Below are 72,089 nucleotides of genomic sequence, written 5' to 3' on the forward strand. Positions count from 1 at the left end.
GACAACAAGGTACACCCATCCTTGGTAAGTGCAATTCACTTAAAAGACTACTATCCTCCAGAAACATACAGAGCTCATCTACAACTTCCCCCATCTGATGAAGGACAAGAGGATACACAATCAACAGAAGGCAATGATGCACAATCAACAGAAGGCAATGATGCACCTGATCCTCCTAACCCAGCTACACCTGATAGACCACAAAATACTCCAAATCCCACTCCTGCTCACCATCCCCTTCCTAACATTCCTGACTCAACGCCTAATTTACCACAAGATCATCCAACACCACCTGCAACAGGTAACCAGAGTACTTCTTCTCAGCCACAGGATAAAATGTGGAATATCAAAGAAATCCCAACAGCCAAATTTAAGAACAACAGAAGACTAATAAGGGTTGTATGGGAAGACGGTACAAGGATATGGGAACCTGATGAAATGTTCTCACCTGAAATGCTAGCCGATATCAACAGACGCTTTACCAAATATGGTAAACGTAAACGAACTTGTTTTGTAAAACCATCCCAATCTTAAACTCATTCCTTCATTATCATGTGTAAGAGACTATTCTTAATCTCAGGAAACCCCCCTTCCCTACTCTTTATTCCAATTGTTACCATTCCATTATCACTGAAATAGATATCCTAATTATTATCCCTTTTGTATGAAAAATTCATCCCCAAACTTATAATTGCTCTCTGTATATGCCACAGAGTTATGTTTTTGTTCTTATGTGTAGCTATCTCATACACACTATTTATCCCATTACACACATGTATATATCCCATACTTGTGTTTATCCCAATTAAGTCATGTAAACATCCCCTACATGATATTGATCCCATTTATGACATGTATACATCCCCTACATGTTCATATTTCTTTATGTGTATGTAGATATCCCATACATCACATTTTTATTGCGCCACTTTACATGTAATGATTCCTTACATGTCTTACATCTTAAATCTTCATGTATAATTATTCCATACATGCAACAGTGTCAATACAATGGACTTCTTCTCTTCCAGTTTATTTTTGACTGCTTAGGTTAGGGTTTTGATAAGTATTGATCTTTAAGAGATTAATGAGGAGATTGCATTGGTAGAGAGTTTAATATTTTATTTTTCCAACTAAATTTGGATGACATTAGGTGTATTTTCTAAATTCTGAAAATATCAAAATTGTTATAATGATGCCCCCCATTTTTACATTATATTATGTAGGTTATATAGTGCTAGATTGTTAGGTTGGCCACCTTGCAGTCAATGATATCATCATAACTCATTTTTTTTTCCACTTTGGCATTTTGTAGGGTCTCTCTCATCAATCTGGTACCAACTCCTGCCTCTCATCAGTCTTTTCATGCTATCCCTAATCCCAGTAGCAGTTGCAACAAACAAAGAAGTTGAGTTTAGTCCAGTGGGAGACAACATTCATCGCCTCAACTATGGAGTAATCTTTAAGAAGGACTCAACTCTAGTTTTGTCACAAGAATATTAGACCCACACCTTTCACCTACAGCTACCCAATTCTATTAAGCCCACCAATGTCTCAACTAGGTGCAATCGTAATGAGTCTCACTGTTACAAATGGAATGATTTAGTTAGTGTTTTTCAAACTCTGCATGTTGAAACTCAAAGTCATGTCAAGGAAGTTGTGAAAACTATTAGGTCTTTAATTCCTCAAACTAATTTTCCAACAAAATCTTCAAAAAATCCCCAAGAGCATTTTTGCCCTTTATTGGCTCTCTATCAAGAAGTCTATTTGGAACAACCACTATAGAAGATGTTCAGTTATTAGCCCGACATGTCAATGCTCTTAATGCACGCACTACTAAATTTGCACTTGCTCAAATTATGTAATCATTTTCAACTTTAGATTGAAAATTAATAAAAGACAATATTACCAATAACGGGTGACGTATTTACTGCATGTGGCAATTGCAAATAAAGTTTACATATACTTGTACATACAATTGTATGATGTACCAGGCCGGGTATGTGACATATTTACTCTTATAGATATATTTAAACAATTACTCTATTTATGATCACCGGTACAGGAATTAATTAGCCTCTAGATTTTACTCTTACATACATGTATCTTTAATTTGTAGACGTAACATTTTTAAAACACAGAGTTGGGAAATAATTCTTTGAAAATGAATTACAAATGTAAATAAACTTTTATTCACTAGACTTATTGTATACTCCTACATACTAAGATTTAACGCCTTTAAGCCCCTTTCACAATTGGCGCACGAGCAGAAGCGACCAAATATTCGTGCGACCGAAAAAAAAATAGATATGAATCGCCAATTGTTTCCGAAATAATCGCATATGAAAAAAGTATTCGTACGAATTTCGCACGATCTAAGCGAGCGTTGTGCGATGTAAACGCATCGAATCTTGCGATATATCTTGCGTCTATATGCGACTGTTGTACAATGAAAGCAACTGTTGAAAGATAATACGATAGGAACGCGCGAGAGACTAGGTGATCGGATGATTGAACGTGCACCAATGTGATTGGACGTGCGATTATGCCTTCCATGGAATGTTCGTGCGAGTCAGCGGGGGCATGTACACCGCCCATATTCAGTAGACATAGTTGGAAGCGAGAAAAATGAGGCCCAAGAAGGTACAGATATGCAGCAGCATTTATTATTATACCTCAATATGGTTATTCTATTATATTTGATTGGTCACGTGGCATGGAGATATCATAGGAATGAAAAAGCAGATATGAGCATATGATGTAGACAAATATGATTAAAAAAAAATATTTAATCATTATGATTCTCTTTATATCTCAGAACCAACTTAACTATCTATGATTTATGAAAGAAAAGTAAGACAGTTGCATGGGAAATCAAACAATCACGACGTTAATGTTGCAACTGTTGTTTATTAGAAATCAACGTATTTCGTGTAATCATATGTTGCTTGGTATTATAAAACGTTTATTGCATTAATGTTTAGGGAATATGAGGATTTATTCCCCAGAAAAAAACAAATTTCTCTCGGGCGAAGCCCTCGGGAAATATCATTTTTCTTGAGGGAATAAATCTTCATACATGTATTTCCATGTATTTCTCACCATCATGCAATAAATGAATATTGTTAATTTTGTTCTGAAACAGAGATACTTATACAGGGTATATATACTAATAGTAAAGCATGGCATATTGAGGCTGATAAGTCGTGCAATGATAGTAAAACGTTGCAATATTACATGGGATACGTTGAGCAACAGTCTCACGGTCGCAAAACAGACGCATAAACACCAGCGATTTATCTTACGATCTTTATAAATCGTGTATCACTCTTGCGAATACACAAAACGTTGTAAAACGTTCGTACTAATGTTCGTGCGTTGCACTGCGATAATTTGGATCGCGTTGGGTCGCGTCTGAATAGTGTGCATGTCCACTATTCAGAGGAGACTTGATGCGACCAGTAAAACGTATGCAACGAATGCGAGAGCTCGTGCAACGTATGCGAGAGCTCGTGCGAAGCTAACAAATTTCGATCGCAAAGTGGTGTAAAGTGGTCGTGCGCCAATTATGAAAGGGGCTTTAGAAACACTGACTTGCACCTGGGCACACGACACACCTGTTTTGTATATCTTGTATATTCTGTGTTAGTTCCAGGGGTTTTCTTAAGTTGGACAAACAATAGACTCTAATTAGATATACACAAACATGCACCTGGGCAAAAGACACAACTGTTGTGTATATCTTGTATATTCTGTGTTAGTTCCGGGGGTTTTCCTAAGTTGGACAAACAATAGACTCTAATTAGATATACACAAACGAACAAAACAATGTCTAGACAAACAAAGCAGTAATATCCTGCCCGATATAACAAAGGCAGTTGAGAGTATTTTCATCTTTAACATGTATTTAGCAGATCTAGAATTAGACCTAGAAATAATTAAAATTGAAAGAAATACAAACCTTCAACCGATTATTAAATTAAATCATGCAGTTTTGGTTCATTATCTTTATTTTGTTTAATAACCGGATGAACTAAGAGAGAGAGAGAGAGAGATATTTCACCGATTATATTATAATAGGGAACAAACATAATTAAATATAATTTCATATACAAATTTAGATATAGAGACTGCGCTCACCCCTACAATAATTTTGAAAAAAAAAAATTATAAAGAATTTTATAACGGCAACCTGTGTACATCGGAGCGGTGTTGATGATAGCGATATGTGTTTAATGGCACGAACAATAAAACCGCCTGGAACATCCCCTCCCCTTCCTTGGAAATTATATCATCACTCGGATCACCATCTCCCCTCCCTATAAAAGAGCTTTTGCATTTAATACATGTTTTTATTGTTCAGTTTGATCAAACCTGACTTAAAGGGAACTTAAAGATGGTTTAAAGACAACTAAAAGGGAGCTTAAATGCCACTTAAAGATGCTTAAAGGTAGCTTAAAGATGGCTTAAAGGTGACTTAAAGAAGTTTGGCCATTAAGGACCTATAAGCTCAGCTTAAAGGTGACTTAAAGGTGGCTTAAAGATTGTATCTCCTTTAAGCCACCTTTACGCCACCTTTAAGGACTTGCTTAAAGATTGTTTTTCGCCCTGTGAATAGAATAGATGCCTTAAAATTTTTACAAATAGTTTTATACATAATTACACTTTGTAATTGCATACCAAATATTGATTAAAGGTAAGGTTAGAATTCCTTCACATTGATTATAACATCCCTTGTGTACTGTTGCTTGTATAAACACGCCAACAGTAGCTCTCGTGTATACACGGCAGGTGTAAGAAAGCCTTCCAGTATGTATTAAGGGTATCCCAAACTGGAGAGGGAAGGTATAAACGATACACCTGGTTGTTAATTGGGAATATCTCTCTCTCTCTCTCTCTCTCTCTCTCTCTCTCTCTCTCTCTCTCTGTGTTAAACTGAATTTACCACTGAAATTTCTGTACTTTGTTAATAACGAACTAATGCATCCTTTGTTTACATTTTATATACATTCATACAGACACACATTGCTTATATTTGTAACTTGAAAAATACAGTAGATATTTTTTCTTGTGTTCAAGAGTAATTTTCAGTTCCTTGCTATACAATTTTTACATTTTTATTCCGTATGCAATCTTTGTATTGAGGTAACCCCTCAAAGATATACGGAGAGAGATATACACTTTCAAAAGGTTACTCTACAATGTTAACTCTCTCTCTCTCTCTCTCTCTCTCTCTATATATATATATATATATACATGTATATATACCATCCTATTAATTGTGTGTATAATAAACCTAATGAGCTACATGGCTCCTTTGGTCAATAAAGAATAAAAAACAGAATACTTCAGAATGTTAATTGATAGTACTGAAAATGTTAATTATGTTGTCAATGGTATAAAAATTTCATGACATTTATTAAAACCCCCAAAAATATAGGAATAGAATTTCAAAAGTAATTAAGTGACCAAAACCAATCAATTTATAAGTACGATTTTTGGATAGTGTGTATTCTTTCCATTTGCCCCTATTTGAAAACACCCATACGCATTCTCTGAATAACTGCCCATTTTTGTTACGCTCTTCTAAATCTATTGTTTATGGTTTTTGGGGGGAAAATGATGTCAAACTTTCCAGTTTAAAACCTATGAACACTATAAGTGCTCATATTCCAGAATAAATAAATTTGGCAAAGTGTCCAGCAGAAACATGCAATAACAAACTTAAGTTGGTTATTCTAGCTAGTGTTTTTTTAAAACTCTTCTATGTTTATTATGGTTATCTTTCTTAAAAACTACATTTACATCATACCATTAAACTTGATTTTTTAAAAACTAATTAATGTTCAGCCATTCGTAAGAATATTTCTAATATTTTTGCAAGGCAAAGGGTTTGATAAGATTACTGTATCTCTCAAATCTACAAACATGTCAGCATAAAAAAATTGCATGTCGACATATTTAATAGACAAAATCCTTGCACACAAGGGACAGAGATTAGACACCTTACAAATGTCAAAAGGACTATATATGGTATGGGCCTAAATTGGCCCCCTAAAAGGAATATCTTTATTTTACTGTAATTCTTTGTTTTCTTTGTACAGATATATATGTGAAATTTTTACTTAATGTTCATTTTGATTCAAGTTCCCACAATTTAGAAATACGGCATTGTGAAGACAACCTTTTCCCGCCATTTTTGCATTTTAGCATAAAAAAGCTTGTTTTCAAGCAGTTTTTCGTTCAGGAAACATAGAGCGCATGCTTGAACCAACAAAATATTTTAATCAGAGATGTATCTAGTTAAGCCTAGTAAGTGACAAAAAATTTGTCCTGGTTCAAGCATGCGCTCTTTATTTCCCATTCGTAAAAAAATGTGAAAAATGTCAATTTTCGTCTGATTTTGATTGAATTGTAGAAATAGCGTCACTTATGACGTCATATACAGCAAGTGAGTGCAAATAAATCAAACAAATATGTGAAAAAAATATTTTATATCAACTCTTCTAAATTATAACATAACATTTTTTTGTACCCGAAACACTTTAAAAAAATAGTGAATTATGGGGGCCAAATTTAACTCTTATCATATATAGTTCTTTGAAACCTTCATTTTCAACCTACAAATCTCTAGAATCCAGGAGCTTTCGGGACGAATCTAAAAATCTTTAAAAATTCTAAATAGTTTTATTACTTTTAAGTATAACCACGAAAAAAAAAATCCAAAAAGTAAAAAGTTTGAACACTTTATTTTTCCCTACAAAATTTCTAACGACTTGAATCCAGGATCTTACAGCCTCAATGCGACCACAGACCCCCTTCCTAAAACTGACGCCCCCTCTAACTTCAAATCCTGGATCCGCCAGGCCCTGCAAGTTGACGTCGACCTATATTATTTGACGACATAGTCGGAGATTGGAGTTGAACGTCGCATACCGAACTATACGTCATTATAGCCGATGCTTAGCGGAAAGGGATGTGTAATAACAATTGAAGATTGTCGGAGGGGTGTGTATTAAATTTTATGATCGCAGGTTGCTAATTAACATCAAGACAAAAAGTGTAAGGCGAGTTAAGAATTGGGATACTTTGGATCTAGCAAGTTTGGTTTAAAGTATGCAAATAAATACGCATACGCTAGCGTTTTTTAGTTTCATTTCAATTTTATAACACGACAGATTGGTAGTTGATACCTTTATTATATAAGTTAATACATGTCCTTTATTTGACGGTAAACAATTAACGGATTGTGTTCTAGGTCTATACGAATAAATGATAAATGCAGAAAACGGGAATGTTAAAGGGAAGAACCCCTCACTCCCCAAATGCTTTTTAAAATTGCTCCCCAATTGCTTTAAATTCCTTTTTGGGACAGTAATAAAGAGTTTTAGAGAAATTTGACCTTGGAACAAAATTGTATGTTACATGTAAAACCCTAAGTTTTGGTTTTTTATTTCAATTTTTAAGAATAGTTAAAATAACAGGAACCCCCATGATATTAATGTGTAAACGGTGTTTATTAACACGCTTGCGCGGAATATCTGTTAACTACATGTATGCACATATTTGGTATCATTGTATTATTTCAAAGTTCATTATGGTATCATTGGGGTTCATTGGGATATCATTTGGTATATATGGGTATCATTGGGGTATCATTTGGATTCATTGGGGTATCATTGGGGTTCATTGGGGGTAAAAAGACGCATCGGTGAATTCTGTTTCAACTTTGAGTAATTTACAAACATAAAAATAGAGATAATCGCGGTCAATCAGTATTCCATATCGAAAACGAAAGTTCTTTGTATAAAGCAGCCATGTTTGAATGTTGACGCATGACAAACGGGTCAAACTGACAAAGATGAATTTACTTTGTTGTGCAACAGTTTACGTGCGAAGGGATACTTGAAACATGCTAAACATATTAATGCCGATTCCGTGAAGTGAATTGAGGTGAAATCTTTCAATGCGTTGACATTTTCACTCGTGACCCTGGTTTTACGTTGGTTTGAATTTCGTTTATGCTTTTTAACTTGGGGGGGGGGGGTATCGCCTGTATTTTGGGATTTTTACGTATTAAATTAAAAATAGACTTCAGAAATTATACAGTTAATTGTTTACCTGCGCAAAATGAGCAAAATCTGATGCACTAACAACATATTATATTATAAATACTATACATTCTATTGGTAATTCGGTATGATCTCTACGAAATGGTTGATTATAATGCAACGTGTTTTATTAAGATGCTGTGCATTTTCAGTCTAAACAGGGATTGTTTTTGCTGCTAGAAATATAAAAAAAAAAAAAAAAAAATATATGTATATATATATATATATATATATATATATATATATATATATATATATATATTATGAAAAATAAATTGTGCTCTTTCTTTGTTTTAGTGCATATTTCTTCTGTTTTAATTGTTTACAATTTTCTCTTTACAATCCATATTCAGTTGTGTCAAGTTTCGAATTATAAGGAAGATAATGAGCTCAGCTCACAGAACTAAGGCCACGCTTTTGTTCAATATGAATAGGAAATACCAAGTTAAAAAATCTTAAGTTAAATGTAATTAACTATTGCGAACAAAAAATTGACTCAAATCAAGAAGAATTGTGAGTTCTGTATCTTGCTTATAATTCTACGATTGACGCTGAAATTTTGATTTATCACTAGAAATGTCTCACTAAACGTTAAATACTTGTACAGAAAAATTAAAAGGATGATATTCTGTAACAACTTTTTGGGGCCCTCTCCTTAAACGATGAATCTACACCAACTTTGTTGGTTTTTCAGACACAATTAAATAGAAACGACCTCTTTAAAACAGTTTAAAAATAAATGTATTATCGCTATTCTTAAGAAAAAAATACAGCGGAAAATCATCTTGAATTGTATCAATTTGTTAATGTTCATTTTGAATAAAGATGAATATAAAGGGTGCGCCTTGGTAAAATAGAGCGATATGGCTGTCAATACATTGCAATCTGAGGCTCATTGAGGGTTGTGGGGGGGGGGGGGGGGGGCTAGACCTTATCAGAAATCTTGACAAGCAAGAAAGAAAAGGATTTTGAGTACGGCTATGTCTAACATTGCCAAACAAAAAGTGGGGAGGGAGACACCCCCCCCTCCCCCCACCCAGTTCTGACGCCTATGCATTGATTATACATGTACATGTAATAGCTCTTTAACATATCACATGATAACATTTTTCATTCGAGCTTATTCATCGATCAAGTGAGTAAAACGAGTGGGTTATAAACGTCGCACGAGTTCACGCCTTGTAAACAACAATCGTTTATAATGTGGAAGACCAATCAAATTTTTGAATGTTCTTAATTTGAGCGCCTTGATATACAATTTTCTTTCTTTCTGTTGTATTTTTTTTTTAAATAAAATACAATAACTAGCTAGTACAATGTAGTTGAGGATGAATATGTACCTATATATATATAATTTGATTGTTTTTTTAAAGTTAGGGGGCAGAACTTAAATAAAAGGAACTGAAGTTAACAGTGTACCCCTGCCTGAAATTTAGTTTTATATCTTGCATAAGATCTTATTTTTGGTAAAAATGGTATTTCATAAGGGTACAATGTCAAAGGTTAAATGTAGGAAAATAAGTGTAAAATTTGGATACAGTTTATTTCATTGGATACTTTTTTTTGTTTTTCTACCGAGGGGCCATATGGCACAATATCATTAGTACACCCATACAAAGCCATTGTTGCTCAGGTTCTTGGAAGTACATGTATTGCATAAAATAATGTGACCTTTATATGACGTTCTAAATATATATATATACTATGAATAAGTTTCCGAGAATGCACTGAAATATACACCTGTATTTAAAAAAGAACCCGAAATGATCCTGTTTTGTTAAATACCTGTTGGTTAGCTAGGATAATTTGAAATATGAATGAAAGAACAATGGGCCTATCGTACACGTCAACTGGAACTTTATATCCTCAAATTAGTGTATTGACATGGTCTTAATTGTCACATAACTTACAAATGCTGCTTGTTAATCAATATATGTTCTAAGACTTGAATATTCTTCTATAACTTTATTATTTTTACAACCTAATATCTGTTTTACAGTGTAGGTCGCAACAACAGTATGTCAAAAATGCGATCAAAATAGGTAGTAACCATTCAAAAGATAATTATTTATTGCTAGTTTTAAAAAAAAAGAAAATACAAAAATAAGTTTTTAAGTCATGGATGGTTGCGTGTTTCTGTCCCATTTAATGCACCCCCAGATGTAAAAAGTTAAAGCATTTAAAAAGAATTTAGATATGAAATATAAACTGAACCACTGAAAAACCAGACTTGCATTATTTTTATAGTGCCTGTTTGGGATGGTAACAATGACACCCTCGATAAAATCATCGTCAACCTTTGCTTCGCGTCAGTTGTAAATGGTTAACGAGGGGTGTCAATTTCAAATTTTGCATTCCAAATCATATATGCACATTTTATTGTTTTTAATACTGAATGTCTTGATTTTTAAATATTTAATCAACAAATAAACTTTAATTTTATGGCGAACCGTACGCGCATAATTTACGCGCATGTTACAATTTCTTGTGTTACCTGTTGCCCGGTGTGTTGCTATGTGGATGATCTTGATTATATGATGATACTTCAACATTACATTATGATACTTAATCATTATATACTTATATTTCTTCATTATATGCTGGTACCTCTATATCACATGCTGATATAATGATACTTCTCTATCACATGCTTATAATTCTTCATTATACATGTATGATGGTACTTCAGTATGCGGTGGTCTTAAAAATAGGGAAGGTCGCCTTGGGATCGAAATACGCTAAAACTCAGAACACGTAGATGCCTGTAATGGTTTTTTTACGCTGGGCTGTTTCTCTGTTTCGGAGATTGATAAAATAGGACTAAGGTCCACTGAGACTAGTTTAGATAAAGATACTCAACAAATACTACAATTATTAATTGCGTGTTGTCTTTAAAAAAGGTCATTTTAAATTTTTAAAAATGCCTGTTTGGTTAGACCACTGGCGCTCTCCATTAGCGCATAAAAAATCAGTGGGTACGAAAAGTCCCCAAGGGGATTTTTTTGTCCAAAAATGTGTATTTTGAACCAACTCGTTTGGTGCTTGGTCAGAGTGGACCACTTAAAATATTAATAGCACCTAAACAAAGACCTTTTTCATTCAAGTTGATAGGATTTATGGAGATTTATGGACATTGACGAGCTGTCCCTTGAGATTCAAGTGTAAAAGTGGGCAATGTAAGGACTCATTTTTTAACAGTACAATTATTGCTAAAATCAGTTTCAACAGCACACATAGTCTCTGACATCCGACTTCGCGTAAAATATAACTATCCAAGGGAAGCATTGCTTTATTTTTTTGCATAAATGGGACCGTGATCATATATGCAGCATGTGTTATTGTTATATGACTTTAGTTAATATATTACACCCAAGCATATCATATGTTCCGACATTATTTTTACATGTTTGTAAGCAGATGCCCTAACACTGAAATTAGGGAAATATAAATTAGGAAATATAAGCACTGTAGACAATCCTTTATGAAGAACAAAATAATTTCCTTTTTTTTAATCAACACACTTTTTTGAGGAAACATTCATTTTTCACTTCATGAAATATTTAAAAAAAGTTTTAATGAACTGACTATTCCACTCTGCTTCAAACCAGATGAAAATACATAATTACGTATATATATGGAAAATCGATAATATGTAGATCAATAGGTCAAATATTTTGAAATACGATGCAATGCCCCCCCCCCCACTTCCATTTTCTATTTACTTGTCGAGATTGAGGAGTAGGTCCCTCACCCAATAAAATATGCTACGTGCGTGCGCTGGGATCTACTGGATGATTGCTCGTGCTCTGTTTCCCTGAAAATGGACAGTTAGGTCACTGTTTAAAAATGGTGTGGAAGCGCCAAAACCAATAGGGGTAAATATATGCTATTTGAAGGCGTTCGCCTGTAGAATTAAAACAAACAGCCTACGACATCAAACGTACTTATAAAATAAATTGACATCGAATTTAAAGGCGCCTAAACAAGGACGAGTAATAATCAGGGACTCCGGAGGCGTTTGACTCAGAGAGAATTCGGTGTAGGTTCCAACAAATATATTGATGACCGTGCCCCCATTGCCTCCAGAATCAAGTTTCACCTGAGATTTTAATGATAACCAATCGAGTTAAAAAAGTGTCCATTTTTATATAAGGAAATAAACGTAAATGAAGCTTGTTTGAACTGTTAAGTAGCTTGACTATACTCTGTTCTTTGTAATAGTTTAACTGAATCACGATCCTGCTGCTTATAGCTGTAATTTAGAACCACCGAAAACTAAGATACCACCGTTTTTTATAATATCAGCATGTAATGTTAAAGTAACATCATACAATGAAGAGGTATCAGCGTACAATGACAAAGTATCATCATACAATGAAGAGGTATCAACATGTAATTTTAAATTATCAGCATGTTATGATTAAGTATCATATACTGAAGAAGTATCAGCATATATATATATATATACATTCCACATATTTTTTTGCTTGTAAAGTGTGTTGAAAGCTACGACAGTTATAACACTGTAATACACATAGGCTACTCAAAGGTTAAAATGACGAGTTTTATTATGTCAAACGTTGAACGCTGTAAACTGCAACGTCACAAGCGAAAACCAAAGTTCACGCTTGCGGCTGTTACAGTGGTTCTTCCGTAAATATGAACTTACCCTTAAGATAAGATAGGAATTTTAAGGTATAAACCACTTTTGCAGATAGGGCAAGAAGTTAAAGAAATGTAAATATAAGTATTAAATCATGATTTTTTTAAGAATACAGTTTCATAACTGCAACGCTAACGCGCGTTACTCAATTTGTATGCACACACTGCTGCAATTATGAGATTGTATACTCAAAAAAATCAAGATTCAGTGCTATAATAATATTGAAATATCGAAATATCAGCATGTAAGGTTGGAATATCAGAATGTAATGCTGAAGTATCAGCATGTAATGTTAAAGTATCAGCATGTAATGTTAAAGTATCAGGATGTAATGTTTAAGTTTCATCATATAATGTGAAAGTATTATCATCTTATGAAGATTATCTACATAATGCAGTTGAGACGTTCCATAGTAAATTATTTTGATTGAACTTATTATTGTCAACCTCGAGCAGTTGCGGTTCCCATATCTGTAAAGCATACATGTTTAATATGTGAAAAGGGAACTGAAATCATGACTTCGCATGATTATTTAAATAGAATAGTCCAATGCACACTTTGCAAAAGTTGTTCCCCTTTGCAAAAGTTGTTACCCTTTGCAAAAGTTGTTCCCCTTTGCGGGGTCAACCCAAAGGTCAAAAGGGAAAAACACAACTTTTCCCTTCTTTATGCAACCAAATATTTGGGCGCCCTGTGAAGAAATCTCGGAATTCTAATGTCAAATGACGAAGTTACAACCCTCTAAACTACAAAGGCTACTGTGAGAAATATATGGGTTTTTCCCCAAAGATGGCGGCCAAGGGACATAACTTTTGCAAAGTGTGGATTGGTCTATAGGGTCATTTTTAATTTAAGAGAAATGCAAAATAAAAAAACTATGATTGAAATATAGCTTCTTTTTTTTACAAATTAAATATTTGCTTTAAGCAGGTTGTTTTGATTGCTTCTTTGTTACCGAAAACAAGAAGACTTCGCATATCTTTTTGAAAGATCCTGACCTTGGGTCTTCCGACAGAGTTTTAAAGAAGAAAAAAAGGTAATGCGTTTGCAGACATAAGGCATATTATGAACATCCCAGATAAAAATAGATCCGACGGAGAAACCTTTACAAAACTGTCTGTAATTTTAAGCCCATCATTGCTAGTTAAAACCGATTCACATGACCGGGTTACATTAAACACGCATAATATAGCATTGAACAAAGAAAAATATTGCATAATACTTCTCATATTAAAAAAAACTCCAAATATTGACTTGTTCAGACATGCACAGACATTGTTAGACGATTAGTTTGTGTATCTAAGCATTGCAAGACGACGGCATAAATGTAGGTGGGTTTTGTTGGTATTATAAAGATAGATTATATTGTAATTAGGTGAGTGACCTAAGGTCATCCACACATCATATTATAATTAGTAAATGCTTTCTTAAAACGGCTATGAGCTTAACGCCTAATCGAACAGAGTATTGTTTATATTAATTAGTATTTATTGGAAATTGTTTAACAAACAAAAGTGTTAAGTCGGCAGTTTAGTCTACTTCAGAACTCGATTTATCTTTAACTATTGATCTGCATGTCTGTTTATTTGTTTACTCGTTTTTTCTGTCGATTTGCATCCAAATAGAAATAAAAAATTCCTGCAACAAGTACAAAAATAATGTCGCACATGAAAGTAAAATTCAAATTCATCAGTAAAACGTTAACGCTTTCAGTATCTTTTCTAGTCGTTTACCATTATGTGTAAATAAATTAAGTGCATTATTTCTAGTCTATGTATTTTAATGAAAATACTCTTTTGAAATGAATTTTAACTACGGATCTCGTGTCATTATATATTGATATTTACTATTAGATCTAAAATCTCAAATTCTAACTTTTTAAAACTGTTTATATATTTCAGAACTTGCAATTTTGATTTTATTAAAAGACTCAGCTGAATTTAAAATAAAATGTCAACAGTTTGGTTTGATTGCATCAATGTTTTTTATAAAATGTCTATTTTTGTGGTAAACTTGGCTCATAAATTGGCGACAGTGCACCGGTTCTGTTTCGGTTTTGTTATTTAACACCTGATTGCACATTATGATATATATGATTTACTTCTTTTATCGCTTGCGCTGCTTAGATTTAAAATATTCTGGCCCAGGGTTTTTATGTTTGTTTTTGGTTTGAAAACAATGCGTTTACCTGTATATTTAATGTTAATTTTATCTTGGCTTGAAATAAGTGCGGACACTTTGATGATTACATTAATGTTTAACAATGTTTAATAATAGAGGTTACAGGGGGTTACGAGGAAAGAGAAAGATGCCGGACAATGCTGTTAACCTGTGTTGTTTCCCATATAACAATAGTTTACATATTAGTTTTCAGTTACGTGAAAAATATCACAGAAGAAATATCTAATTACATGTGCATGTTTTTCATTGCTGTAAGTTGATCGTCCATTGAAAATCAAAGCGAGGTTTAGAAAAAAAAGTGGGGGATCCAGAAACCGAAACTACCAAAAAAAAACAATAAAAACAATTACCTCCTTCCTAGTCATAAGCATTTATATATTATTACTATAGCAATAAAAATATTCGTTAAGCGCATTTTTATAGTACATTTTTTTTCCTAAAAAATATGTCCATGTACACTTGTATGTTTAAGCTATCATATTCACTCTTTAAAAAAATATTAGTTCAGAAATGATTGAGTTAGTTATCATAAAAAAATTATCAATTTTATTTAATAATAAAAATTTTCAAAGCAATTTTTATTTTATCCTTGCCATTTTTTGCATGCATTTTATGTTGTGTCTAGCTAAGCCCATGATTGATGTAGGTGTTTGTATCATTTTATACGATTTGTTTTTAAAATTCAGTTTGAAAAAATAATTGCTGTAGAATCACTAATTATTTTACCAGACATATTAATATATATATTACCACCTTCCGATAACTTACACACCATTTATTGTCATCCTGAAGTGTATATAAAATTTATTAACTAACTTACTATTTTTGCACAGTTTAAAGAAACAAACATTAATCAATGAACCTATATCTCTTAATGAAAAAAAAAGTCTCTTCGACTATAATAATGCATGTATACGCCCCAATTCTTTTGTATGCATGTATACATGTACAATTCTTAACTAAAAAAATGTTTTGCATAACGAATGGTTGAAACTAAGACCAATTGTCGAGTTGAATCATTTCATCCGAATAAATATATCATAACAAAAATTATTGTAAATTAATCACCATACATAACAATTGATTTTGATGAAGGATGGAGTTGACGTTTACTCAGACGAAATTCTTATTACAATGAAAGACATTGTAGAACGTCAATTTCAGTTTAACTCTACTAGGTCAACAGTCATTATCTTTTTGAGTTAGGATCATTGATTATTTTTTTTTAAAATTCTCTCCACAATAGTGTAGATAGTGGTACATGTAGTTGCTAATTTCAGAATTCCGGCCAATTGGATGTGGATTATCCCAACCTTGCCAATATTCCACATGTGAGTGGTTAACTATGTATATTTTATTTGATATCTTTAACCTGTATTTATTGCCTAATATGTGCGATTCCAATGTAATTGTATAAAGAAAAAAGATATTTAGTTAATTTAAGATACATAGATAACTCGTTTAAATATCATTATACAAAAGCATTTTAATAAAATACTACATTTTATGAAAAGGATCAATAGTATATAACGAAAAAATTGACCCATAGGGTCGATATTGGTTTCTGTCATTACAATTAAACGCACATCGATTTCCGTTCCATTTTTTGATAAGTTCTAGTTCCCATAATATATAGTGATTGAAAAAAAGTTCGGAATCCATAGTCGTTGAGTATGAGTTATGGACGTTTTTTTTTTACTTTATTATCTTTAAATATTATTTTCAGTTTACTTTCTATAATAAGATGCATGTACTTTATATATATGCGTAAATTTATAACCAGGGATATAAGCAACTATCGAAAGTCTCTGACGCGATTTCAAAGGTCGTTTTATGCATCAATCTTTTTCTATTCTATTGAAAACATTACACAATATCCTTTTCGCAGATAGCTACTGTTGCTTATATGTCAACTATCAATATATTAAATAATACGGGTGTTGAATCTTTGATTATAAGCTCGGAGGTCAAATTTGAATATAGTTTGTCCCAAGATATCCTCGATTCACATTTAGCTTAATTACTCTATATTTATAAAAACCTAAGAGTTCAAACGATGTTTATTCAATAGTATGAACATTTTCCAAGATTTCTCCGCTGATACGCCCCTTAAGCTTACCAAGTTTCAAAACGTGGCTAAAAATGTGATGTCTAGGGGGATTGTGTATTGAAGCGAACCCGGGTGATAACGTTAAAATATTTTGTGAGGTATTCCGAGTGGCTTCCGAATGGGGAAAAGATGTAAACAATCCCTATTATAAATTTCCGTAAGACATTCGTTTTCGTTCCTGTGTATTTTTCCGAGTGAAAAAGATAATGTGTCAAGAAAGTATCTTGAAAATGTTCCCTGTCATCGATTTCATTTGCATTTCTTTCACAGGTAGGTATATTTTTATTAGAAATCGGCCAAATGTGCTGCATAAATATTTGACATAGACCATAGTTTAATTTTCCCAATCAGGCTAGGTGTGAAGTTGACAGTCGATTGATTATTCCAGGGCGACCAGATGCTAGATGAAAGAAATGGTAATTCATTCTTTGTGTTGCATTTTGAATCTGATATATAATGTAGTTTCTATCGATCAAAACTGGTTAGGACTGGGTCGTGTAATTTTTAATCATGTCCGTTTCGAGAACGCTGATTCACACTGGGTTTGCTTAAGAAATAGGGGTGAAAGTGCTCCGTGGATATAATTATTTGGTACAACATGACATTGTGAAAGGAAGGAAAAAAAACTAAAATCATTAAGTGCCCTTCCTTTCCCTATCTTGTCTGATAAAAGTATTTTTAAAGACAGGATATACAAGTAAGTACTTTGGGAGATAATATTATCTACACGACACCAATATATGTATATCTTACACTACTAAATATCTTATGTTTAAAAAAAAAAAAATTCTTGATGATGATTTTTTTTTCAAAATGTATTGTAGATTGCAAAAAAAATGGATTTCAAATTAAGGATACTGTTGTCTCCTCACTGCGTCTTACTAATTTCTTTCGCTATTGGATTAGCAGCACATCGGGAGAAAAGGTTTACAAAGGTGCGAATTCTCTATTATTGGTATTTTGGTCACAAAATACACGTTTAACTACGAAAAATCAACCAGGATTATGAAAGATAAACACTTGTGAGAGCTTTTGCTTTTAAAATCTAGAAGAAAAAAAAATAAATAACATACACAGTGTTTTGGTTAAAAATATATTTCAACTGTTGGGTTATATTCATTCTCAGGATGATATTTGCCACGAGACACATTCAACTCTTGAATTTGTGGCCATGTGTCCAGATAGTGAACCACTTAAACTAAAGCATTCCAAGAAAAAACAGTGTCATAGCTTCCCGGCATGCAATGGAGGAACATTAGTCTATCACTGTGTTAGATACAGAGAACGCTTAGTAGAAGTATGTGCTCCAAGACATGTTATTACAGGTAATTCCTATATGATATTAGTTTTCCAGGGAGTTTTGTCTATCTTAAAATAATTGTGTTGTGCAATACAAAAACGTAAACTGGTGTACGGTTAAGATTTTATTTTTAAATGTTAACATTTGTTATGTTTGTTATCAAAATATATACGATTTTAATTAAGGATGATATTTACAAAAAAACTAAGCTTTTCAACCTTCAACAGAAAAGGTCGACAATTCATCCATATTCTGAAATTTACGCATAGAAAAATAGGTGCATGTACTACTAGATAAAAATGGTTTCTTTGGTGAATATTAGAAAATCATCATATTTAATCTTGTATTAAAAAAATAATTATCTATCAAAAGCTGCTTCTGTAGCTTATTCAAAAACAGATACAGTAGGTTTAAGCTTTAACATTTTAAATGAACTGCTAGCCTACAACTAAAACTGCATGTTGGATTCAATCACAATGTACGTACCATATTCTTTTATGAATACTAATTTCGTGAATATTTATTTAGTATATGTTTATAGAATGTATGTAAAATTACCCCTAAAACGATCTCTCTCTCTCTCTCTCTCTCTCTCTCTCTCTCTCTCTCTCTCTCTCTCTCTCTCTCTCTCTCAGAACGATCATTAACAGAGAATATCTCGGTCGACGACACTCATAATTATCAAGAAGCCTCTTCTGTAAGATAGAAAATTGGCAGTGTTGTACGGTTAGACGAAGCCGTGTGCAATTTACAGTCAGTTCAAGCATATCTTTTGCAACATACACCATAGCATAGCATAGCATTGAAATCTCATAGCATAGCATTGGAATCTCATACGTACGTTATGCCGGATTAAACAGAACATGGTAAACATATCTTCATACATTCTGTCTTTTCGCAAAGTTTAGTTGCTCAAGTTTTTGTCAGTTTTAAGGTCTCATTAAGGAAGTTTTTTGTGTCGGGACCGGAAACGGACAAACAGAAGTGATTTAAGAAATTAAAAATGAATATTTTAGTACATTTACCTACGGTACATAATTGTTTATCAGAATGAATAAAATATTCCATGAAAAAATCTTAAAATATAAAAACTTCATTTTTAGCTCACCTGAGCTGAAAGATCAAGTGAGCTATTCTGATCACGTTTGTCCGTCGTCCGTCCGTCTGTCTGTCCTTCCGTCTGTCCGTCCGTCCGTCTGTCCATCTGTAACATTTTGACATTTTCTCTAAAACCGCTTGGCCTATTTCAACCAAATTTGGCACGAAGCATCCTGATAGTAAGGCGAATATGCAAAAATGAAAGACCGATCAAAGCGGAAAAACCCTCAAAACTGTAGAAAAAGGGGGGTGCATTTCTAAAAATCTTCTTCTTAAGAACTACTGAGTGAAATTCAACGCAATTTAAGATAAATAATCCTTATGGAAAGGAAAATATAAATTGCAAAAATTAAGGGCAAATCTATTTCCGAATCTGAGTTATAACGAGAAAAATAATTGGAAGGGGTGGGCTTCGATCAGTTTATAACCTCGGGTTCGGTATTCCATACCTCAAAAACCTCTTTGAAGCGACCATTTTGAACGTATGAGAAATGGGTCAATCTGACAAAGATGAATTTGGTTATTGTGGAACAGTTTGCGTGCGAAAGGAATATTTAAAACATGCAAGTTACATTAATGCCAATTTTGTGAAGTTAATTGATATTAAATGTTCCAATGCGTTGACATTTTCACCTTGTGTGGAAGCATCCTCAGGTAGTGTTGATTCATTCTATTTTGTTCAAACCATGATATCAGGGGTAGAGTGGGGCCACCATTTGGTTAAAATTATATTGGTGCGTGTAATTTGGTACGATCTCTACGTAATGGTTGATTAATGCAACATGTTCTATTAAGATGCTCAGCAATTTTAATCTTAAAGGAGATTATTCTCGCTGCTAGAAATATATAACTAAAGTATATATATGATGAAAAATAAATTGAGTTTTTTCTTTGTTTTAGTGCAGTTTTCTCTTGTTTTAATTGTTTACAAATTCCTAAAATTTTTGCTAACCTGAGAGTCAAGCTTCGATTTATTAGCAATATACAGAGCTTCGCGCACAATGCTACTATGTGTTTGTACACAAAGCTGAGGTCATGCTTTAGTTTGTTTATATTTTAAATGCAGCTATACTGAATAGAAAATACCAAGTTTAAAATCTTAAGGTGGAATAACACACATGGAAAAAGTTACTCGAATTAACAGTAAATTATTTGAATATAAAAGATATTATGATTAATAAACTGTACATATGTCAAAAAAGCGAACAATTTGCAGTTTTGGGATAAAAAATAAATATCTAAAAAATTCAATTCAGCAAAAGGCCCCGGTGTATTCGAACTCAGGATGTACAGATCACAAGCCCAACATTTTAACCACCCGGCTATGAAGTAAGGTACACGGTTTGATAAAATAACGTAACGAAATGTCGTTTCGATCAGAGGTCAGCCATTTTGTGACGATGTGTTATGCCACCTTAAGTTGAATGTAATGTACTCATGTGAACAAAAACATGACTCAAACAAAGCTATGTATCTTGCTTATAATTCTACGATTGACGCTGAAATTTTGGTTGATCAATAGAAATGTCTTGCTAAAAGGATGATATGCTGTAACTGCTTTCTGGTGCCTCTTCTTCAACGATGAATTGCATAAAATCTACACAAAGTTTTGATAGTTTTTCGAACACAAGTAAATAAAAACGACGCATTTCAAACAGTTTCCATAGTCTTGACACATTATTATTATGAGGATAAAAGCATTATCTGTGTTCTTAAAAATATTTGCAACAAAAATCATCTTTGTTTGTACACATTTGTTCTTTTTTTAATATAGATAAAAATAATAGATGGGCCTTGGTACAATAGAGCGACATGCCTGTCAATACATTAATTTGTATTATAGCTCTTTAACATATGTGACAACATTCACAGGGCGAAAAACAATCTTTAAGCAAGTCCTTAAAGGTGGCGTAAAGGTGGCTTAAAGGATATACAATCTTTAAGCCATCTTTAAGTCACCTTTAAGCTGAGCTTGTAGGTCCTTAATGTCCAAACTTCTTTAAGTTACCTTTAAGCCACCTTTAAGCATCTTTAAGTGGCATTTACGCTCCCTTTAAGTTGGCTTTAAACCATCTTTAAGTTCCCTTTAAGTCAAGTTTGATCAAGCTGAACAAAAAAAAAATATATTAAATGCAAAAGCTCTTTTATAGGAATGGGAGGGGGTCATGCGAGTGATAATATAATTTCCAAGGAAGGGGGGGGGGGGGGGGTTGTCCAGGCGGTTTTAATTGTCGCTCCATTAAACACAGATCGCTATCATCAGCACCGCTCCGATGGACACAGATTGCCGTTATAAAATTCTTAAAAATTGTTAGGGGGTTTCAAAATTATTGTTGGGGTGAGCGCAGTCTCTGTATCTTGATATGTGCATAAAACTAATGTATGTTTGTTTCCTATTATAAATTAATCGGTGAAAAAATCTCTCTCTCTCTCTCTCTCTCTCTCTCTCTCTCTCTCAGTTCATCCGGTTATTAAACAAAATAAAGATAATGATCCAAAAATGCATGATTTAATTTGATAATCGGTTTAAAGTTTTTATTTTTATTTTTTTTCAATTTTCATTATTTCTAACTTTAGATCTGCTAGATACATGTTAAAGATGAAAAGACTCTCAACTGCCTTTGTTATATCGGGCAGGATATTACTGCTTTGTTTATCTAGACACAGTTTTGTTCGTTTGTGTATATCTAATTAGAGTCTATTGTTTGCCCAACTTAAGAAAACCCCTGGAACTAACACAGAATATACAAGATATACACAATAGTTGTGTCGTGTGCCCAGGTGCATGTTTGTGTATATCTAATTAAAGTCTATTGTTTGTCCAACTTAAGAAAACCCCTGGAACTAACACAGAATATACAAGATATACACAACAGGTATGTCGTGTGCCCAGGGTTTCTAAAGGCGTTGAATCTTAGTATGTACGAGTATACGATCTAGTCTAGTCACTATGAATAAAAGTTAATTTACATTTGTTATTCATTTTCAAAGTATTATTTCCTAGCTCTGGGTTTTAAAAATGTTACGTCTACAGATTAACGATACATGTATGTAAGGGTAAAATCTTGAGGCTAATTAATTAATATACCGGTGATCATTAATAGGGGTTAATTATTTAAATATATGTATAAGGGAAAATATGTCACATACCCGGCCTGGTACATCATACAATTGTATGTACAAGTATATGTGTACATCATTTGCAATTGCCACATGCAGTAAATACGTCACCCGTTATTGGTTATATTGTTTGTTATAGAATTGATTGTTTAAAAATCATGTATACAATTAAATATTTAAACATACTGGAACGGCGCCGCGATCATGAAAACCGGGAAATTGCGGGAAATTGAGCAAATACCCTAATAGTTTCAATGCATTTAATAAAAGAAATTATTTCATTTTCTTTCTTACATTTTTATAGCTATAAATTAGATGAACGTATATCTACTCGGTTTAAATTTATTAACTAAGAAAGCCTACTAGTGAGCCTAACGGTTTCCATTTAGGTATATATATTTTTTTTCACTGAAGACCAAGTTCCGTATTTCATTCTAAATACATGCATGCATATAAGTTATAAATTAGATATAATTGATTGTTACAAACTGAATGGTTTGTCAAAATCTTTTTAAGTTAATACATTCAATACATTGATTCAATATCTACTGTTATATAGGATATAAAAACACCCGTAAATATGTAAGTTACCGTGGCGCAGAGGAAGTGAGGTGATGCCAGTAAACAAAGGGTACGGGGTTCAATTCTCGCCATGGGCGTTTTTAAAAAAAAAATTAATTTTTTTTTCTAGAACAAAAACCGTTTTTAATACCTTTTCTTTCATAAAGTTAATACATTTTGTTGGTAAATAAAGCACAATATTGAATTATTTTTTTTTAATGGCTTAAAGGTGGCTTAAAGAAGTTTGGACATTAAGGACCTATAAGTTGTCCTTAAAGGTGGCTTAAAGATAGTCTTTAAACTGCCTTTAAGCCATCTTTACGCTTTCTTTAAGCCACCTTTAAGCAACACATATAGCTTAAAGGTGGCATAAAGATCGTCTTTAAGCTACCTTTAAACACCTTTAAGCTATCTTTAAGGAGGACTTAAAGATGGTCATTCATCCTGTGATTTTTCAGTTAAGTTTGTTCTTCAGTCAAGTGAGTAAGGATATGAAACATCATACGAAATGAATTCATGCCTGGTAAGTGACAATCGTCTATAATGGAGAAGGCCAATTAAATTTTTCAATGTTTTTGATTTTAGGAATTGAGTGCATTCATTCTGATGCATTGGGGTACACTTCTCTTCTTTTACATATAGGATTTTTAAAAATACAATAACTATTGAGTAGTGGAGGGAGAAAATGTACATTGTAAGAGTTTGTCTGTTGTCTTGAATAGCCGTGAAACCCCCAAGGGTGTGTCGTGACAACTCTGATGTCAACCTGAAAAATACCACCGCGACCTTAAATAGCCATAAACCGCTTTGCGAAAATTCTAATATGATAAGCGGTAAGCGCGCTGTTGTCCAGACTGCTTATTATGGACGGAGAATTACTTGCCCATGAACAAGTAGATCTAGAGGTAGAAATACATACAAAATACATATATAATTAATGTAATACATTTGCGTACATGTAAATTTGTTCTTCCTGGGGTTTTTTTTATAATACGATATCAAACTGACTGAAAAAGTGTTGAAAGTCGATCCCACGGACATATATCGGTAAACGCATTTAATTAATATCATTTACCAGGTATATTAAACAGAAAAAGTTTAAATACTTCTTCACAAATTAATAAGATTAAAGAGGAAAACAAGAAAGAAAATAAAATCCAACTGCCAAGCACAGTTATCAATTTTTGAATGGGCTTTGGCAATTTTAAAGGTTTTTAAAAATACATCTAGTAACTAAATGAAATACCATTGATAAATGATTTTAAACCTACGCTATAAATTTAACAAATTAAAAAATATATCTTCTGTTATTTTAGATAGTTCCACTAATAATATGATATATTTATAGAATAACAGTTACGTGTAACTATCAAGTAAGTTTAAGTCGAGGGAAATAACTCGTATTTTAGCCAGATACTTTTGTTATCGTCAAGAACCCGGCGGTGTTGACTTGCTGTACAACCTTACGCGTGGGTATGCGGTTACCTGAGACACCAGTCCCAACTGCAATATGGACTGCGGGGGTGCGCGGAAAATACGGGATCCGCGTTGCCTGTACTGTAAATGATAAATCAAAATAATCCATATGATTGTATTATTTTAGTTCATTTTATTTCATATCAGCAAATATACCTGATATCAATAGAAAACGTTTCATATAAAAGTTAAACTCATTTTTTTTTTCATTTAAAGGAAAGTGTTGTCCTCTGTATGATGATGGGCTAGGAAGAGTCGTTGAAGATTACAACAGACCTTGTTCAGAATGTTCCTTCAGATATCAATCTGATGATGTTCTCAATTGTAAGTTTCTGAGTTTGTTAAATTCTAAATTGATGTTAAAGTACTTAAATCAAATTTATTTTAACTCATTCTTAATGGAAAACTAATTTCAGATCCAAAATGTTTAAAAATTTCATCAAGTCTTGATGGTACAAACGTTGACGAAAATAAAAGAACAATATGTGGTAAACAATTGGGACGTACAAAACGTGATGCGGTTTGCAGTAACTATGAATCAGGGTACGTATATTTATCAATTAGTACTGGTAGTGAAATTTTAAATTGTTAATATACACTCGTATATCTGTACTCGATATTACGTGCCTGGTTGATGCTTAAAAAGCTTTTGAGTTCGGTAACCTCTTTTTATCAGAACAATGATTAGCAGGAAGTTTGTTTTGGCACTTTAGACATTGATGTTGATATTGACAATTTTGTAAACAGCAAAAAACTTTTGATCATTTGGCTACTGCCCCCCAACAGTGACGTTTTTTAAACCAGTTTTTTTTGGTAAAAAAAAAAAAACACACACGTCCTTTTCAGCCATTTAATGACCCCCAGGACAAAATTGAAAATTCCGATACCTTATTGCGCATCTATAAGATACCCTAAAACATTTTCCAAGAGATGGTTTGTCTACTGTTGAAAATGTAGGAAGATCGAGTTCGAGGAATTCGAGTTTGTGAAAAAACTTCATTTTTTACCAATTGTTTGACACCCAGGACTAACAGAGAATTTTTGAAACTTTTTTACAAAACAACATGATACCTCAAATCAAACTCTAAGATTTCAGTCTGCTGCTTTATAAGATGCAAGAGTAGTTTGAGAAAGTAAAACGTGACAGACGGACGGACGGACGGACGGACGGAACAGGGTAACAACAATATACCCGAACTTTCTCTAAAAGTGCGTGTATAACAAAAAAGGATTTGTCATTAATAAGTTTTACAAAAAAGATTGTTGCTAGTCACATTTTGCGTAATAATTAAAATACTAAAAAAGGAAATGTTTTGAAGTCCTCGGGTGAAAAGTAAATATTTTGCTAAATGAAATGAGGAATTTTCCTCGAATGCAGTGTAAAGATTTCAATTTAAGGAAAAAGGGGAACGTTCCTCAGATGCTTTATACAGATTTCATGTAAAAAATAAACAATCAACTTGTGAAAGATTGTCTGACCTCAGATGCTTTATGTAGCTTTCAGATGAAGTGAAATGAGGAACGTTCCTTAGATGAATAGTCAATATTTCTGTTGAAGTGAAAAGAGGAACGTTCCACAGATGAAATGTAGAGATTTTAGTTTAGGTAAAGAGGAACGTTCCTCTGATGCTTCATAAGTTGTTATAAGAATAAGATGAAACGTTACTCATTTTAAATGTATGTGTACTGCATTTAAATGTCAATGATTCAGGAAAATTCCATGAACTGTAACTTGTAAAGGCTTACTTTTGGCAAAAAGGGATGTAAATGGATGCAGATTTGAAAAACAGGGTCATAAAAAAGGGAATTTTGATTTTCCCTTTTTGATTTGGATTGTGTTTACTATTATTATAAAACCCGGTAACTTTTCTTAGTGTCTACATAAAGTAAGCTAAGATTATAATAAAGTTTAAAGGTTTATTTACACCGTAACGAATTACTGTGTATAAATTGTATATATATATTAACATGTGTTTATATTTATTTACAGAATCACCTTTTTGTACATATTATAATAAAACATCCTGAACAAAGAACCTTGTCTTTATTATTTACTCGGTCACAGTAGTTTTACAATTGACATAAAAGACAACCCTGGGGGTTTGAATTATCCAAATATAACATAAACTGCATTGCTTAGCAACTGCATTTTCCTTTTTTGTGTATGAAGCAAATTTACTTTTTATATATTAGTACATTCTGCTTTGCCAGAAACGAAAATGATTGAATTAATTTATTGAAAATGGAGATGTTGTATAAAATATTTCAATTTGCTTCAATTGCATGTGCATATAAACAAACAAATATAATTTAAGACATTTTGCAAATTAACTACAAAATGCCTGCACCAGAGTAACTGCTTACACCTTTGGTATTTCAACACGTGAGATTTGATGTCCGTAAGCTATGATTGAATTTTAACTGATAAGATATTATTGTAAATTTATCAAAGGCCTACTTTCATGTTTGATAAACAAGCCCAAAATAGCAAAAATGAGAGTAGGGTGGTGGACACGCTTTGGCGGATCCAAGTCAGCGACAGTTTGCATAAAAAAATATACCTGCAATGATATGATATTGAATGACATGTAAAAAAACCCCCGAATATATTTCAATGGTAACGTTTTTAAAGTATACACAGAAGTTAAGATTTGAAATATGTTGAACTAATAAAATTAGCCAATTCGTTTCTTGAATGCGCGATTTTAGTTTTGATGGATAGAACGCTTGCGAAGCACGAACTCTGGCGAGAGAATGGGTTACAACTGTCTAAAACGAGGTAACTAAGAACGCAGTTTGACTAATTAACGTTATGGGGGGGGGGGAGGGGGGGGGGGACTAGTTTATCATGCATCGCGGGCAGATACCTTGGATCGGACATCTATTGCTTTTGTTTTAGATTGAAAAAATGCATGACTGATTAATGCATGGCGGAAGGTTTAGGGCGAGTTAACCATCGGGTAGATACCTTGGATCTGACAACTTTGGTTAAGAATATACAAATAGATATGCCTACACTAGCGTTTTTTTCATACATTTTTTATATAATGAGAGATTGGTAGTAAACCGAAAACATTAATGTGCAAACAATAAACATACTTGTTATGCATAAAACGGTTAAAGGGGGGGGGGGGGGGGGGGAGGGGCTCCCCATTTTTTACAAAACAAATTATATCTTAAATTCTTATTTGGACCGGTGATAAAAATGTTAATGTAATGTGACCTAAAGAACAACATTTAGATATACGACGCACTAAATATCTACCCACTGGAAAAAAATTAATCCTGCAACAAAGAAATTAGGGCCATGGACATATATATAAAACATCAATTTCATATAGATTTTTCATCCCTGTCCGCTCCTCTAAACATCTGGCCATGCAGTTTTTTATTTACGTATTTTTTAATTTATTTTTTAGATTTTTTTTTCTTTTAATTTTTTATTTTAATTTTAAAGGCTAAATACAGTATATACAACAATGAAAAAAATATGGTTCAGCATATTAACATTGTATCATATAAATGTGTTCTTCCCGCGCTTTGGCATGATATCATCTAGTGATAAGGAAAAAAGGATATGTTAATAATGGTTATAAAACAATAGGATCTTTAAGAGGATCAGTGCGAGGGAAAAAAATCTACTCTTTAATTTTTATTTTAAAGTTTATAATAATTTAATGTTTGTTTTCAATACAATTTTAATTTTTTTTATATTGAAGTGATACATTGCTTAGCATTTTAAAGAAAAAAGGTTTATGTTGAAACACATAGATTCCTTAACATACCATTGGAAAAAAACATTTTTTGACCAGCTTTTTCTTTTTTCAATTTAACTGTAACTAACATACAGCAAAGGGTATATTTTTTTCCGATCTAAAATATTTACTCCATATTGCTAAATATCATATATTAGGTTTTAGATGGAAAAAAGAGGGGTAGTGAACCTTCTTCCTGTAATCAATTAAATGATATACTGGCAATTGACCTGCATCTTTGTATAACCCTAACCCGCATCCCATCCCGCTCTCAAAGACGGTAAATTAGATTCATTAGTTTAGCAAATCATCGAACTATCAACAAATTAGAAATTAAATTCCAGAATTTGTGATTTATACATATTTTTTTAAAGTGTGTTCAGTTTTTCGATGCTAAAAAATGTTTATGTACCTTTATAACGCACTTTGATTTTTTTTTTTTCAAAGTGGGTTAACTTGGTCCCAAATTTAACGTACTGTGAAAAAAAAATTCAAACTGCGTTGATTTGGTCCAAAATTGTTTGTACGTAGTTTTTTCAAAATTTTTCAAATTTATCAATGCACATGAATGTGAGTGGAATAGCCTCTAGTGAGCAACAAAATGTCAGAAGATGCATGCATATTTCTCAGTAACACCAAATATGGAAATTAAAGGAAAACACATTAATGAATTGTATACATACAGAAGTATATTTAGCATACTAATTGTTATGCTTGAATTCAATAAACTACAAGAACAATTAACTTCAAAGAACAAAACATATGAACAATTCAATTTAATGAAGTTAATACATATTTCTTATATGCGTTACACCAAAAACTGTTTTCTTTGTATATGGTTTAAGATACTATTTTTATAGATATTTATTTAGTGAATTGCTGACTTATTTAACAAACAAGCAACATGATATGTCAAATACAAAATATGATGAATTCAATCTGATCGTATTTTTATTTGAAAAAGTGGTTCTTGAAAAAATCAACCTTTTTAAAGAATGGCACTGTACCATATTTTTATTCTTTTATCTTTTTCTCTCTCTTTTTTTTCTTTGATTTTTATCTTTTCTTTAGTATGTCTTGTGTTATAAATATTGAACATTTAAATTTTCAACCCTGATGTAGGGAAATGGCTAAAATAGGCTATGCCCGCTGCGTAATCCCATTCAATATATTGAATAAAATATTGTTAAATCAGAAAAATCGGAATGACACCTCACGAATAAATAGCCATGTGACAACAATATTCAACTTGAATATTTACAGTAAAATGGAGAGAATTGGTTCATCAAAGTACACCAATGCCGTAGCCTTGGTAGTGGCATCAGCAGTTTTTCTCATGGTGATGATAGGCTTGGGAACTTATTTGATTCGAAAATGTAAGTAAATCTTACATATATTAATGTTGATAAACAGTCTTGAAATCAAAGAATGTGAACATGACGTCATTTTTAAAAACATGTACATGTTAATACGAAATTCAAAAGAAGTAATTGTCGATGCTTATACCATTCAGAAAAATCACGGACCTTTTTAGCAATTTGAAAAAAAAAATGATAGGCATGATTTAAATATAATAATGCATTGCATGCTTTTGATTTATATTCTGAAGTTGAAGTGAGTGTGTAATTAAATTATTAAACATATATATGGCATGCATATATATATATATATATATATATATATATATATATATATATATATATATATATATATATATATATATATATATATATTTGGACGCAAATAAATGAACAGGAAAGACAGACAGTGGTAACCCTTGTTAACTTTGACCTCCTTACCGACTATTTCATGTAATAAATTATTACGAATAATTCTGAAATGGTTTATTTTTGTTTGTTGCAGCTGTTAATAAGAGAAAAGCAGATGGATAGCCTATAGCTGAAAGCTGTTTACGAGAAAAGTTGATGAATCAGGAGAAAAAATAATGACTGTACATGAAGAAGAGGGAAAACGAAACCCTCGGAAAATATCACATAAGACATTAGGCCAATGAATTTTTATTTAATTTTGTTATATATTTGTCTACTGTATTTAACGTAAGAGTTATCGTTTATAAATCTGAATTCACATTTTACGCTTATTGGTCACTAGGTTGTTACGTTTTCGATGTTACTATATTTAGATTGGAATACTCTTCGAACCTGTTTGGCAGGTTTAAGTATAATCGAAGCTTATTAGCGGGGTTGCCAGATGTCGCTTTATTTAGTACCTTGAGTAGTAAAACTTGTTTGGTTAGTTTGATGGCTTTAGAAGAAGTCGGGACGTACGCCGAGCAGCATTTTCGTGTATAATGAGCCCTTGCTCTATGAACGTGGGTGTGTCTCTCCTGCTGTGTGATCTCGGGAACATGTAGCCTGCGCAGCACTGTAAAGGTTTAGTTTGTGGTCGCACCGACCAGAAAGTACGGGAAATGTTAACTATCACATCATACAAACCAACAAGTTGTCAAAAATGCTAACACTGCACGAAAAGTCGCGTTTAATTTCACCTTAAATGCAATTTAAACGTTACGATTATTTAAAATTTAAGTATGTAGTACTACATATTGTGTGCCCGAAAACGTTTAAAAATAATTAGCATTTAATATGAGTTTACTGGATTCCGTAAAAGAACAAATTTAATAATGTCGGAAAAATTGTAAACTTACTCATACGTACAGATTTAAGTGTTCCGTAAACTAACATTATACCTCTTGTATATAAAACGTATAATTTTCATTAAAGATGCTCAAAAAATTAAGTTTAATGGATATATTAAATTTGTTTGGTTAATAAAATTTAATGTTGAATTTTAATTCATTATTTGTTCTCGTTTAATTTACATTTTACATTATAAAACTGTCAAAAATTAAATTATATACGGATATCTTAAACTTCCTAAAACATTCAAATAAACGCTTTTTGTCGTCTTACATTATACCTCTTGTTTATGCGACGATAATATTTTGATTAAACCTGCCAATATAAACTGGAATTGTATATATTTTAAGTCATTATTATTTTCGTTTAATTAAATAATTATACCACCGCATACATCTTTATTTAACTTCAAACATCAAGTTGTTTTCTTTGAAATTGTTTTTGCTATCATTTTTGAAAATTAAAATCACACACAAGTCCACTTAAGATTCGATTTTATTGCATGTTAAAGTCTCAAAGATGTAAAAAAAAAAAAATACATGTATTCTTACAGAGCAAAACATTTCAAAGTTTTAAGCATAAAAGTCACAATTTAGAAAATTACAATAAATACGTCATGATCAGATACATATGGAATGGATGCCATTACAATTTCTGATATAGTTCTTAAAAAATACTTAGATAAAATGTCCAAATTTGGAATTGTGAAATGCACATTTGACTTTATAAGCAAATGCAGGTTCATACACATTAAATGGAAATAATGGAATCTACATGTATATGGACTAGTAGGAAATAAAAACACAACTGAAACAGACCCATAAAAATTGCTGCATGGTCTGCAAATAACAAATTGTAGTTTAACTTGCGTATTTTCATATACAACATAAATTACGAGACAAAATCAGTTTTTCTATATAATGCATGTGGATAAAGAAAAGCAATTGTTGAAAGTTGACAATACTGAAGTAATCAAATTTTTTTTACTTATTTACTGGTCACTAAAATACATACACACGAACACACAAATTCTCTTTCCTAGTACATGTATTTTGAAAATAGCACGTTTTCATAGAAACATACATACTACATACATACTCTATAGTTCATAACTGCAAATAGATAAGAGTTTCCATGAAAACCACTTCAGAGAAGATATATATTAACAATCATATTATATGAATAGAGTTGAAAAAACCCTATATATTTATATATATGATGCATACAAATACCAAATTATACTAAATTGAATGAACAAATTGTTCAATAATAGGATGTAAATGTGCATCTCTAATCTCTAATTTTAAACACTTCATGTGATTTAAAAAAAAATCCTTAGGTTTTACGTTATAATATTGAAAATTTATTATACAGAAAAGAAAAATACATATTCTAATGACCAGACTATTCAGTTAACATTTTGGAACATATATAAAGTAATTTTAATTTCCACAAACTTTCAATGCAATCAATACCGTTTGATTATCAAAATTTGGCGAAATGGTAAATTTAAATCATGGAAATTCAATAAAATACTTCGTCTATCCTAATAAGGTCTGGAATAAGATCAAGCATATGCATGTACAAAATTTATAAAAGTTTTGACACTAAAAAAATTCAACTCAATCTTACTTATCATAAAAAGAAAACAGTTTCCCCAATATTTTACTCAGAAATGTCTTATCAAGTCTTGTTTATTTCTTGCATCTGTAAGAAACTGACAGGGAAGCCTCACTCGCCCACAAGCAAGAGCAAAAGGATCGGTCTGAGACACCACCTTTCTCTTACTTGGGTATCAAGATCTGCAACTTACTGCCAGCAAAGCCCTTTCAAAATACTTTTTCATTGTCTCCTGCTTAAAATTCACTCTCAATAAAAATTCTTCTAGTCTATCCTATTAAGGTCTGAAATAAGACCTGGCATATGCATGTACAGAATGCAAAATATAGTTATGACACTATAAATATTTAACTCAATCTTACTTATCATAAAAAGAAAACAGTTCCCCATTATTTTATTCAGAAATGTCTTATAAAGTCTTGTTTGTTTATTCCTTGCATCTGTAAGAAACTGACAGGGAAGCCTCACTCGCCCACAAGCAAGAGCAAAAGGATCGGTCTGAGACACCACCTTTCTCTTACTTGGGTATCAAGATCTGCAACTTACTGCCAGCAAATTATAGAGCTAATTAAGCTAATTAATTATATAAGTGAAACTTGTACAAATATGTAGATTAAAATAACTTGAGATAAAAATTGTATTTTTTCCATAAATTTTCTAGTCTACACCCAAGTTTCAGGAACAAGCTCTGAAAGATATACATACAAAAAGTCCTGTATAACTGCCTAGATGTCCATAAAAACTACTCTTTACTCAATAAATTATCAAAAATCTAGTCTTTAACTCTTTACTTAGAACAAAAGAAACAAATAATGATAAAATATTCATTAAAATAACCACTTTATATCACTCATATATGTGTTCAGTTTATAATTTGATCTACGATTTTAAACTTATACAAGCCTTTGACAGGGAAGCCTCACTCGCCCACAAGCAAGAGCAAAAGGATCGGTCAGAGACGCCACCTTTCTCTTACTTGGGTATCAAGATCTGCAACTAACTGCCAACAGAGCTCCCTTTAAAAATAAATACCTTCCTATTGTCTTCAGTTCTATTATGCTATAAAGATGTATGCACTAATTACTGGAAATAAACTTAAAACATATTTGTAAATAAATTGAGATAAAAAAAAAGTATGACTTGGTTACATGCCAATATGACAAAAATTGAAAATCATAATGGCCAAATTTAATCTGTAATTGATCAGCATAAAAAAAAATCAACAATAAAAAAATACACAATGAATATTCTTTTATATAACAGTATGAGTTGAACAAGTAATATCAGATCCTGTAATTAAAAAAATACCCAGCATATTTTTAGGTTCATCATACTACAACAATACATCAAGCTTTTTTGCAATGATTTTACAGTCATATCACATATTGAGCTTTGCAGTTCTCAAGAAGTGTTAAACAACTCTTTATACATGGATAATAAACCTACATCAAAATATGAACCTCTTGCAAAAAACAAAAATTGTCCATGGGACGGAGTTAACAATTTTATACAATCAACAATGTATATGTCAAAATGCTTGCATATCAGTAAAACCATATAATAACTTTCAGCTCAGGTGAGTTAATCATACATGACAGTTGCAACTCTTTTAAAAATCTCAAATGGCCCATTTCTGTTCATTTGATATATTTTCTGGTTTGTCTCTAGATGATTCTTTGTTGGTCCTTATACGTCTTATACTTTGCCTTTTTCATTTGGATTTCAGAGCAGAACTTTTGGTGTCCAATTAAACAATCGTCAGAGCGCCACTTTAGAGATGTGATTTCATATATTGTGTCATCTTCCCAATCATTTTCATATTCTGATGACATCATCAAGTACTCGACAAGAAATACAGGTTCGACTTGTTTTATTTTCTCCTCATCCCAGGAGGTCTTTTGTTTAAATACAGCCTGACAGCCTGTCTATAGTATAACTTCCATTTTCTACAACATATATACACACATAAATACACATGTTTATACACACATATTGTCTTTAAAAAGCCAACATTGTAAAATGTTCAGGCTTTTCTTTTAAATTCCTCAGACAATTTATTTAAGCATTAAATCATTGTTTTTTGAAAGAGAAGTAACAGGCGTTTGTGCATCATGAAAATTTGTCTGCACACACCATTGCAGTTATGAGACTATATATTTCAAAAAACAAGAAATATTTGTGAAACACAATTGTCCCTTTCTTCCTTGGAGACCTCTACAAAGAAATGAACGAAAAAGCAAGTAATTGGGATTTTCCCATATCCAAGTCAAAAATTGCTCAATTAGACTCTAAATCAAACTTGACCAAAATATTATTATGATGAATCTGTGTGTGAAATTTCATATCAATAGGAGCAACCTCTGCGTTAAAGGAAATTGTTGGTGGACCGGCCGATCTACAACAGCAATGTAGTATTCCCTCCCTTGTCTGAAGGGGGCATAATAACAAGTATTTACATTTCTGTTAATTCCTTATCTGCAAATGCGATTTATACATCAAAACTCCTTATTAATCTTAAAAGGTAAGTTAAATCAATGGAACAGTCACTGTATATAATACAGCATAAATTAGAACTTCAATACAAGTTCATGATTTTGGCAGTTGTAAACGGGGACATTTGAACATATGTATGGTCTAGACTCTCAAAACATGCAGTGCATATAATTGGGCATACCCTTGTTTCCTTTGATACAGATCCATTCCTTTCTTGAAAGAATCGACTCTCTCCTTCCTTTATCTTGCATAGACAGGAAATATCTGCTTATTGCATCTAAAATATAACATTGCAACAAAAATTATAATATTATTTCTAAAGTTTTATTTAAATACAAGAGCGCGGGATCTTACAAACACAGGGTTCGACACTAACTGTTTTATGCATTAGTCCAGCCGGACTAGTGCCTGTTCATTTTAACTAGTCCGCAGGCAATTTTATGTGCCCGTCTGAAATAAATAAAAAAGCATTACCGTATTTGCCTTATATATAGTATGGAGTTTTCAAATAGCATTTGTAAGAAAGGGGTGCATAATATACACTATAATATTTTTCTTACAGGTGTTGCACATGTTTAGTTGTATTGTGCTATGCAGTACATAGCAATGAGCTGCGTATTCACTATCTCTGTGAACTAGGTGTATGCCGCCATTACAGATGTTATAAATAGATCTATGCAAATTAGATCCAGGCTATGAGCTACCTTGTTCTTTTCATTGTCTAAGTTCTTTAAAAATCTGTTTAAAATAATAAGCAATTTATCACAAATTATTTAACGTAAAACAATTCATTTAAATTAAACAACTCGCAGGAGATTCGTTTCACCTTTATTTTTTTAAAACACATAAGCGTCCCTTTCGAAGCTGTTGTTGTGAACACGTGCGCTTGTAACCTATTAATTTTCTCGGACATCCCCTTACGGCAAAGAAATAATCAAGTCACCCATAATATCCTGCAATACCTCTTTTGTTTTCGCTCGGTAACTCTATATTCACTGCAATGTATCATATGCTAGATAATAAAAATACAGTCAGGGTTTTCCATTAAAATGTCGACAATCACACATTGTTAATTTACACATTTTTTAAGCAAAACTTTTTATTAGTTTGACCGGACAGACTAGACATTTTATTCATCCGTATGAAAATCTATTAGTCTGTGACTAACAGACTAAGGTTAGTGTCGAACCCTGCAAACAAAAATTTTTATTGGTGTGGTCTAAGTTATTAATTCTTTAAAAAGTTTTACTTCAATATTTGGTTTCCATCATCAGATTTCATTTTTCACTACAATCCTAGGGAAATTCCATGGGAGTATCCATCATGCACAGCAATCTGAAAGTATGCATTTACAAAATATCATACCAAGGCCATACAATTATATAGTTGCTGATATTGAGATAACTCCTCTCAATACGCTCCACATGTACATTACAGTATAAGCCTGTATAATACAATTAACAAAAATTTAAGATGTGTACAAATGATTGAATATATATTAATATACAAGCCAGTCACAACATTTATGCTTATCAAATATATGTATGTTATGTCTCAGCAATATTACATTCAAACATGCAAAAAAAAAAATCAGTAAGGTATACAGAACATCATGAGTTTTAGGTGTGGAAATCAGGTGTACAACAAAAATGAAAGGCTTTATCACCCAATTCTTTTATTTATTTTAGCCAAAGGCCAAAGCTTTGTAAAATGTTGTGTTCAGATGAAGCCTACTGTTTTAATTCCTGTTTTTTGTCAGAGAATATACCACACAATCCACTAATTCTTAGCGCCCCCCCCCCCCCCCCAAAAAAAACAAGATTCCAGCAAAACCTAATTCAGAAAACATTTAAACAAAAAGCTACAATAGATTAATCATTGAAAAAAAAAAATCTGCAGCTTCAATTCAGTCATGAATTTTTTCAGGGCTGGGACGATACTTTACTTAGCAGATTTGGTACAAATCACGATACATGAGATGCGATATGATACATATCACGATACATGGCAACTTAATGAAAACATGAATAAGGGCTTAAAATTTATTGAATCTGTCTATGTATTACCACATGTCCAAAGTGATTTCATTATATTTAAAATGAACATTGAACAATTTACAATTTACTTTCGTCTTGTATTCACTACTTTTCATAAACAAGTAATCCGTAAGTTTTCCACACTCCAGATTTAGCTTCGATTTGACAACTTTACGAGGTTTTCTGCCATCTTTGTACTTTCATATTAGGTGCACGGACTTAAAATAGCTGATATATGAAGCTCGGATATTTTTGGAAAATAAAAAAAAAGTTTGCTACGGTATCGCTGTATTAATGGTAAATGTATCAATCCAAATATCGTCAAAATATATACTGTGATGCACTGGTGTATTGTCCCATCCCTATATTTTTTTGCGGTTATATGTTAAAGATAGCAAATCAGACCAATATTTTATTGACATCAAATATACTTACATGTACTTGGCTGGGTACACATATTAACTTTCTTATTTCCTTTCTTTTGCAATGGATTACTTTCAGAGAGTATTTAGCGATGATTTCCTTCTGCCCTTCCAAGATTTTTTCCTGCTGAAACTCAATCTTTCTCGACTTGAAAAGAGGCCACGATGCTGGTCCTATTCATCAAAATAGTGAAAATAAATCAAAATACAGGCATTGAAGAGTTATTCTAGTCCTCTAAGGGGAATCAAGTCAAGTCGTACCCAAACCGACTCGTATACCCAAGCCGACTCTTAATCAATAGGTCACATATTGTGACTATAATGGGTAGCAATTCTTGGTTAATAGCTACACTCTGTCCCGAGTTTTTTCTTCTTTCACTTTTTCTTGATATTCTGATAATCATAAATACCTATGTGCTCAAATTATGTTCATCCTCAAAATAGATACTATGAAATATCTTCAGATTATCTGTTTTGAAACACCCCTTTGGCTTTTGCCCCTTCAGATCTCAATATACAACTCAAAATAGTCTATGGGGATTTTTCATTGCACCAGCCATGAAATAGCCTGGATAACATTGAAAAATTGTGCAAGGTATATATTACTAAAACCGATTTGGTTTGACTTTTCCGATCGCGTCGCGTTCAACTTTTTCAGCTGCGTCATACATAAACAATACCCGCACCTTAACCACAATTTTCTTATTGGTGGATTCAGCTTACCGCTGATTGGCTGCTGGTTAACTAAGACTAAATTATGCACGGACAGAACAACAACATATCAGAGAATGAAAAATTCACATGGGTACTCGTGACTGTCGAAATTGGGCTATTTTTCGAAAGTGTACACTTGTGATAAAACAATACATACGGTACATAACATATATAGCTGTAGCTCTGTGTATAAATTTTGGGTTAGAAAATATAAAGCTACAGTGCATACAATACTTACATGTACAAAAAAACTTTACGGCAATTTGCCGCGTATAAAAATAACACTATTTTTTAAAAATATTTACATCATACCATACCACATTTTGTGCAAATAATCCATTTTTAAAAATAATTCTTCATTTAGTTTACTACTGTTAATAATTGTAGCTTTACCCGCCCCAAACTTTCTCCTATAAAACAACCTTTAACCGTACTCGGAAAGCGGATCAAGAACTGTATTTTTTATGTATGTAAACAAACCAGTGTTCATGTATGGAGCGGGTGATTGGGGTTCAGAGACAGGTAAAATAAAGAAATCTGCAGTAAATGGTTTGTGGATATTTTAGTATATATATTTACACCGAAAGTGATAGGGCAACAGAAGAGAAACGAATCGGGCACTTGCCTAATGAAGACGCACATGTACAAACCTCCTTGCACTCTCCACTTCCGTCTCGTTCTTTCACACCATCGTTCAATACTTTTATTGACTGTCGATTGCCGATCGAAAGGTGTAGAAATCGAGGAATTCATACCTATCACTTTGACTGGCAAGTTAGTAGGTAATACATGTGCATTTTACATTTACGGTATTTACATAAAATGAACGCTTAGCAGATGCAACTTTTAAATATTATATTTTTTATAACGCCGTACTCTGGACCGTAGCTTGAGGCTATGGTTTAACTCCTGTTTACACACAGAGAGAGAGAGAGAGAGAGAGAGAGAGAGAGAGAGAGAGAGAGAGAGAGAGAGAGAGAGAGAGAGTTTAGCACAGAATTTAAACATACGGGATAGTCGATTTTGAATGAATAATATTGGGGGGAAATAAACTGTTCTGAGAAATCCTTCAGCTCTGGCATTGCATAAGCGTATACTGATAACTCGGCCTAAAAATAGGAGTTTAACCAATCATATAGTTTTCACACTGGCGGCGTGTATAATTTATGCATGACATAGCTGTCAGAAATGATCGTGACGCTACAGGAAAAGTCAAACCAAATCGGTTTTGATAATATTCCAAGTGATTTCCAGATGGTGAAAAGATGTAGACATTTCCTATTATAAATTTCCGTAACAAATTTATTTACCTTCCTGTGAACTTTTATGAGTGAAAAATGATGTGTCATTGAATGGAGATATCTTGGATATATTTTCCATTTCATCGATTTCAACTGTACTTCTATTTGAGTGTAGGTGTATTTTTATAAAAAATCATCAAAAAGTGATGGAAGCAATAACTTGGGACAAATTATAATCAACATTGATTAAATTTGAAACTTGTGTGTTTAATCATTGCACCCCCCCCCCCCTCTCCATTCTCGAGTTTTTTTTTTATCATTTATTTTTAACTACATATGTTGATTTATGCTACATTTAAAAACCGCAATTAACGCAAAAGCTATGTAGAAATAAAATATATACCCCTGGTATAAAAAGCAAAGAATTTGCAATGTCAGCAGACACCATGTTGTAAAATTTGACACCTCGCTAGGAAATCCTTAAATTATTTATACTTGTTTCTATCATATCGCTGGTTCTATGGTATTGCTGTATTTCTGTTTACTTAAAGTAGCACGCGCTGAAATTGACATTTGACGTCAGAATATTTTTATACATTGTAAACAGACACGTTAAACATTACTGAGGTATATAAACTCACAAAACATTAATTTCTGGAAATATTTTCGTATCGATAGATTTTTTGACAAAATAATATAACTACCGCGATATCATAGGACGGGCTCATAAATGAAAAAGTACTGACCGGCTGGAAATGATGGTCTCTTTAATTTCATAAGGTGTCAAATGGTGAAAAAATAACTTGTGAATGTGGGGGGGGGGGGGGGGGGGTGGGGTGAATATGGGGGTTGGGGGTCCCGTCCCCAAGCATCTGTGAGTACAAATACTTATACCGGTAGATAATATATGGTAATTTGATAACATGACATACCCGACAATATTTATTTAAATGAATATCAATATTAAAAAGTTATGACTGTGGGCATAATCATGTTATTTTAAGTTATTTTTCACTCGGACTATCCGACTATTTGATTGCAAATCAGTTTGGTTACGAGTTGACTGTAATTCTTACAAGGGAAATAATCATGTTCACAAGGGGAAGTAACTATAAAATTACAAGAGCATGTGTTAATGGGACGCTTGTTTATCGATACCGTAATCACCACCATACCTATTAAACAACTGGTACTACTGGCCGGCGAACCTATCTCCAAGGTGCTGCTACATGTAAGAACAGAAGTTGAGGCAAAGGACTGACCATGTGTGACGTTGTGGGACTGTTTCGCCATCTTGTTTCTCACGAGCGCTCTACCTGCTTGACATGGTGGTGACTTTTTCTTCCCTTTCGGCACTTGACAATGGATGTATTCCTAAAGATTTCGTCGATGTACGAATCTGATGATTCATCAGTCCAAGAGCACTAAATTCTGATAGATCTACTTCGCTACTTCACTCGAATCCGACATGTTATCTCAAACGCAGCTTGGCGGGTTCAGAATTCTCTCGATTTTTGATTGGCTTAATTTGATTCGCATGCGCGTAGAGGTTAAACAAACTCTCTCTCTCTCTCTCTCTCTCTCTCTCTCTCTCTCTCTCTCTCTCTCATCCCGAATCTTTTTTACTTGCTTTGTGAGTTGTTTTTTGTTTTTTTACTACAAATCAAATATTTCTTTGAAGTGATTAATTTAGTGGGTTTTTTTTCGTCCCAAACCCCTTCCACGTACATGTAAGTTCAGAGCTGCAGCATATAGCCTAATAATATTGGATGCTTTATAATATTTTGTCTGTTTGTATTAGTGTATAAACAATGTTTTATTCTAAATGAAAGATGTATTAATGGCACATTAATTATCACGTATATTTAATGCAAATCAAACTTAGTTAAACTTCAAGTATAAGCAAATACATATAAAGATCAAACTAAAATTATCATAGTTATATATTTTTTCTATTAAACTTTATTATTCTTTTTTGTATATTGTATCTAATCTACTTATACGTGTCTGAAAAAATAATCATTAGGATGTTTTGTGTTTACCGTGTCGAACCCCTCCCATGATTAAATCAGAACATAATATCAGATACTTTGATACATATATAGACGATTTTGTGTATTTGCAATAATGAGTACGTAAACAACATTTTATTTTGTATAAAATAACATATTATTGACACATTAATTATCATATATATTTCCTGTATACCAGAAACATTATTAAACTTTATGTATAAATGTATTTACGTATGAATGTCAATTTTCTTAAACGAAACGTATAATTTTTTCTATTAAACTACATTATTCTTGTTGTATATCGCATTAAATCTAATTATACTTTATTATAAAATCCAATCAAGTAAATGACATTATATTTTGCATATAATATAACGTTATACACAAATTATATTAAAAACAAGAAATATTATTTGGTAAACGAATCTATAAAATTATATTAAATGCGACTTTTCGTGCAGTGTAATAAATAAAGTAATTTCCGATTGTTATGGGTACGAAAACATTAAACTACATTAAAAAATACCTATAGGTGCAACTTTGTAGCCAAATAAATCCAACAACGATAAATATAAACAACAGACTGATCGCGGTGCATTTGCCGATGTGACGTCATATTGTAAATTTTGACGCATATTATGTGTAGAGAGAAGCGGATCAATCATTTTTTTACATGAGAAAATGCACTTTATTCATGAACAGTACATAATCATAGAACAATTATTTTACCATTGAATTTTATCTACTATGCTTGTTTTAATTTGGCATGTAATTATTTTTTAGAGCGTGTATTATTTCTTTTCTAGAATGTCTAATTTATTGTACAAGTTCGATGTGTTCGACATCGGGAAGCCTATCTAAATCCGCTATTTAGAAGGGCATACACTTAACAGATCATTTCGATTTTTTGGATATAAATTAAAAGAAAGTTAAAATTATTAAAAAATGCTGCTGCTTCAATGAATTCTACAGAATGAATTAATAAATACATGTAAGTAAACAAAATTTATACAAAGCTGGTTATTCAGAATCTACCAGAAAAGTAGAATTTAATTATCATTTAGAATTTTAATCTAAATAAGGGTATGCCCTTGTAATATTGAAATTTGTGTATGACCTCCATTCGGGAGAATTATCAACACATATCACGTGACTGTCAATTCAGGGGACCACATTTAGTGTCTTACAATGTAGCATTTACTGTACTGTTTCATTTAATATCACATTTATATTATGATAAAATAACTTTACATAGATATTTTACAAAAATATGTGCATCGTTTTATGAACGTTTAAATCCGCTGATAATTTTATGGCAAGCCTCAACAGTGCTGCGTGTGTGGATTTCGTTAGCGCTGGCATTGCGAAACATGATTGCCTATATTTTCTGTATTTTTATTGCCATAACTCAGTGACCAATGTTTTTTTCTTTTTATTTATTGTAAACCTGGGGACAGGGTGTAATATATTGAGCCGTGGTGGATCTTGGTGAAGCGTGGTGGAACGTGGTGGAACCAAGATGTTTTTTTTTCTTTTTACATATGTAGATAAAGAACGAGTGCACTTATGGGCCCCGGTTAAAAGTGAAGAAATGAAGATTCAAATTAAGCATATTTTTTCCCTAAACATTATCTATTGATATCTATTCCATAAGAATTAACAAGTTTTAGCGCTGAATTTATTGTATATAAAAAGCACGAACCTTTAAAACACAGTAGGGGTCAGCAGACATTCGTGATTTTGTATAGTAAATCGAGGAAGGGCATTCATTTCAAAGCCTTTGTTTACTGTCAGCCTAACCGAGTACAAACTTGTGAAAAAGACAAAATACGCATTATACATTTAGAAAACTCCTGTGAAAGTGAGAAGTTTGTACTACATTAGGCTGGTACATAAAAAATGAAAAACGTATGAAAATTTTAAGGTTTTTCCTATAGCAAGCGAAAGTTATTACCTGCGTGACCCATGTTTGAACCCATGCATGGAATAAATTATTTCAAACAATCACGTGGGTTCTATACAGGTAAACGTTCGTCAAATGTGCTCACTGTAAAACTGATACGTTTTAAATCACTTTCCATCATCTTTGTATGGTCAGGAATGTCTGTTTGGTCACTATGGTAATATGCTACTTCAAAGCTTTATTCTATTTTTTTTTCACACGTAAAATAATGCATAAAGTATAATTCTGCAAACGCGCCAATCGATCCACCAACAGAATTGTCTCCTCCCTCTGATAAAAATAGACACAATTCAAGTAGGTTCGGATCGTTTTTCCGGATATAGATTATTTATAGGGATTTAAAAATCCTCAATTTTTAAAACTGTATGCTAACTTTGGTAAATTTAAGTGTGCATATAAATCAGAAGTATCCATCAGTGCTTAACTATTACGAGAAGAAAGCAATTTGTTTGATATTTTCTACATAAAAACGGCACTGAAAAAGGGCCCATTCTCTATAGCTTAAGTGCACTTGTCCTTTATTGTTTATTTCTTTTTTCATATTGTTGTTGTTTATTGGAAAACAGATGTCATCCAAAAGAATTAAAGCTATACACGCTATAATTTACGTCAATTTTGAATGGCAGTGAAAACGTATGTGTTTGTCTATTTATAAAAGTTATCCTTAATCTGTAAATTACAATGGTGAATTCGATCTCGTTACAAGGATATAGATTATTAATTGTTCATTTTCCTGCCAGGAAAATATACCTTTTCATGAATATTGATGAAGGAAGAGCAAACCAACCTCATTGCGCATGTCTGCGGAGAACTAGGTGGTCGTTATTGTTTGCCTAATTGAATATCCAACTTGATTTTTAATATGCTTAACAGTTGTTAATTTGAAATACATACATGTATAATGAGTAAAATACGTTTGTCATTCACGATACCCTTACTTCGCATTAACACTTATAGGATCTATAAATAGCACATAGGGGAAAACACAGGTCTACGTCATTTTTTTAAAGGACGTATTCATATCTAATCACATGCTTGTATTTTTTTTCTTTTGTTTGTACTCGTATATCGGACAAATTTATGCTTTACTGAAAATATCCTTTCCTTTGTGAAACTATCACAATTATGAAGATGTTGACCCTTCACCAGTTTTGGTATGATAGACTAAATTTAGCTGTCGATATCACGTGATAGATTGATATTCACGAGGAGGCATTACTTTCCTGGCAGGAAAATAAATATTTTTTATTGTTTAATATTTGATATATTTGTTACGTGATCGAATTGAGCATTATAATTAACAGCATAAAGGTAACTTTTATCAGTAATCAAACACATACATTTTCCCCTTTATTAAAAATTGACGCAAATTATAGCGTGTATAGCTTTAATAGGAATAAACATTAAAAGAACCCATCACAACAGTTAAGTTGTTACAGAATTAATCTCAAATTTACCCAAACATTCATTAAATGAAAACCTGCCTAAAACGATGCCTAAATTTGGTGTTACGATGTTTATGATACGATGTGTATAATCATTATCAAGGTTTCCTTTTTATCATTTTTTACCTGGTGTTAAAATCAAAATGTGATCAGGTGTCGGCAGGTTTTTCTTTGTTAATAAATTATCTACGTTTTTCTACTTATATCTTTATGACCAGTGTCAGGGGATTACGGTCACGCGGGTCAACGTTAAATTACCGAACTAGTCTTTGAACAAAGAATCTGAATTTTGAACGGCAGAAATAGACCAGGGTAGCCCAGGTTTGCGATTGAGGTACCGTACCCTATCTGGTAATTCTGATCGAAGACCTGCATCAATGAAGTTATAATTATTTTTTGATGGCTTCCTGCTTCCATTTGCAGGCAAAATATGTTTTGTGTTTCTCTTCTCTTCAAATTCATAGTAAATTTTAAAGCTTTTTCATTTCTTTATTTTCCAAATTTAAGAAATGTAAGCTTTCGTAAAAGTTAGTGTATATTTACTTTATTAATTTCTTTAAATGAAATAATATTTGATTTAAACTTTAAATTATTAACTTTAGTTGCAGTTAAGTTCTGGGTTATGTATTCATTATTTTTAATCAGTTAATTGTATATATATTTTTTGTTTTTTGTGCCAAAACCGACACCTGCGGCTCTAGCACTTTTTACAAAATCATATTCGTAAAAGACTTGTTCTACTGCACAGCAGTGCAGCATTTAACTATTATATGATCGTAAGTTAATACTTTAATACTTGATTGATACTTATTCAAATTTAAAGAAATACTCGTAAATTGTTTGAAACACCCCTTCGTTTGTGTAAAGCCTTGTTCATCAGATAACTGTTGGCGTTATTTACTGTCTTAGGTCTCAACTACCATGGAAATAGTAGCCCCTGGCTACAAACTTATGGCATCTCCCTACTTACTACATTAATTTGAATCATTTAATGCAATATTAAGAATATTGGCAATGATAGCTCTTGGCTACAATTTTATGGCATATTCCTACTGTATGTAATTGTGTATCTATGGTGATTGTTTAAAACTCCTAAAGATTACAATGAAACCAGTAGAGCTTTGAAGCGGATTTCTGTTATTTTTTATCATTTATTACTTAATATTACTTGTGTGGATTAACTTTATTCATTTTGGGTTATATATATATATATATATATATATATATATATATATATATATATATATATATATATATATATATATAATTTCCCAATACAACAAAAAATAAATCGGCACAGTTTTAAATAATTTAAAAATGATAAATATCCAGAATAAAATCACAAATTGATCCTATTAACCGCAAACGTTTTCGCCATTCCTGGCTCTTCAGGCCATTCCTGCCTGAAGAGCCAGGAATGGCGAAAACGTTTGCGGTTAATAGGATCAATTTGTGATTTTATTCTGGATATTTATCATTTTTAAATTATATATATATATATATATATATATATATATATATATATATATATATATATATATATATATATATATATATATATGGTATGTAAATCATGACCCTAAGAGGTCATCCTGACCCCCTTAGAATCAGAAATTGACAATTATCTTTACATTATTGATGTTTGATGATCCTATCTCTATTTAACCTTTTTAATTATTATTAAGTCTTCCAAATGAAATTTGGAGACTTGTTGTTTTTGTACGGTTCTTATTACATGTATTCTTCTTCTTTTTCATCTTTCCCGCTCTGAACTTGTTTCCTTGTTTCTCAGAGATGGCTGAAAAGAAATATGCTAAATAACAATAATTAAAACACCTCAAAAGGAATGTTTGTTTCACGGGGGGGGGGGGGGGGGGGGGGGAGGGTATTTCAAAAAAAAATTCCGTTTTCCGTTATTTTCTATTATGAAATGAGCTATTTTAACCCAAAATACAAAGTTATTTCTCGTTGTTTGACCAAATCATTTATATTTGATGAAAATATAAATAAATGTTAACATTATTGTAAAAAAAAAATTAAATTAGACAACTTTCAAAAAATGACTTTTAGTTAGGCGGCTAGAGAATGCTATCGTTCGCAGTCCTTCCTTGAATAAGTTACATGTAGACCTAGAAATGTTGCTAGACACTATGAATCAGTACAATGGTATTATTTTCTTCCCTAGTAGGCTCTGGATGTTAAATAATACGTATACGATCAATCTCTTTACAGATAGTACAGGTGGTAGGGGGAGGGGGGGGCTTTGGTTTATTTTGTAACAAAAAATGGGCTTTTGAGAGGTGGCGACATCAATGGGTAAAATTAGTCAGGCTGCAGTACATGACTTATTTAAAGCTCTTTCCAGTTGTAGTGACATTACATGTTTGAAATCCTATGTTGGCCAAGAGGAAGATGGCTCAATTTCAAATTGATAACTATAGGCAATTGTGTTTATAGTAAACAAACATCTAAATCTATTCAGGTCATATCATTGGTCAGGAAATAGGTGCTGTACACCCTCAAGTTCAACATTGCATTTAAGGCTGAATACATATACACTAAATACACTGCAATTGCAGACTCTATTTCTTGTTGTTGGATAGGCATTGACACCATGGTGTGTTCATCCTCAAATGCTACTGCACATTGTATTACCGGATGATAAATTATTAAAGGTATGGTCAGTATCTGTTACATTTTTCAATGCACTTTACCATTAAGGTATTCAATATATAATGAAGGTTAACTAGTTAAATATGTATTGCTAAATAACAATGACTGACAACATATAAGAAGCTGGTCATTTCGCACCATACATTTTTGATGAAATATATCCGCGGGAAATGATTTATTTTATTTCATGATTTATTAAAGAAAAAGTATATTAACCAATGTATTAATGTTAACCAAGAAGTTTTAGCAAATATAAGATACTTTTTACAATATATTCATGAAGCAGACGTTGTCCGTGGACTTCGATGCAATATTCAAGGTTTGATTAATTGGACCATAATTAAAATTTTGGAAATTTCTAATGTGAAGTATTTTTATTTGATAACACCTTCAAAGTGATATCATGGTTAAGAACATCGGACCATTCATTTATTAGGTATAAAATATGGTCGTTATAATTTGAATACCTTAACTATGCCTATGGTAAGGCTTTGTGGTTGAAAACATTTCCAATTTAAGCTTGCACATTCTTCGCGATTTAGTGGCTGGGGAACTCGTAGAGACAAGTTTATTTGGCGAAATCTGGAGATTACCACGAAGGAGGAATTCCCTAAAATCTGTCATAAAACTCTTGGGGTTTCCATCCTTAGTGCAAGGGAGGATTCAGAGGTCAGTTCATTGGTACATATAGGACCGGTTTGACCTTTTAAGCCAAGGGCAGACTGGGGGGCGGGGGTATTATTCCCAGATTGGTTATACCAGGGGAGGCAGGTAAAAGTTAGGGCCTGAGTCAGAACTTGATATCCTCCTTTGGTTGTTGCAGTCACTCTGGTGGGCATCAAGAGGAATGTTTCCTCGACTGTCGCCTATTGGGGGAGGGGGGAGGGGAATCGAGACAATGATACGGGGAGATCACCCCTGTATCCGGGGAGTGTTCCTCGGTTCCGCTTGAATGAGCTTGCTTTGTATAAATAGATTGTGTCAAACTCGCCACTACATGTAAATATTACAGTCTTATTATCCATAATAATTCAGGTTTATTTCTTGTTGTTTATTCTAATATTCGGTGTATCTGGGATTAATTGATGATGAATTTTAAAAAAAATGCGACTGGTCTTCTTTCTTTATTTTGTTAATGATTTCCATGTTTTGTTATCTTACAGATAAAAAGGTTTGTTTATGAAATGGATGTTGTTTAAATTCAGATCCTATCACGTTTTTTACGAATAATAATGAAAACTTTTAGATTACTAAGCAAAGTTTGTATAAAAGCTGAACTGTTTATATTTTAAAATCAAATAGGAAACACCCTTTAGCAATTGATGAATCACCCAAGAGGCCCAGCAAACACGATTTATGTTAAAAGTATACGTGCAAGTCCCCGCGTTTTAGATCTTCTAGAATAAAAAATACTTCAATCCAAGCTGATGGTTTCATAAATATTATTTATATCCTTTGCAATCTACAAGTACATGTCTATATTGAAATGTAATAAGCCATTTGTTTTAAAAATAGTTAAAGTGACTGCATTACATGCATCTTTTTTGACATAAAGAATTTCGCTGATTGTTAATTATATTACCCCTTCTTATGTTCTGTTTGTGACTTTTTTTCATGATCTAATTAATTACGCCAAATTTCAAACCATGCTAAACTAGCGGTCAAATGTTTATGAATCATAAAACCGGTTACTTGGGGGGAAACCACTACTACAACGATATACCCAGTACTCGCGTTATATAATTATGTTTTGATACATGTATATTTAAAATAATTATTCACATAATAATAAACTATTTTTTAACTAACGTTATACAGTTTTGAACTTGGTGAAATTACAGGAGATAAAATAAAGAGCATTATTTTACCCATTTTTTATTTCAATTCTATATCAAGTATGTAATTTGAATTTCCTCTGTTCTTTTATGTCTGATTAAACCATAACATCTCGTTTATAATTGTTTTGAAATAGATGTATGCTTCGAAGCTTTCATAGAATGATACAAATCGGTAAGGGACGTGTGTTTCTTATGCAACACTCTCAGAATGCTTGTTAATAATACGTAAAGTATTTTTAATTTGCATCTATATGCTATAAAATACTATGTAGACATATGCACTTCTCCGGGTTTTTTTTACGATGGTGATGCCACGTTCCCGTTTTAAGGTTTGACGATATTCCACTTCAACATAAATTTTCCCCGTGAATTTCAGCCTATATCCGGTGAAAGTCCTACTCGAGTCCTCTTTAAGGTACTTCACTACACCGAGACTTATACTTTTAAAGACATTACGTCACAAGATGGCGATTTAAATGTTTTGTTAAACTGTTTGTATCAATCTATTCGGATGTATATCGTCATAGCTCAGTGGTTAAAGTATCAGGCTTGTGAACTGCAGGTCATGAGTTCGAATCCACCTGGGCCTTTTGTTTATGTTTACTGTATGAACATTTTGAAAAATATCATTTTTCAGCTAAAATTGCACATTTTCCCGCCTATTTGAGATATACTTCTAATCCATCATGTTTTCTATCATAATCAAGTAATTTTCTGCTGACTTCAGAAACTTTTTCAAGGTGTAGTGAGGTACCTTAAGATATTCTTTCCTGTGGTTGCCTTTCCTTTAAATGACATCTGCGCGCACTCCCATCTCTGTTTTTCTATCACACGTTAAACCCCTGTCAAACTGGAGCTGCGTCCTCACGGCGATCCCGCTGCGTCCTTGAATAATGTTAAACGCCAAGGTAAACGAAGTAGAATCTCCTACAGCGCCGTAAGAACGCAACGGCATCTTCGTCCGTCGCGGTGGGATCGCCTAGAACATTGAAGAACGCAATGCGACGGCGCGCACTTTGAACATGCACAAAGTATGCGCCGTGGCTCGGCGTTCTGATAAACACGCCGTAGAAGCGTAGTGAGATCGCCGTGACAGCGCCGTAAGGTCTCCAACAGCGCCACGAGAGCTCCGTCGGCGCACTCAAGGAACGCAGCTAATCGCAGTGTAGACGCAGTGATAAATCAATTGCGCTTGCACGAAGACCTCACGGAGTCCTTTGGGATCTCACTGCGTCTCTATCGCGCTCTCACTGCACATCCACAGCGTTTGAACAAGTTGTTTTCCATTTGGCGTTCACACAGCGACCCTAAAGAGCTGTTGCTGGGTTCATCGTGCTCTCGCGACGTTTCTTATGCGTTTATACCGCGCTCCCACGGCGTTTCTACTGCGTTGTCATCAAGACCAAGAAAACTCTAAAACTGGCTGCTGTACAATAGCAAGCGATGTAATGATTATTAAACTGGATGTAGATGACTATGTAAAAAGTAGAATTTGCTAATATTTCAAGACCTATCATGCAATTAACGTAGATGGAATTCATGCCATTTGGTTCTGATGTTTTCAAATCTTTTCTATGTTTTCTAACAACTAATAACGGATCTTTTTTGTAGACTTGACTACTAAGAGTTTAATCCTAGTCCTTCACAAATTGTTTAGAGTAACTATGTTTCAATAACGTACCTTTTCATAAAAACAAAACAATTTTTTAATCATTTGTTTACTAGATTTAAATTCTTGTTTGTTTCCCATACAATTCTACAAATTAATATTAACCTACCAAGAAGTAAAAAGAACGTCTTGTGCAGTCATGCCGTGGACGCGCGGTAAAATCTCCTAGCACGCCATGAGCGCGCGGCGGAGACTCAGCGAGAGCGCCGTTAATCGCCAAGTAGAACTCCGTGGAAACGCAGTTACACGCCGTGGGAGCTCCGTAAGAAGGCCTCGGTCGCCGCCACTTGTAAAATTTTCGAACAAAACTGTACATTTTTTCTTAATTTTCCTTGCGATCCTACGGCGCTTCCATGAATTTTTTCCCAAATGTTATCTCAATTTTTTTTCTTACACAAGCTTAAGACGCCATGACCAACAAATCATTTTGTTATACTTTCAAGTTAAATACTGGAATCTGATTGGTTAAGACGCAGTTCATAATCCGTTCTATTACCCTCAGCGTTAGCAACGCACTTAGCAACGGGTAACATTATATAAATAGTGCCTGTTTGGGAAAGTATAACAATACAACGGTTCGCTGTAGAATTCACGTTATTCCTATATAAAAGCAGTAAAATTTTCTTAAAAATTAAGACATTCAGTATAACAAAATAAATAGTGCCTGTTTGGGAGGATAACAGTTGAAATTAACACCCCGAGAAAACCATTGTCAATGTCAACTGTTACCCTCCCAAACAGGCACTATTTATATAATGTCACCAGTTTGGATTTCTCTTCAATGATGTTTTTTCAGTGTTTCAGCTATGATGTTTAAATTGGTAAAGAAAGGATGCAGCGGACATTTTTAACCCGGCCGAAGTCTGTTTCGTAAAATTAATAACTTTAGGGAATCCTAAAAATATTTGATATACATGTTAATGTTAAGACCATTGGAATATACACGAGATCATACTCAAGTCAAGTTTAAATTTTGAATCATTGTTCAACTATGTGAACAATCTCTCTCTCTCTCTCTCTCTCTCTCTCTCTCTCTCTCTCTCTCTCTCTCTCTCTCTCTCTCTCTCTCTCTCTCAAAATTCTTTTACAGAATTATAATAAATACTCTTTCTATTTTTCTCTAAAAATATTTTTTAGATATCATCAAGACAAAACTACTTATGCACCAGGCAATTGTTTGTCTAACACTGTTCCTAGTTTTAATAATTTTGACCGTTAATGTGATAAAGTATAAAGAATAAAGAAGAACAAAACAATTGAAAAAACTTCAATCGAACTTATTTATTTTTTGAAGGATTAATATTTATAAAAAAAAGTTCATGTATCCTATGATATAAAAATCACATCTTCAATACTTCTTCGGTTCGCCATTCGCACAAGAAAAAGCTCAATAAAAAGATCCAATGATCTAATAAAAAAGTTATTATGTTTGTTAATATGGTCTACTTCTGCTAAATTCCGATAGTTAGACATGGTTTCACTCTCAGGTTTATTTCGTCCGATACACATAGGTCAAAAATGTGATTTACGGTGGTCCGTGCAGCTGCGCGTCCTGATTGGTGTCTATCAGAAAGGTCACTTTCCTTCAGACGGTGTCATGTTGATGTGTAGTTCGATGACGTTTTGGCTTTCATGGTAGGTCTTTAACACATTTGATTGCATTGGACTTCAGGTCAAACCTTAGAGTGATTTTGTGATGTCTGTAAAAAACTATAGCGATATGTGAAGAATATTATGAATTAAGAATAGCTGTTTTATTGTTTTGGGTATTATTTGTAAAGTTTTAAGTAAATAAAGCAAATATTGTGAAAGGAAACAAACCTTTTAAAAAACTGCATTCCAGCTTCGTGGGCAGACTTGCACCCCATTTTACTCATGTGCATGGTTTTATGTCATATATATATAAGCAGCAGAATACAGGGAGCTAGCTGATCAAATCTAGTTGTTTTTAAAAACACCCCAAGAAACATGTCAAACACGCGCTCCACGCTTTTTGACAAATACGGTCATGGTCGTATAAAACCTTACTTGGTTACATTTTTTAATACTCAAACAGTCGAGCATTTTAAACAGCAAACGATAGTGACAACGACATAAAAAATGATGTTAAGGATTTTTTTTAATTTAAAGAATATTAAAATTGGGGCGAAAGAAATTTTAACCAGCATATTTTTGCTCTCTCTCTCTCTCTCTCTCTCTCTCTCTATTTTCCCAAAATAATATCATCAGATCAGCTGTCATGTGGTTTTCCGTCAATTCAGTCAGCTTCGTCAAGCATAAACAATACGCACTACTGGTATTAATACTTTTTAGTTGGTCAACTCGTTAACCAACGGAAAAATCCGGTTATATTTAAATTTGTGAAAATAGCGGGTGCGCGGGCGGCTGCCAAGGGGAACCCTCATAGTACGGAAACTCTTCCCGCAGTTTTCAAGATAGGAAGTTGATAATTTGTGACCGCGTTGTATTTACGGTGCTAGGTAATTCGTCTGGGGATCTATTCACAAAAAATCGTACGTTTAATCTTGGACGTAAGTTTGACGTACGATTTTTTCGTAGGATTTTTGCTATTCACAAAATGTCGTACGTGTGACGTTACGTCAAAAAACAGTCGTATGTTTACGTCTACTATTGGGTTGACGTAAGTCTATAATTGATATGCTTATAGTTGAGCTATGGCAGTTCTACCTTCTTTTTGTCATAAGCAAAATTAAGAGAAGAAACTCCAATTTGATAACGCGCTGTGGTTTGCCATGAAAAAACAGTGCCGGAGATCCTTTTGTATCCCGTATTGCAAAATATGTTAATGGTGGTTGAAATTTATATTTCTTAATCTTATTTGAAGCTCAATTATAATTATTCAAGTATACTAGACTTTGACCCGTGCGTGCACGGGTTGACATTCCATATCGGACATTTACGAAATAGGTACGTCGATAAGCCTACAATAATGCTACTAATTTCACCACACTTTCCTCAGTTTGAATAATCTAACTGTGTTTCGGGAAAGGTCCTCACCACAGTTAGAATGCCTCCCTTATACTCGTAGTGTAGGAGAAAATTGCAGAATCGCTCCGGAACAATTTTGGAGAAAGTTAATGAAGTTGCCTTGAAAATAACAGTCAAATTCATCACAACAAACCTTTTTGAGACTGCAAATACCTTTCAATTAAAAATTTTTATCCATAGAATGGAAGAATTCAACACCTTTTCACCAACGTACACGTATTTTCTTTGTAAAACTCGGTCCATAGGACATTATTAAATTTTTACGATAAACCATATTCTATCTTCACTCTCCTAACGAATTTAATGTAACTTTTTTGCATCATCACGAAGGCAAAAGTAAGTACTTAGTTGAAATGTATATTTGTTATTTTATACTTTCTCTCATAAGAAATGATAAATATATATGAACAGAATATATAGCAAATATCCAACGAAAATGTACCCGTATTTGTATTATCATTTCTGAGTTTATTCATGCAGATGTGATATTATGAAAACATAAACTAAAGATCCCGTTAGCGTGAATGTATTGCGCAAGCGCAAGATGGTAAAATCCAAAAAATCCAGGTGATTTCCGGGATTTTTTGTTGATTATTAATTAGCGAAGCTTAACTGAGAAAAAATAAAAACAAATTGGTAATCTTCAAGTACCAATGATGTTTAAAACATATAAAACAAAAGACAGTATTCTTCCGATTTCTCGGTATTAAAGACCAAAAATTCAAGTCTATTATTTTAATATAGTAGTATAGATACTCCAAAATCACCATTAAGAACCTTACACATATTGGAAAAGATATATGTTACGCGACAGCAATGCCGGTGTAACGACGAAAAGGGACCCCCATAGAATATTGACCGGGGGTCATTTTTCTACGTAGAAAAATGACCCACTTCGTTGTAGAATACTTGGATTACATCATAGGAATTATGGCCTGTGGGTCATTATTCTCCGTAAGAGTTGTAGAAAAATGATCGTGTAGAATATCGACTATATATTATTATTGTCTTTAGGGTGGATGCAGGGGTGGGGCTGGGCCAGGGGGGATTGCCTGTTTGATACTTAATTGTTCGAGAAACCAGCTTGAGTACGCTTTTCCGATCACCTGTTATTGCTTATCATCGTTATCTTAGTCTGTTATTTAATTTTTCAAATTAGAAATGAAAGATATAGTCACGTTTAGTTAATTAAAGTACATTGATTAAAAAATGTTTCCCTCACATTAAATCAAGGCAACAGAAGAAAAAGACGTACCTTAATGAAATAGATAGTTAAAACAGGCGCAAATCTAGGAGAAAAAAAATTAAAAGGTTAGGGAAGTTAGGGGGGGATGATATATGTTTACATTGTCAAACCATGACTGAAAAGGTATAATATTAATCTGAATGAATAAAAAACACGCCCTTATTGTATGCAGAAAAAAAACCAGAAAGAAAAAAATGGGTGGGGGAGGGGAATCCGAGGGATAATTATATTTGCCAAAGGGGGGGGGGGGGGGGGGTCTAGGCCTATTATCGGTCAATTTGATGAGTGAATTTAAAAAGTTTGAATTCCCCAATCCTTAAATCCACGATTGCATGCATCATCCCATTTTGATTTTTCTAAGAACAATTATTTTTTTTTGTTACAACAGGTATACTAATAAGAATATATGTTACACAAATACGATACTTGATATAATATAATAATACAGTCAATATAAACGTCACAAATTCCAAAACTTCGAATTTAAAATTGAACCAAAAGAAACAAAATATTTTACAGATGATTCTGTGTGAGTTTGAAATCGATGACTATCGTAATCAAAATTAAAATGTACTTGCAAACTTCGGTATATAACAGTGGTAGCAAATCGCAAAGTAACAATGACACTAAAAATGGCTTTACATGTAGCATTGACTTTGACTCCTATTGAATTCAACCACGGTACTTACATGTATAAACGACATCTGAATCTAGCAATTAATATCGGCATATTCTGACTTAACACTAAACTCTCCTTTGATTTAGCACAAACATGTAAGTGTTCCAGGCATTTATATTCAATCTAGAATATCTAGAAAAAAAACAGCGGTTATTTTATTAATATTCTTGAAAAAGTGAACTCTTAACTGAGTGTTAATAAAGTATATCATCTATTGAGATATGTTTGCCCATAAGTAAAAAATTAAGTCATCGTCAACATGTTGCATACAGAAAGTCCGGAAGGGAAGTCCTTTACAGTTTATTTGAGGCAAAATGTATGATCTGTCAGGTAAAAAGCATTCGGTCTAATACATGTATAATTAAGAAATAAAGTACGAGTTTTCGTGAATGTTGCAGAATAACCTCCGAGGTCGAGATATGTTGTTTTGAAATATAAAAGCCGAGGCGTTAGCCGAGGCTTTTATATTTCAAACAACATTTCGAGACCGAGGAGGCTATCCTGCAACATTCATGAAAACAAGAACTTTATTTCTATTCTACTAACAGCCCAGTATTTCTACAGATCGTTTCTCCTATAGAGAGACGATCTAGGTCATTTTGACGGCTGTTCCGTGTAACCCCAACGGTTTTGTTAGTAATGTTTACATGTGTATCGATCAAAGGCATCACATGCAGACGACATACTTTTTTCTTAGGATTTTAATACTCTTCACTTATTTATAAAATATCTTTGAATCACATTCCTAATATTTTAAAGACAATTTAATACGATTATTACTACAACACGTTATATATTTTATGTAAAAACACGCCGTGAAAATGTGCTAGGGAGGTCCTAGGAACAGCCGCATTGATCTCTTAAGAATAAAGATTTGAGGCAATACACATTGTTTTGACTGGAACTAACACGTGAAATTGACATGGTTTTAAAACTTTTTACGGTTTGAAGTGGTACTTCCATGATTAGTGCGAGACAAATAGGTATTTCTGATCTGATAATTTACTGATGACGTTCGTGGTATATTGGAGAATAATGTCCGCGGCATCTCTTTGATCTCGGCAATAACTGTAGTAGAATGTTTAATAATTTAAACAATATTTTAATATGTGAAATATTACATGTAAATACTGTAAAAGTATTGCATTTGGCTGTGTTTTCTATTTAGCGCTTTTGGCGGAATGCGGCTTCCGCTAAATCAAGTACATCGCTAAATGTCATACATATATGTAAAAGAATAGTCACATTCAGGAATACGCGAATTCAAATCTACACCGACTTGTTCATGAACTAATTTCCGCAAAATATCGTACAAGCCAAATATAATACGTTTACAGTAGCATAATATAATGTCATTTGTGAATCACTGCAAAATCGCATCCTCCAATAACTTGTTTCAGCGTTAATCGTTACCTTTTGATCAGAATTAAGTTTCTTGCACGTGTTGTTTGTATATTAAGGAAACAAGTTTTCTCCTATGGGGGAAAATTTGATATAAGAATTTGAACAAAGCAAACCAGTTTGCGACCTTTCGTGTTTGTGTTGTTTTAAGCGAGGTCAAAATTTAATTGGGCCAGTTTTCAACGTGTGGGGGTCGTAGATCTACAGGTTTGGAATGGTTTTCTACTGTTTTTCTACGAAATATTTATACCTTTGCACGTTGGTTTTCCTATTGTGAGCTTCAGCTCACGACAGGATCCAAATATTCAACCGCCAAATATTAATACACTGAAGCATGATCTCAAGAGTTATTAAATTATCCACAAAAATTCACCATTTTAGGTCACATTTTTAATAAAAATCTAATGAAAGTCATGAACTAAATAACTTCTTATTCACTATATGAAAGAAATATTATATTTATTCTTCAGACGACCTTTAAAAAAATTCACAATATCGAAAGGAAAATTATCAATGGACACGCCGACCTGGGTAATAACACTTAGTAACTTTATTATCGCCGAAACAGACAAAATAAACCGGCATATGTAGAATGTACATGTAGCGATAAACTCAAAGTGTTTTTGACAGTATTTTAAAAATGCCACGTTTTATTACAAACAAATTCTGCAGTACATTTTTTGTAAGTTAAAAACATGACATAAATTTCATACAGAACTTGGATTTTCTCACATGCGTCTGACGTTCAAAAATTTTCTTTTCACAACAAAATTATTCCCAGGAATATAATAACACTATTATAAAACAGGGAAATATTTTATTATAATACATGTACATAAGAAATATTTTTAACTTTAACATGTTTAACTTTACCCAATTTTTTTTCCAAAACCATGAAATTCCTATTCCGTGTGTGTGTGTGGGGGGGGGGGGGGGGGGGGTTAGTATGCTTCTGAAATCCAACTTCTCAATCTTTCAATGTACATTTAGGAACAATAAACAATAACAATAAGTTGGGGGGGGGGGGGGCTGAACCCTCTATAATCCTATGTTTTTAATGGTAATGTATAACTTTGCAAAAAAAGTGGGGGGGCTAAGCCCCCCCCTAGCCCCCCCGGTTCCGACGCCTATGATTAATGAAAAAATACCAGCTGTTGAACTTAGTCATTCTTTGGCAAAGTATTGCACATGGGTACTCCATTTCACTGGATACGGTAGATATTGTGCATCAATTCGGTGTTAGCATGGATTATGGATAAAGTTCACGTCTGCTGCCACATTGACAGCTTTTCACTAGTTTTCTTAGATGTGGTTGTTTATGCACGTTTACGTAATGCCAGGGCTTACGGATTTCTCAGAACAATTCGTTTTCCATTACTCCCCCGTTGTGTTTAAATTTTTTGTAAAACTTTCTCACACATACAAACACACACACACATGGTAAGCGGGCGTTAACCCACGGTCCAGAGTACGCATAGCTCTTTCCTAGTTGGCCGTGATTTGCAACGATTTTGCATATTCTCTACGTTCCTTTCATTATGCATGCATCATATATATATATCTACTTACTGAGATGAATTTCTCAACTCTACACTTTTTGATCGGCAATCAACAATCAGTAAACGAGTTGAACAAACGATATTGGAGAACTTGAGACGAACGTGGAAAGTGCAAGGGGGGTGTACATGTACGTATATGTACGTAGAATTGAACTATCTTCACTAGGCAAGTTTTTCATTCGTTTAATCTACTTTTACTCTGGACCATTCTGTGTGAATAGTCTATATCCCCATAAATTTTACCGCAGAATTCATTTCTTCACTTGTCTCTTAAATTTGTTAAACGTCACCTTAAGCCACATACAGTTGCGTGTATACATAGATATAAATGACGACTCTTGATCCGCTTTCAAAGGTCGGTTAGCCTATAAATATTGGTAATTAGGAATAAATATTGGGCAAGTAAAGCGACATTTACATGAAAAATACCAAGAAGAATTCTTTCAACACCGCTACCTGTACAAGTATTGCATACATTTCTTGAATTGGAATATTAATTTTTTCCAAAGAACATATATTTTGTTATTTGCAATATACATGTATATTCAGTATGCCGTTTGAGCAAATTGTTTTGCCTTTGAAATAATTGTTGTCGGGTGTATAATGAAAGTTGATTTTTATGTCATGCTTGTATATGCTTTAAATTTACAATCTTAAAATTTAATAAAATAGTACAAGACTTGTTTATATATTATTCGTAAATATGTATAATTTTATTCATGTATAATTATCAGTCATTGCCTGATTGTTTCTTTTTTCCCAAAAATAGATACACGGGGGTTTCTAGATAATTGTTACTCTGTAGTCACATTTTGTTTGACAGAAGCTAAACATATACTTATAGAGGAATATTTTTCCGGAAGATGATTTGTTGTTGTAAAGCGTTAGTAATTTACTCATAAATATCAAAAAAATATGTCACAAGAACTTGTTTTTTTTTATAAAGAAGTTACTTTGTGGTTTATTTTTGTTCCTCTACTAAGTTTTTAGAGGTATATTATCCCGGAGATATCCTTCTCTTGAACAACTTACCATAGCCTTATAATACAGTCAGTTCAAGCATATCTTTTTACAACATACATCATAGCACAGTCTAGCATTGAAATCTCATACCATAGCATTGGAATCTCATAGCATAGCATTTGAATCTCATCGCATAGCATACCATCTCATAGAATCTCATTCGTCATATCATACCATAGCATACCATAGCATTGCATACAACATTATTTTAACTCGGTTTTAAATGTCTTCATTTCAAAAAATAAATGTTTACATTGCAGATTAGTGCTAAACTTTGGCTTTTTATCATTTTACTTCGAAATGTGTGAAACTCTTCTGTGTATGGAGGTGTTTTTGTTCAAATCTCATAGCATACCATAGCATAGCATACCATATCATTGAGCCCTTCATTTCAATCTATCATAGCATAGCATACAAATCTCATAGCATAGAATTGAAATCTCATAGCATATCAATAAAATCGCATACCATAGCATACATGTAGCATAAAATTGTAAAAGATATGCATGAAATGACTGTACATTGATTGTTTTTTTTTTACTTTGTTCATATAAGAACTGAGGACATAAAATAGCTCCCAAATTTTACCTTGTATTTATTGTTTAACTAACAAGAGTGAACTCAACTTGAGGAATATAGCTTCGTATACATTAATCCTGGCATGGACACTTATATCCCGTCTCACAAAATCTATACCCACGTTGTCCTTAAAAGGAAAGCTTCTTTTAAGTTTTTTTACTTGGCCAACAGAATCTAAACTTAAAATCGAGTTGAGGAATGATGTTATGGAAAGATTTACCTGAGTTCAAAACGAAATAAAAATGTTTAGCCAACTTATTTAAGAATTATATGAAGATAAAAGACCATAGTTTGGCATTCAGAATTTTATTATTCATTTTATAGCTGTTTTATTTATTCATTTTTGTTAAGTAAGAATTAAACTCAAAATGTGTACACGTTTATGATAATATTTTTATCTTAACTCGCATTAGATTTGAAATGACTTGGGTAACATGTACATATCAATGCTTTTGGGGAAATGTTACACCATAGGAAACATTTATAGATGATTAAAGTTGAATCCATGGTTTAGGAGGAATGTTACTCCCTATGACTTATTTTAGATGATTTGGTTCTAATCTATTGTTTGGGGTAGTGTTACTTCCTACGATTTAGACGGCTTGGGTTGAACTTTCAGAGGGATGTTACTACGAAATTTTGTAGATAATTTGGGATAAATCCTTGCTTTTAAAGGAATGTTACATCTTACAATTTGATTTTTGATAATTTGTATTAAATCCATTGTTTGGAAGGTATGTTATTCCCTACGATTTGATTTATGATAATTTTGATTAAATCGGTGGTTTGGGAGGAATGTTTCTCCCTACAATTTATTTATTATTAATTTTTTTGAAGATATTGGATTAAATCCATTGTGTGGGAGGAATATAACTCTGTTCGATTTGATTTAAGATGATTTGTACTAAATCCATGATTTGGGAGAAATGTTACTCCCTTTAATTTATTTTTAGACGGTTTGTGTTTAATCTATGGTTTTGGAGAAATGCTACTCCAAACGATTCTTTCGAGGGAATGTGACTACGAAATTTTATAGATGATTTGGGTTAAATCCTTGCATTAGGTGGAATGTTATTCCCTACGGTTGATATTTAGAACGACGATTTTGATTTAACGCATGCTTTTGGGAGGGGGGGGGGGTGGCTCCCTACAATAATTATTAGATGATTTGGGGGTAACCTCTAGATTCGGGAGAATGTTAATCCCTTCGATTATTTTTAGATGATTTAAATTCATGCTTTGAGAGGAATGTTATACTTCCTATTCATTTTTAAGATGAATTTGGTTAGATAATTCAATTCGGGGGAATGTTACTCTGTATGAATAATTATAAGATTACCTCGGTATATGGATTTGATCCTTGGTTTCGGGGCATGTTACTCTCTATGGTTTATTCATACCATCAAAAGCACAATATCGGAATATATGTAGGAATATTGCTCCAAAGTTAATCTTTGTGTGAAAAGTGCATGTCACAGAACAAAAATCGTCCTTATATTGTCTCACACAAACTGTGTTTTACGTTACATCATGTATTATTTGAATTTGATTCTTCATATATGTTATCCATGTAATAAATTCTAATACTTGCACACAAGTAAGTGGCTGATTGTTTGTGACCACATGCTCTACGATGCAAACAATTGACAATAAGCAAAAAGACTTGTAAAAGGTACGATGAACGTGTTACCTTCTTATGTTGCTTTCCCTTGTATATGAACAGTAGTATTTTTTTTAATGGATCATTTTTACAGAATGTGGTACGATATGTTTATCTGTTCAAAACTAGCATAAAATATTTGCGCCATAGATCAATTGCAAGCTTTTCGTAAGTATTGTATACATGCACTATTGCTATAGAGTCTAACTAAATGTTCTTCGTATGTATCGTATGTATGTTTGTCATTAGTATACACTTTCAAAAAATACTCCAAATCTGACAATCAAAAGTTACCCGATGTCTTTTTCATTTTCTAATAAGTTTAGTGTTGTTTTTGCCGTGCATTTATAATAGTCTGCACCAGCAGAAAATAAGCGGTAAGCTGAATCCACAAATAAAACGTTTGGGGTTAAGGAACCGGTATTGTTTATGCCTGACGTAGCTAAGAGTATTTAACGCGACGCTATCGGAAAACCACACCAAAGACGTTCATATTAAGCAGCTGGCCGGAACATCACATGATGAGGTCATTCTTGTAAAGGTGCATTTATACAAATGCATCACCAAATTAAAGTGATAAACCAAATAAATATAAATGGTAAAAGGCAATAAAAAAAATGTATCTGTAACGCACATGTAATTTTATTTGACAATTATTATTTTTATTATCATTAATCATGAAAGACCAGAAGTGTTTAGTTTCAAATACCTTCGGGTGGTTTTCCTGTTGTTTCAATTTGCTTCACATTGTTTTTGCTACCTGTAATTAAATGTCTAGCTATATGCATTTTTTTATTTAAGACTGTCATAATCATTATTCATTAATAATTAATTACCATGCCATAATCATTATTCGTTAATATTTAATAACCATACATATGCATACAAACACATGTATAAGACGCGTACATACAGAGACTAAATAACACTCACCACTAGCGGTCACCACATGCATTCACTCAAATCTTCGTTTGAATAATTCAAAAATTGAATAAAATCCAAATATGTTAATTTCGAAATATTTTTCCAAAGATAAACTCATTGCCTATACTGTAACGTAACAGTGGGTTATCTAGCCCGTGAGTTTAACACTAGTGACGCGGTAAGCATAAATCGCGGAAAAACCTCCGCGCGTAAGGTAAACAATTAAATCTTTAGATTGGAATATCGCGTATATCTGCGTATTTAATACCCATTCTTATTGTTTGACCAAACTGCCATCGTAAAAACCTCTTTAACAGTAATATATATATATATATATATATATATATATATATATATATATATATATATATATAGTAGTTAACAATTACTTTTTGAGACTTTTTTGATCTTTAATTATGTCAAAAATATGATGCTGCACTCCTAAGCAGCAGAGCGATTACACAATTAATATAATTATTGGACATACAATGTATGTTAAAGAGGATTAGATTAAAACACCAACTCTAACAATATCTTAAAACGAAAGCAAATTATTTTGTTTATATATGATAATTATGGATGTATATGCAACTTTTGGAGAAAAAAAAATATCCATTGCCAGTAGTATTCACATATTTTTGCTCAGCCATTCAGGTTTGTTCAAAAAGCTTACATACTTGGAATTGTACTCACTGTTTTCGCATCCGATCATTACATTACATAAATGTTTTTCACAGGAACAGTTCTTTGCACAATGATGTCCAAAATAAGGATATTCACATGTTTTGCTGCAGTTTATCCAATAATATCCAGGATCACACTCTTTACAAGATACATCAAATCAACAAGTTATTTGGTAAACACAATGAAACGTTTGAGAAATCAAAAAAAAAAAAAAGTTTAATGAAATAATTAGAGAAGCATGATAAGTACCTGTGTTGTATAGCAGTTTTTCCACCACAGAACCCCCCCCCCCCCCCCCCAAAAAAAAAAAAACAAAACAAAACAAAAAACCTACTATATGATGCAATAAGTATTCGTACAAAATGGCGGCGTGTTTACTTATGCGATGAAACGTCTCTGCTCTGACTATAAATAAATGTTGTTTAAAAAAAGCTATGGGATACCGGTTGTTATTTTTTTTAGAAAAACACGTCCTGTGACATCAAAACATCACGTGACTTGTTGTTGCCGTCTGCATTATTTCCGGAAATATACAAGTTGAAAGAGATATGGGTAGAATGGGGGAAATATTTATCGAGCGATGTTAAAGAAGTAGTACGGAGGATATTATAGCAAGGAAACTCTATTCGGAAGGTCACAGAACAATTAGGGATTCCTTTTACTACTATTTCTAGTTTAAAAAGTTTAAAAAGACGTATTGTTCAGCAAGGCTCTGTAGAAAACACCACACGAAGTGGCCAGCCCCCTAAAGTTACAGCTCGCGACTATCGGAGACTTGAAAGGTTGGTTAAGACGAACAGAAGAGACAGTTTGCTTGATATAACACACACATTTAATGAAAATGTAGACCATCCTGTTGCTAAACGCACAGTGCAACTACATCTTCAATAAGCATGGATATTCGAGGCGTGTTTCCAAAAAGAAAGTTTTTGTGAAGGAGGTCAATCAAAAATAGAGATTGTCATGGTGTCGAGAAAAAAGACGATTGACATCTGACAATTATTGGAATAAAGTTATTTTTTCGGATGAATCCAAAATCATGGTAGGACACGATTCCCGTGTGCATGTTTGGTGTAAAAAAGACGAAGGATGGTGGCCTGACCTTGTGACACCTAGACAAAGTAAGCCATGTTATGAAGTGATGATTTGGGGGTGTGTAACGTGGGAAGAAGTAGGCACTGTTACGGCTGTAAATGTTTATATCAATGCTGAAAAATACCAGGAGATCCTCGACGAGAATTTGTGGCCGGTTGTAGCTCGTCACTTTCCTGCTGGAAACTACTTATTCCAGCAAGACAACGCTCCGCTCCGGTACATCGGACAAGAAGTACTCAGCAATTCCTGCATAGAAATAACATTACCACTCTAAGTTGGCCAGCACAGAGCCCAGATTTAATATAATTGAAAATCTGTGGCTTTAGATAAAAAAAAAAAGCTTCAGACACGGGTCGGGAGGATCGGGAGTAAAGAGGACCTCTTTCGTGAGATTCAAGGCATATGGACTAGCATGACCACAAACTACGTCAGATCACTATATCGATCCATACCCCGCAGATTGCTTAGTGTTATTAGATTAAAAGGACACCTGACAAAGTATTAGGTAAGTTTAAATTGTTTTATTCACTTTAGAATTGTAATACAAAGCGTTTTTGATTTGACCTAGGCCTACTTTCGTTGTGAATGTAAACACGCCGCCATTTTGTACCAATACTTATTGCATCATACTGTAGTTACTTAAGCTTTCCCCCCATAGTAGGGTTTCTACCTCACGTTTATGGTTCAGATTCAATAAAAAATATCTATGGAAACCAAATAAGAATTAAAATCAGTGTTTCTACACTCTCAGGTTGCATATATCTGCATTCAATTGTTCAGGTTAAGTTTCGTTTTGCCGATTTATTATTTTTTATAGACAATGCTAAAAATTGAACGTGTGTGTAATGGAATTATACATGGAACTAATAGATAATTAGTTTTAAAAAAAAGTACCTTGTTTTACAAGATATACACTGATATGCATAGTTCTGTGTTCTGAATTTGTAAGTGAAAAATGTTTGGAGATTTTTTTAATTAATCTATCAGTCCGTCTGTCTGCAAAAATTTTACCCAGGCTAAACCCTTTTTTAGCAAAATTTTGTTTCCGATGATTCAGAGACTGATGTTTATAATCCTATTATATGGAATATAGTGCGTATTTTTTAGGGTCCTATATCTCTTAAACTAGAGATGACCACATCACCATATTTTTACAATGGAAGTTGTTTATCATTTGTAGATAACTCTGAAAATGTCAGGGAGGATAAGGGGCGCTCAATGTTTCAGGGTTTGATGTTTAAAACCCAATTATAATGATTGAATAGTGTTCTATAAGTGGGGTTCCGAATTTCAAATCACAGCGGTAGTGGTATACCACTAGTAGACGACCCTGAAAATTTTAGCCCCCAGGGAAGGGTTTCCGAGCCCGATGTTTGAAATCTAATTATAATGAATAGTGTAATTTTTACGGCCCCATATCTCATAAACTAGAGATGACAACATCATCATATTTTACGGTCATTTAAAAGTAAAAACATCATTTTAAAACACACTCCCTAAGATATTTCTTTGTCCAAATGGTTGAAAATTACGTTTAATTATGCTTTTCATATTGAATTTACGAGGGAAAAAAATAGGTACGCGGGTAAATTTATTATTCTTCAAAACATTTGATCAATTTATAAGATGACTAATGATTTATTAAATAACCGATAAATTAATCAATAAATTTTTATTCATAAAAGTAATGACCGAAAAAAACCCCAACAATATCGCATGTGATATATGACTTACTTTACTTTACTTGCCAATTGATAAGAAAAACAAGCTAATATTTAAGAGCCATTCTCTGTAAGCATTTAAACTTTTTCGGCACGCATAGAAACGAATTTTGCCAAAAATTTTCCAGGATGTAGATCTTATTAAACTATCTAAAATGCACACTCAAACTGTCTATATACTGACCAGTTTCCATGAAAACTGGACCCAAACTTAATTTTTTATCAAAATAGGCCATTTTTACTGCACTCAGCAGTGTTTTAAAAAAATGTAAAAATGGGCTTTAAAACATGAATATGAATTTGAGTGACTTTACAACAAAATTATAAATACTAACTTTACACATGCCTTTAATACATAATCAATTATAATACCCCTTACCCATGATTCAGAACCCATCAAACGAAGTAAAACATTTCAGTTTCTCATCATATCATTGCACCCTGTCTCTAGTTTGATATTTAGAAGTAGAAATATATGATTATATTTAAGATCGTCAATTCTAGTGGTATTAATTTAAGATTACATGTAATTGCCTTTTAGACGAAGGGAGTATTACATTTCTACTTCTTATTTCCCACCTCTACAAAATTAAGTCAGTTATTTTTTTGGGAGGAGCTTATACATAGATGATAATACATGGGAAAATGAAAGTTCCAAACCAGCGTATTTTTACTCAATTGCATTCTGACGTGTTCTGTGAAAAATGCAAATGTCATATCGTCGAAGTCAAAACTGTAGATAAGCATCGATTATATGAAAAATATTCGAAGTTATCCGAAATACGTGTAAAAGGTGTTCAAAAAGTTAACCAAAAAGTGAAATAAATAGTGATGACACCGGCATGTTATGAAGGCGCGCGCGTGCCTTTGTTCATATCAGGGGTGAAAAAACCAATGCCGTGTATTTTATTCTATGTATTGTTAAATGCCATAGTTATCCTTTATTATGAGAAATTAATATTATATCAGTAATTGAAGCTTATTGCCACGGATGGTCCGCCAAAAACATGACCGGGATGTAATAAAGGGGGGAAATGCACTATATAATACGTTTTCCGCGAGGGTAATCTGGCTATAAAAAGGTTAGAATTCGATCAATATATTAGTCAGCTTTCCGTGGGGGGAAAGCTGCTACATTGCCATTTTTCCGGGGAAAAATCTGCTATATAGCCATTTTCCCAGGGGAAAGCTTGCTAGGGGAAAAGTGCACTGTTTAAAACCTGAATAACTTTAAATACATTTGTCTTACAGATAAACAGTAAGAACACATGGAATCTTACAATTGTTTATTGTCTACACATGTAACGGATATACTACAGATACAGCATCATGCTTGTTGTCTAAAATAATATATAACTGTATATATATTTTTTTGGAATTCATCTTCCCAGTTTTTGACATTTATATCACTGTCGAACAAAAACAATGTTCATCACCATATTATTGTATAATTTAGCCAAGATACACAATCAGAATATTATCCATGCACATTAAAGATGAACGTACCTACGCATGTGTTATTTTCTATACTCCACTGTGTTGATGGGCAACATCCATTTAAAAAACTGTTACATCAAAAATTATAAATCTCGGATATCATTTCTTTTAATTACACACTCGGAAATAATAAAATGAATTATAGCATCTTTTAATAGGCTCCAATACTAACTATCAATACATGTAAATCAATGACTATTTAACACATTTTTTCACTTTTTCTCTAGCTATTTTAGTTTTAATAAATTCAAAATTGTAAAATACATGTTATATGCATGGTTTGATGGTCAATTTTTATAAGCTCAATTGTACAACTAAGTATGTTTTCTTTCTTTTATATTAATGCTTCAATTTTTGTTACAATTTAGAATGTAATCAGTACTTGAATTCATATGCTTACCTATTGCATGGTCCTTTTTCTGTTGCCCCAAGGCACATAATGAAAGTCATCATTATAGAAATGTCGACAACCTTCCTGATTTTGTACATTATATTTCATTCGACCGTCAACAATGACAAAATGTTGATAAACTTCCAGATATTAATATGTCGCGTTGTGTTTTAAATTTTTTTTTTAGAAAAACGGATTTCCGAAGATGCTCATTAAAAAAACAATTCACAGAAATTCTCATTAGACTTGTGTACTATTTATTACGCTAGACGCAGCACGTATGGTTAAGAACCATTCTTTGAAGTGCTATCCAAACGGAAATGTATTGTTAGCTATTATTTATTTGTTTATCAACAGCTTTATGGTTTTTTAGCCGGGCTCTGCTGAAAGCAGAGTCCTGGCTATAGGCAGGCAAATCGCCAATGTAACTATAAATAGCACAAATAAACAAAAAACCAAACAGCGTCAAGCTTCCGCTATACCAAATAGTTACACAAAGAATCCACGTTTTGTCATAAGTGTTGGCATTTTGTTTCTTTTTTTAAATTTCGAATGAATTGTCTATCTTTTTTGGTTTTCTTATTAATAACGTGTTTTTAAAACATTACTATGCGTTTTGGACACATACAGTGCGCATGAATTTTCATGAACTACTTTGCTGCGCGATGAAGAAACGGGGATTGAATATATAATGCTTGTTGCAAAATTCAAGGCAGCAACTGTTAAACTGTTTATATTTTACTAGACAGACATATTTTGTGTTTATAGCCGCTTACAAAATTTGGTCGCTCTCTGATGCTTTGCCGACATTAAAAGAATGAGAGAGAGAGAGAGAGAGAGAGAGAGAGAGAGAGAGAGAGAGAGAGAGAGAGATTTTCAGTCTTTACTACACAATATGCATAAAGACACACCAAAAGAGCCCGGCTTTCAGTACTTTGATTGCGTATGGTGTTTACAGGTTTGATTTGTATAGTTACTACAAAATTGTACATTAGATTATTTACAGTTTCAGAACATCTGCTTAAACGATTTGCCATGCATCAGTCATTACAAAGTGTATTTTCCCTTATGGTTATCAATTCCATTTTCCAACGATACGCCGTGGCTTTAGGTGGCAAGGTACAGAGTAGGATAAAGTAGCAAGTCGATATTTTTGTAAAATTAAGAATATCTGTACTCAAAGGCTTTTGATTGTTGCTTAAATATATAAAATTATCTTCAATGATTATCATTGGTAAAAGGGGTGTCTCATGTTGATATTGAAATATGAAAGCCCCTCATGAAAATTACCTAAAAATCAGAAGTAAAGTGCGAACCTTGTGGCGTTTGTTTATTTTACAATTAAAGCTGCTTGGTCCGATTTTTTTGTAATTACAGTATCAAAATTTTTTCCATACAAATCATTTATCTTAGAAAGTTATGGACTTTATCCTATTTACACCAGCAGAATCAGTCTCCTTTCAAAGTTAGAAATATTCAAAGTAAATAAAAATAATTTCTCTTTGGGCAAACGAAAAAACAAACCAAAATGTATCACGGGAATGTTTAGAAAAGGAAACCGCTTGGTTTCGTCCCCCGAATGATTGGGGTTATTCAACCCGCATGCTATGCATCGATTGTAAAGAAAGCAGACTTTGGAAATATTAGCGAACAAAACGTACACATGTTTATTTGTAATTTGTCTGATCATTTCGACCTTTATTTAAAGCGATGTCAATGTCGTAATACAACATTAACCGTCTCGTCGTCAGGGGTGAAATTCAACATAAGGCGAAATAACGCGGTACCTTTTAATGTCGTTTGTTTTGTTAGCAAATTTTGTACGTATTTCTCTTCATTGAAATTTGGCATAATTGATGGGTAAAACTACTGCAATGTCTATGATTATACATTTACTAAGCATAGCCATCGTTTAAAAGCGTGCATAAAATTTGATATAAAATCGGACCAAGCAGCTTTAACTATTTAACATTTTACAAAGAAGCATAATAGTATAATTTTATGTTTTACCTTCGACAAGATTTCTTTTTATGATAGATTGAGTGGTGTTCCCTTCCTTATATTTAAAGTATTTCATACATATGTATCTAAATAGTTATTGATATGATTTAGAAGACTGAAATATGTTGATAATATCGTTATTGATCATATGTTATCAAAACAAAACAAAGCAAATATATGATGCTGCATTCATTGTACGGATAACATAAATAATCTGTTTTTGAAATCCAAAAAGATAAGTATTCCTGTATTTACTTATTTATTTGCTATATGTTTTTTAATAAATATGCAATTAAGGCACTGAACACAAACCATGGTCTATTTACATGTATATAATTGTGCATGTGTGCGTAATTTCGAAGCATGCTTTTTACATTTTATATTTTTGTATTTCTTTAATTAACTCAAATTGATATAAGAAATACGCCCACTTAGTATAATCTTCCCAGGGGCAGGTCACCCAAAGCTTTTTTTTTTTTTTGGCTAAAAGCTGTCATAATATTAAGGATTCTCATCAAAGTACTCATAGCCATTCCACGAAATCTGCTATACTTGAAATATTGACAAAAATCCTAAGACAACCGCAGATTCTTAAATAATTAGGTGTAAAAAGGAAACGAAGGGACTGCCTTAGAAAGAATGAACTGTTGGAGATTAATATTACGATATTCATAATAAAAAAAATAATCCACAAATTCCACCTATGCTTAACATACACGTGAGATTTTATAATCTTTTTCAGTTAGGAATTTTACAATGCATGGCATTATTACATATGTTTGCAAAAACAGTAGGCCAAAGGATAAACAAATAGTAAACCGACCAGGAAATAATTTTCCAGTTCGAGTGCGGCACAAAACAACTAGAATTTTCAAAGACTCTAAGGTCTGCCAAATCCGCTAAAGCTACATGTACTTGTATATGTACTAATGAAGGTGGTTTTACATAATATTTTGTCAAGCGAAGTGTTTATCGTTCATTACCAAACCAAGTAGTTCACTCATGGTTTTGTTCAATGTGCGTGTATTTTGCAATATTATAGGTACCCTGTTTTAGTTCTAGGTCCAAGGTTACCACATTTATTAATGTTTATGTGCTATTTATATTTGCTTTGGGATTGTGTTACTTCTTGCTGTTATTCTTTGTACAGGTACAGTGTAAGCACATTGTAAGCACTTATCTACTGATTTTGAACTTTTATCTTTGCCATCATTTTTTTAATAAATAAAGATGTGCTCGTACAATTTTCCTTAAGCCAAATTGTGTATAATTTATATGACTCTGTCTCCTATGCATTGTACATGTATCATTCTATCATTATACACAGTCAACAGCGAGCCAATAACTTACGTGCAAGTTGTACTAAAGTGTTCTACATAATTCGTATGTGTATTTATATCTAATCATGAGTGTTATATATCGTGACCTATGAAGCCCCAATTTAAAAATCAGTTTA

At 32.8% G+C, this 72,089-nt stretch overlaps 1 protein-coding gene and 1 long non-coding RNA gene across 2 annotated transcripts; one reads left to right on the forward strand and one right to left on the reverse strand.

Annotated features, from left to right (window-relative positions):
* Positions 1-16,239: 16,239 nt before the first annotated feature.
* Positions 16,240-30,465, forward strand: LOC136271659 (uncharacterized). Its single transcript, XM_066072044.1, has 7 exons — positions 16,240-16,286; positions 17,890-18,000; positions 18,192-18,390; positions 24,837-24,944; positions 25,037-25,163; positions 29,639-29,751; positions 30,239-30,465. Exons 2-7 carry the CDS (start codon positions 17,902-17,904, stop codon positions 30,265-30,267), a joined length of 675 nt encoding a protein of 224 aa, XP_065928116.1. The 5' UTR covers positions 16,240-16,286; positions 17,890-17,901; the 3' UTR covers positions 30,268-30,465.
* A 3,772-nt stretch (positions 30,466-34,237) lies between these two features.
* On the reverse strand, positions 34,238-41,164 carry LOC117681488 (uncharacterized). Its single transcript, XR_010709527.1, has 5 exons — positions 40,737-41,164; positions 37,620-37,780; positions 36,398-36,483; positions 35,330-35,425; positions 34,238-34,601 (listed from the first exon to the last, which is right to left on the reverse strand). It is a non-coding gene; the product is annotated as an uncharacterized lncRNA (long non-coding RNA).
* Between the last annotated feature and the right edge of the window lie 30,925 nt (positions 41,165-72,089).

This window comes from Magallana gigas, chromosome 9, assembly GCF_963853765.1.
Source record: "Magallana gigas chromosome 9, xbMagGiga1.1, whole genome shotgun sequence".
NCBI lineage: Eukaryota > Metazoa > Mollusca > Bivalvia > Ostreida > Ostreidae > Magallana > Magallana gigas.

Coding starts and splice junctions, on each gene's coding strand:
- LOC136271659 (XM_066072044.1), top strand. CDS start 17,902: ATGGATTTCAAATTAAGGATACTGTTGTCTCCTCACTGCGTCTTACTA. Junction 18,001..18,191: donor GGGAGAAAAGGTTTACAAAG/GTGCGAATTCTC, acceptor ATTCATTCTCAG/GATGATATTTGCCACGAGAC. Junction 29,752..30,238: donor AACTTATTTGATTCGAAAAT/GTAAGTAAATCT, acceptor TGTTTGTTGCAG/CTGTTAATAAGAGAAAAGCA.